The sequence below is a fragment of the Oncorhynchus masou genome, unplaced genomic scaffold (assembly GCF_036934945.1).
Source record: "Oncorhynchus masou masou isolate Uvic2021 unplaced genomic scaffold, UVic_Omas_1.1 unplaced_scaffold_1375, whole genome shotgun sequence".
Classification (NCBI taxonomy): Eukaryota; Metazoa; Chordata; class Actinopteri; order Salmoniformes; family Salmonidae; genus Oncorhynchus; species Oncorhynchus masou.
In genome coordinates, this window is record NW_027003658.1 from 58806 (window position 1) to 112500 (window position 53695).

At 42.1% G+C, this 53695-nt stretch overlaps 1 protein-coding gene across 1 annotated transcript; it reads left to right on the plus strand.

Annotated features, from left to right (window-relative positions):
- Nucleotides 1–4374: 4374 nt before the first annotated feature.
- On the plus strand, nucleotides 4375–50948 carry LOC135530544 (NLR family CARD domain-containing protein 3-like). Its single transcript, XM_064958845.1, is given in 12 exon segments — nucleotides 4375–4991; nucleotides 9210–9353; nucleotides 11923–12039; nucleotides 13506–13622; nucleotides 13878–13962; nucleotides 14092–14320; nucleotides 14700–16202; nucleotides 16205–16466; nucleotides 16753–16926; nucleotides 41279–41452; nucleotides 41722–41768; nucleotides 42182–50948. Coding segments are annotated over 11 exon segments (3366 nt in total). The 5' UTR covers nucleotides 4375–4991; nucleotides 9210–9225; the 3' UTR covers nucleotides 42712–50948.
- Nucleotides 50949–53695: the final 2747 nt, after the last annotated feature.

Below are 53695 nucleotides of genomic sequence, written 5' to 3' on the forward strand. Positions count from 1 at the left end.
ATACAGCATGTGAAAATGAGGCAGGATGAGAGAGGTAATAAATACAGTAGATCTATATACAGCATGTGTAAATGAGGCAGGATAAGAGAGGTAATAAATACAGTAGATATATATACAGCATGTGTAAATGAGGCAGGATGAGAGAGGTAATAAATACAGTAGATCTATATACAGCATGTGTAAATGAGGCAGGATGAGAGAGGTAATAAATACAGTAGATCTATATACAGCATGTGCAAATTAGGCAGGATGAGAGAGGTAATAAATACAGTAGATCTATATATAGCATGTGTAAATGAGGCAGGATGAGAGAGGTAATAAATACAGTAGATCTATATACAGCATGTGTAAATGAGGCAGGATGAGAGAGGTAATAAATACAGTAGATCTATATACAGCATGTGCAAATTAGGCAGGATGAGAGAGGTAATAAATACAGTAGATCTTTATACAGCATGTGTAAATGAGGCAGGATGAGAGAGGTAATAAATACAGTAGATCTATATACAGCATGTGTAAATGAGGCAGGATGAGAGAGGTAATAAATACAGTAGATCTTTATACAGCATGTGTAAATGAGGCAGGATAAGAGAGGTAACAAATACAGTAGATCTATATACAGCATGTGTAAATGAGGCAGGATAAGAGAGGTAATAAATACTGTAGATCTATATACAGCATGTGTAAATGAGGCAGGATGAGAGAGGTAATAAATACAGTAGATCTATATACAGCATGTGTAAATGAGGCAGGATGAGAGAGGTAATAAATACAGTAGATCTATATACAGCATGTGTAAATGAGGCAGGATGAGAGAGGTAATAAATACAGTAGATCTATATACAGCATGTGTAAATGAGGCAGGATGAGAGAGGTAATAAATACAGTAGATCTATATACAGCATGTGTAAATGAGGCAGGATGAGAGAGGTAATAAATACAGTAGATCTATATACAGCATGTGTAAATGAGGCAGGATGAGAGAGGTAATACATACAGTAGATCTATATACAGCATGTGTAAATGAGGCAGGATTAGAGAGATAATAAATACAGTAGATCTATATACAGCATGTGTAAATGAGGTAGGATGAGAGAGGTAATAAATACTGTAGATCTATATACAGCATGTGTAAATGAGGCAGGATAAGAGAGGTAATAAATACAGTAGATCTATATACAGCATGTATAAATGAGGCAGGATAAGAGAGGTAATAAATACAGTAGATCTATATACAGCATGTGTAAATGAGGCAGGATGAGAGAGGTAATAAATACTGTAGATCTATATACAGCATGTGTAAATGAGGCAGGATGAGAGAGGTAATAAATACAGTAGATCTATATACAGCATGTGTAAATGAGGCAGGATGAGAGAGGTAATACATACAGTAGATCTATATACAGCATGTGTAAATGAGGCAGGATGAGAGAGGTAATAAATACAGTAGATCTATATACAGCATGTGTAAATGAGGCAGGATGAGAGAGGTAATAAATACAGTAGATCTATATACAGCATGTGTAAATGAGGCAGGATGAGAGAGGTAATAAATACTGTACATACCTTTATTTTATGTCCTCGGCTACTTGGCTAAAAAGCTTGGTTCGCAACGTTCGCTAGTTAACTATTAAACGTTAGCCATCTACATCTAGCTACATATTGAACTTCCATCCTCTCAGGTCAGGGGCGCAATGTATGAATTAATGATTAGTTCAGAATCAGCTTTATAATCATTAGCCAGTACGGAGAATTAAGTTAAACCAAGTCCAAATTCCCATCTCCATCTCCATGCCTCACAAAGAAGGGCACTTATTGGTAGATGGGAAAAACAAAAGCAGACATTGAATTTGCCTTTGAGCCTCTGGTGAAGTTGTTATTAATTACACTTTGGATGGTGAATCAATACACCCAGTCACTACAAAGACGCAGGCGTCTTCCTAACTTAGTTGCCGGAGAGGAAGGAAACCACTCATTGATTTCAGCATGAAGCCAATGGTGACTTTAAAACAGTTACAGAGTTTAATGGCTGTGATAGGAGAACACTGAGGATGGATCAACAACAGTATAGTTACTCCTCAATACTAACCTCATTGACAGAGTGAAAAGAAGGAAGCCTGAACAGAATAACAATATTCTAAAACATGCATCCTGTTTGTAACAAGCCACTAAAGCAAAACTGCAAAAACATGTGGCAAAGCAGTTCACTTTTTGTCCTGAATACAAAGTGTTATGTTTGGGGGAAATCCAATACAACCCCTAACTGACTGCCATTCTCCATATGTTCAAGCATAGTGGTGGCTGCATCATTTACATTGTAGTCATTCAGCAGACGGTCTGATCCAGTAGTGAGTCATTTAGCAGGCGCTCTGATGCAGAGGTGAGTCATTTAGCAGACGCTCTGATCCAGTAGTGAGTCATTTAGCAGGCGCTCTGATGCAGAGGTGAGTAATTTAGCAGACGCTCTGATCCAGTAGTGAGTCATTTAGTAGACGGTCTGATCCAGTAGTGAGTCATTTAGCAGACGCTCTGATCCAGTAGTGAGTCATTTAGCAGACGCTCTGATCCAGTAGTGAGTCATTTAGCAGGCGCTCTGATCCAGTAGTGAGTCATTTAGCAGACGCTCTGATCCAGTAGTGAGTCATTTAGCAGGCGCTCTGATCCAGTGGTGAGTAATTTAGCAGACGCTCTGATCCATTAGTGAGTCATTTAGCAGACGCTCTGATCCAGTAGTGAGTCATTTAGCAGACACTCTGATCCAGTAGTGAGTCATTTAGCAGACGCTCTGATCCAGTAGTGAGTCATTTAGCAGACGCTCTGATCCAGTAGTGAGTCATTTAGCAGACACTCTGATCCAGTAGTGAGTCATTTAGCAGGCGCTCTGATCCAGTAGTGAGTCATTTACTAGACGCTCTGATCCAGTAGTGAGTCATTTAGCAGACGCTCTGATCCAGTAGTGAGTCATTTAGCAGACACTCTGATCCAGTAGTGAGTCATTTAGCAGGCGCTCTGATCCAGTAGTGAGTCATTTACTAGACGCTCTGATGCAGTAGTGAGTCATTTAGCAGACGCCCTGATCCAGTAGTGAGTCATTTAGCAGACACTCTGATCCAGTAGTGAGTCATTTAGCAGACGCTCTGATCCAGTAGTGAGTCATTTAGCAGACGCTCTGATCCAGTAGTGAGTCATTTAGCAGACACTCTGATCCAGTAGTGAGTCATTTAGCAGGCGCTCTGATCCAGTAGTGAGTCATTTACTAGACGCTCTGATGCAGTAGTGAGTCATTTAGCAGACGCCCTGATCCAGTAGTGAGTCATTTAGCAGACGCTCTGATCCAGTAGTGAGTCATTTAGCAGACACTCTGACCAAGTAGTGAGTCATTTAGCAGACGCTCTGATCCAGTAGTGAGTCATTTAGCAGGCGCTCTGATCCAGTAGTGAGTCATTTAGCAGACGCTCTGATCCAGTAGTGAGTCATTTAGCAGGCGCTCTGATCCAGTGGTGAGTAATTTAGCAGACGCTCTGATCCATTAGTGAGTCATTTAGCAGACGCTCTGATCCAGTAGTGAGTCATTTAGCAGACACTCTGATCCAGTAGTGAGTCATTTAGCAGACGCTCTGATCCAGTAGTGAGTCATTTAGCAGACGCTCTGATCCAGTAGTGAGTCATTTAGCAGACACTCTGATCCAGTAGTGAGTCATTTAGCAGGCGCTCTGATCCAGTAGTGAGTCATTTACTAGACGCTCTGATGCAGTAGTGAGTCATTTAGCAGACGCCCTGATCCAGTAGTGAGTCATTTAGCAGACGCTCTGATCCAGTAGTGAGTCATTTAGCAGACGCTCTGATCCAGTAGTGAGTCATTTAGCAGACGCTCTGATCCAGTAGTGAGTCATTTAGCAGACACTCTGACCAAGTAGTGAGTCATTTAGCAGACGCTCTGATGCAGTAGTGAGTCATTTAGCAGACGCTCTGATGCAGTAGTGAGTCATTTAGCAGACGCCCTGATCCAGTAGTGAGTCATTTAGCAGACGCTCTGATGCAGTAGTGAGTCATTTAGCAGACGCTCTGATGCAGTAGTGAGTCATTTAGCAGACGCTCTGATCCAGTAGTGAGTCATTTAGCAGGCGCTCTGATGCAGTAGTGAGTCATTTAGCAGACGCTCTGATCCAGTAGTGAGTCATTTAGCAGACGCTCTGATGCAGTAGTGAGTCATTTAGCAGACGCTCTGATCCAGTAGTGAGTCATTTAGCAGACGCTCTGATCCAGTAGTGGGGGACCTGATCCTAGATCATAATGAATCAGATTACATGGAGAGGGAGGCCTGATTCTAGATCATAATGAATCAGATTACATGGAGAGGGGGACCTGATCCTAGATCATAATGAATCAGATTACATGGAGAGGGACCTGATCCTAGATCATAATGAATCAGATTACATGGAGAGGGAGACCTGATTCTAGATCATAATGAATCAGATTACATGGAGAGGGGGGACCTGATCCTAGATCATAATTAATCAGATTACATGGAGAGGGGGACTGATCCTAGATCATAATGAATCAGATTACATGGAGAGGACCTGATCCTAGATCATAATGAATCAGATTACATGGAGAGGGAGACCTGATTCTAGATCATAATGAATCAGATTACATGGAGAGGGAGGCCTGATTCTAGATCATAATTAATCAGATAACATGGAGAGGGGGACCTAATCCTAGATCATAATGAATCAGATTACATGGAGAGGACCTGATCCTAGATCAGCACTTCAACTCTGGGACACTGCTTGTATGAAACAGAACACATAGTTGTAAAGTCTAGATACAAGGTGTTTACTGCCATCTAGTGGAAGATACCAATATAACACTTTATTATCAGGGTGGGGAGGCGGCTGAGCTGAAACAGAAAGTAAAGTTGTTCTTTTGTTCAGGATCCATTTTGAGACGACAGAGCAGAAAACACTATATGGAGAGAACTGAAAAATAAAGTAAGTATTTCTGAACAATAATCTATTCTAATGGACAGAATAAGATAATACCTGTAATGAGATATTACTAGTTAGTAGAACTGCTACTTGAGCTGAGTTGCTGACAGACAGCTGTTTTCAAAGGGTAAACTAATCAGTAGGCCGACATGTTATCAGTAAAACGCCTGGTAAAGATGGTGGAGGAGCTTTTCAATGATATCGTTTTATGTTTATCTTAGAGTTTCTCAATCCTTTTGTTGTTGCCCAGCACTTACACACCTGATTCAACTAATCATCACATATTTTAAGACAGTTTAATATTTGAACATTCTCAAATTAAAACCTTTTTGTTTTGTAGGACTGCTTACAATTATTAAAGTCCTACAGTAACATTTTGGAGGAAAACAACACAGCTAAACTTGGTTTCGAGTAAATTATATGTTTATCTATAATAATGTAAGAGAGATGTCTTGAAGAAACGTGTCTGGGATTAGAACTCTGTGTTTCTGTGACAGTGGGAGGTTTGTTTTGCATGGCCCGGTGCTACAGCTGAGTGGACATTTATTTTATGGACCAATGGAATGGTTTAAAATGCTCAAACTCCGCTCCCCCGGGGAGCCGGGCAATGCAGAACGAATTCACCCAGTGACCGTTACTTTATTTCCTGATATGAAATGTAAAGTAACTTTGTAGCCTAAGCAGTTACAAAATGTCTGTTGAAACTGTGGAGCACATGTCTTGAGAACGTTAGAACAGTGGTGGAAAAAGTACTGAATTCTCAAACTGGAGTAAAAGTAAAGATTCCTTCATAGAAAATGACTCAAGTAAAAGTGAAAGTCACACAGTAAAATTCTACTTCAGTAAAAGTCAAGGTATTTGGTTTGAAATATAATTAAGTATCAAAAGTAAAGTATTTAATCATTTTAAATTCCTTATATTAAGCAAACCAGACAGCACAATGTTTTTGTTATTTTAATTTACAAATAGCCAGGGTCACACTCCAACACGCAGACACCATTTAAAAACAAGGCAATTGTGTTTAGTGAGTCCTCCAGATCAGAGGCAGTAGGGATGACCAGGGATGTTCTCTGTTTAGTGAGTCCTCCAGATCAGAGGCAGTAGGGATGACCAGGGATGTTCTCTGTTGAGTGAGTCCTCCAGATTGTGACCAATAACATATGACTTGATTTAGATTAGGCTATATATACAACATGACCAAAAGTATGTAGACACCTGCTGGTCGAACGACTCATTCCAAAATCATAGGCATTAATATGGAGTTGGTCTACCCTCTGCTGCAAGAACAGCCTCCTCTCTTCTGGGAAGACTTTCCACGAGTTGTTGGAACATTGCTGCGGGGACTTGCTTCCATTCAGCCACAAGAGCATTAGGGAGGTCGGGCACTGATGCTGGGCGATTAGGCCTGGCTCGCAGTCGGCGTTCCAATTCATCCCAAAGGTGTTTGATGGGGTTGAGGTCAGGGCACTGTGCAGGCCAGTCAAGTTCTTCCACACCGATCTCGAGAAGCCATTTCTGTATTGACCTCACTTTGTGCACAGGGACATTGTCAAGCTGAAACAGAAAATGCCATTCCCCAAACTGTTGCCACCATTGTTTGTCTATGGAGATTGCATTGCAGTGTGCTTGATTTTATACACCTGTCAGCAACGGGTGCGGCTGAAATAGCCGAATCCACTAATTTGAAGGGTTGTCCACATACTTTTGACTATGTAGTGTAGATGCTCTGTCCAGTTACTGGTAGGACTATAACATTATGTGAACTGATCTGAACAGGTTTAGACTGGTCATCTATGATATGTAGGTTATATACAGTACATTCTCTGTCCTGCTACTGGTAGGACTATAACATTATGTGAACTGATCTGAACAGGTTTAGACTGGCCATCTATGATATGTAGGTTATATACAGTACATTCTCTGTCCTGCTACTGGTAGGACTATAACATTATGTGAACTGATCTGAACAGGTTTAGACTGGTCATCTATGATATGTAGGTTATATACACTACATCCTCTGTCCTGCTACTGGTAGGACTATAACATTATGTGAACTGATCTGAACAGGTTTAGACTGGTCATCTATGATATGTAGGTTATATACAGTACATTCTCTGTCCTGCTACTGGAAGGACTATAACATTATGTGAACTGATCTGAACAGGTTTAGGCTGGTCATCTATGACATGTAGGCTAAAGCCGAGGTATAGACCTTGATCTGCATATCACTAACAACCCACTACTATACATTATAACCTAGTCTACTTTACATAATATAACATCTACATATCACTAACAAACTGCTATTATACATTATAACCTAGTCTACTTTACATAATATAACATCTACATATCACTAACAACCCACTACTATACATTATAACCTAGTCTACTTTACATAATATAACATATCACTAACAACCCACTATTATACATTATAACCTAGTCTACTTTACATAATATAACATATCACTAACAACCCACTACTATACATTATAACCTAGTCTACTTTACATAATATAACATCTACATATCACTAACAACCCACTACTATACATTATAACCTAGTCTACTTTACATAATATAACATCTACATATCACTAACAACCCACTACTATACATTATAACCTAGTCTACTTTACATAATATAACATCTACACATCACTAACAACCCACTACTATACATTATAACCTAGTCAACTTTACATAATATAACATCTACATATCACTAACAGCCCACTACCATACATTATAACATGGTCTACTTTACATAATATAACATATCACGAACAACCCACCTCTATACATTATAACCTAGTCTACTTTACATAATATAACATCTACATATCACTAACAACCCACTACTATACATTATAACCTAGTCTACTTTACATAATATAACATCTACACATCACTAACAACCCACTACTATACATTATAACCTAGTCAACTTTACATAATATAACATCTACATATCACTAACAGCCCACTACCATACATTATAACATGGTCTACTTTACATAATATAACATATCACGAACAACCCACTACTATACATTATAACCTAGTCTACTTTACATAATATAACATCTACACATCACTAACAACCCACTACTATACATTATAACCTAGTCAACTTTACATAATATAACATCTACATATCTCTAACAACCCACTACTATACATTATAACCTAGTCTACTTTACATAATATAACATCTATTACTTGATGCAAATAAACTTTCTGAATGGATCAATGATTTCCTCCTCAGATCAATCATGTCCGTTTTATCCCTTCTGTCTACATTCTCAGATACATTTAGAAAAGAACAGATTGAAAGACAATAAATAGCATACTTTTAATTAATACAAATAAGTGTGGGACATGGCCTTGTGTCTCTGTACTGTCTATAACTACCTTAACAAACAGTGACTTATTATTATTATTATTATTGTTGTTGTTATTATTATTGTTGTTGCTGTACTGTCTATAACTACCTTAACAGTGACTTATTATTATTATTATTGTTGTTGTACTGTCTAGAACTACCTTAACAAACAGTGACTTATTATTATTATTGTTGCTGTACTGTCTATAACTACCTTAACAAACAGTGACTTATTATTATTATTATTATTATTATTGTTTCTGTACTGTCTATAACTACCTTAATAAACAGTGACTTATTATTATTATTGTTGTTGCTGTACTGTCTATAACTACCTTAACAAACAGTGACTTATTATTATTATTGTTTCTGTACTGTCTATAACTACCTTAACAAACAGTGACTTATTATTATTATTATTGTTGTTGCTGTACTGTCTATAACTACCTAAACAAACAGTGACTTATTATTATTATTGCTGTACTGTCTATAACTACCTTAATAAACAGTGACTTATTATTATTATTGTTGTTGCTGTACTGTCTATAACTACCTTAACAAACAGTGACTTATTATTATTATTATTATTATTGCTGTACTGTCTATAACTACCTTAACAAACAGTGACTTATTATTATTACAGACAGTTACCATGGAGATGAAATGTCACAACTACATATTCATTTGATTGCATTAAATCACCTGATTGTTTCTATGTCTGTTAGTAAATGTTTTATTTCTCAAAAGAGATAATGGATAAATGTGAACAATTGACATTCAGTAATTAGTTGTCACCATATTAACCACAACCAACATGTTGGATCTCTGTTTAGGGGTCAGTGCTCTAAAATGAGTCTCTCTGGGGAGAGAGAGGAGGGGGGCCCTGCCTCTAAAATGAGTCTCTCTGGGGAGAGAGAGGAGGGGGGCCCTGCCTCTAAAATGCATCTCTCTGGGGGAGATGACACCAAAGCAAAGAGGTAAGATGACCATTTATAAAGAATTTATCGAGTTCATTAAAAAAATAAAGAGCTATCTTAAGATGAAACACTATATATCCATTGTTAATCAGGAATGGAATGTTGGTATCCTGTATATTTGACTGTGATATGTGGTTGTCTCACCTTGATATCTTAAGATGAATGCACTTACTGTAAATCACTCTGGATAAGAGCATCTGCTTAATCAGGGGTACTCAATCTGGGGTCTGTGGAGGTACTGCAGGGGTTCTCAATCCGGGGCCTGTGGAGGTACTGCAGGGGTTCCACGGCACCCTGACTGTACTCGTTTCAATGTCTTTGGCATAGTAGGTATCAAGTCCCTTGCCAATAATGTTGCCTACAACGTTGCAACAATGTTCATTATCATCAAACTCATATTACACCCTAGATGCCTTCAAATGCCCAATTTATAGCCATGCCCAATTTAGGACTATTATTTAACAATGTGATGTTGTGCTCCAAAGGGAGAACTTGAAATAACATGATGTAAACGTGTTTATTATTATACAATCTCAAATAACATGATGTAGATAATTAAATCATCAAAAGAAAAATGTGTTTAGAAAACAAGGTTCATTATAGAGCCAAAAAGGCTTCTATCACTTCCTTAAAATATGAAATCAATAAAAGTTATATATATTTTGGGGTTCAGTGAAGAAGAACCTCTAGAGTTCTGATCAACAAAAGGTTCATGATTTGAGGATGTGAACCCAGCAGCCCTCCAGTTGTCAAATCAATTCCACCTGTTTTTTCCAGCGCCCGGCCCGGGATTCGAACCAGCCACCTTTCGGTCACAGCTCCAACTCCAACCTGAGTTAATCTTCAAAAATAAGCATGAGTTAATCTGCCAAACTGAAGACAAAATGCTATGCAGTTATACATAATTATTATACATAACTCATTGCCAAAAGCACAAAACTTGCTGTTGCATGTAGGTCTATATTATTTATGGGTTGATCACATAGAAATATAAAACATTATTTTTAACTACTGCAATGCAATTACATGTGGCTCAGGAACCACTGACTCACTGCATTATTCTACAGTATTATCAAGACACCTGCTGTTAACTCTTAACAACTTAGGACAGCTCACGAGGTGTCCTAAATATCTGCCGACTAGGTGGGTAGGTAATTTAGGTAATGGGGAGGTAACTAGGTAATTTATACCCATAAGTGTAAAATGTCTTTATTCTCAGCACTTATACGACCAATTTTCTACTCTGAGACACTTTGTGGATGTGGACCCAGATCTCAACATATTATTATAAAAAAACATAGAATGTTTGTTTTACATAATAATACAAAATGAATATTACTAATGTAACCCACTGTAAAGACTGGGTTTAGTTGATTGTGTTCCACTGCTCATGTCCGCGTTCTGGAACTGTCCGCGTCCCCGTACAGAACTGTCCGCGTCCCCGTACAGAACTGTCCGCGTCCCCGTACAGACGGTCCGCGCCGCCGTTCGGTGTGGCGCCAAGCCGGTTACGCGCAGAGTGGACTGAGGTGATCTTGGGGAATAACGACGGAGTTTGTTACAGTGTTGAGACACCGAAGTTTACTGTTCAATTTGCTTTTTCTTTACGGTCAGGGACAGTGTGAGTGTAGCCAGATCCTTTTCACTCTCTATCCTTGTTTCATTTTGTGGTTCATCATCGAGACGAGGGACAGGATTCATCATCGAGACGCTAGGGACAGACTCTACCAGCAGCATCCTAACTATCCAAGCTAGTCGGTACAGCTCGGTAAGCTAGCTAGCTACTCTACCAGCAGCATCCTAGTTATCCTAGCTAGTCGGTACAGCTCGGTAAACTAGCTAGCTACTCTACCAGCAGCATCCTAGTTATCCTAGCTAGTCGGTACAGCTCGGTAATCTAGCTAGCTACTCTACCAGCAGCATCCTAGTTACCATAGCTACCACTACATCGTCACCGGCTGTCTGCATTTCTTGTGGACCGATGGAGCCCCCCGGTTGTTTCTTCCACCTGTTAAATCCCGGTGAGGCTTCTCCCTCTCTCGTTGACGGATGCTGGCTACCTCTGTCCGGTTCTCCTCTCTTCACTAGATGGACGGTAACTTTAGTGTTTAACCCGTCTGTGTCCAAGGACCGAACTTTTGAATATTATTTTCAGGGCGCCTCAATAGCAGGTATTGAACAGCGGGTAAATAATCACTAGTCAGAACCTCAACCTCAGTATACATTCATTATAAAAAACATCTTAATATCTGATATTGTGAGTAAACAACCTCGAGAATGCGTCTTCCAGCCCTCCAATTAATTACATCATTCAACCCTCCCGGTTAGTAAATTTACCTCAACATCCCCCGGAGAAGGCAGAGTAACGACACCAGCCTTTTAGCGGGGCTGACAGACTGACGACAACGCTCGCGACGCTAAATTAATGTCGTTATTAAAAATGACACACTGCTCGCGCGCCATTAACTAACGTCTGGAAGTCAGTTCTATTTGTGAAACTCTTCTTATGTTTCCCCATCTGAGCTCAGAGTAGATGAGAGATGTAATGTTTGTCTCTGTTGTGTTGAAGACCAATCCAGCAGGAGAGACCAGCCTCCCCTGTTCCCAGCTGTGTGTCCATGAAGAGTGACTGGTCTATGGATCCTCCTATAAACTTTAGAGAGGGAGACTTTTCTACTGAACAAAGGTAAGAAGAACTCATGGGTCCTGGTCAGTGAGTTAAACAACACTGTCTCTAGTCATTTCTCCTCTCCCATTCTCCAATTTATTTTTGTTGTTTTCATAATCCATAGGCTAATCATTTTGTCCATTTTCATAGTCCTAAAACAATATTAAACAGACACAATGTTTCCTCCCTGTGTGTGTGTGTGTGTGTGTGTGTGTGTGTGTGTGTGTGTGTGTGTGTGTGTGTTGTTTGTGTGTGTCTGTGTGTGTCTGAACTCCCTGGATAAGGAGATGTAATCTCTATTCTGATTGCCTAGTCACTTATACCCCTACCTACATGTGGATATGGCCTCAATTACCTCAACTACCTGGTACCCTGCACATTGACTCAGTACTGGTACTCCTTATAGTCTCATTATTACCTCAACTACCTGGTACCCTGCACATTGACTCAGTACTGGTTCTCCTTATACTCTCATTATTACCTCAACTACCTGGTACCCTGCACATTGACTCAGTACTGGTACTCCTTATAGCCTCATTATTACCTCAACTACCTGGTACCCTGCACATTGACTCAGTACTGGTACTCCTTATACTCTCATTATTACCTCAACTACCTGGTACCCTGCACATTGACTCAGTACTGGTACTCCTTATAGTCTCATTATTACCTCAACTACCTGGTACCCTGCACATTGACTCAGTACTGGTACTCCTTATAGTCTCATTATTACCTCAACTACCTGGTACCCTGCACATTGACTCAGTACTGGTTCTCCTTATAGTCTCATTATTACCTCAACTACCTGGTACCCTGCACATTGACTCAGTACTGGTTCTCCTTATAGTCTCATTATTACCTCAACTACCTGGTACCCTGCACATTGACTCAGTACTGGTACTCCTTATAGTCTCATTATTACCTCAACTACCTGGTACCCTGCACATTGACTCAGTACTGGTTCTCCTTATAGTCTCATTATTACCTCAACTACCTGGTACCCTGCACATTGACTCAGTACTGGTACTCCTTATAGTCTCATTATTACCTCAACTACCTGGTACCCTGCACATTGACTCAGTACTGGTTCTCCTTATAGTCTCATTATTACCTCAACTACCTGGTACCCTGCACATTGACTCAGTACTGGTAGTCCTTATAGCCTCATTATTCCGGTCGGTAACATTTGAGTGAGGAAAATATATAGCATTTTGAGGAAAAAAAACATGATTATTTGTCTCTCTGAAATGAAGACATCAAGTGATTTTAAACAAATACATATCTGTACATATCAATCCCATACCATGATTAGATAGTGAAAAAACACACCAATCTCTTTCAGAAATGCTTTAAACAATAAAAGCTAATTTACTAACATTTCTGATAAGTGATATATATCGTTTAGGCTTGAAACTCTTCTTATGTTTCCCCATCTGAGCTCAGAGTAGATGAGAGATGTAATGTTTGTCTCTGTTGTGTTGAAGACCAATCAAGCAGGAGAGACCAGCCTCCTCTCTTCCCAGCTGTGTGTCCATGAAGAGTGACCAGTCTATGAATCTACCTCTAAACTTTAGAAAGGGATACTTTTCTACTGAACAAAGGTAAGAAGAACTCATGGGTCCTGGTCAGTGAGTTAAACAACACTGTCTCTAGTCATTTCTCCTCTCCCATTCTCCCATTTATTGTTGTTGTCTTCATAATCCATAGGCTAATCATATTGTCCATTTCCATAGTCCTAAAACAATATTAAACAAACACAACATTCCCTCCCTGTGTGTGTGTTTGTGTGTGTGTGTGTGTGTGTGTGTGTGCATACTCCCTGGATGAGGAGATGTAATCTCATGTTTTGTCCACAGAAACCAACAGGAGAGATCAGAGTCAGAGATTCTCCGTGGTCAGTCTTCCCAGAGTCATCAAACAGACCTGGCCTCCATATTCAGTGTATGTGGTCCTGTTATGTACATTTGTTTTTGTTTACCTCAAGTAAAGTTGATCTGTCAATCTTTCATTCATGTGTTAATGAGAAAGCATTTAGTCTCTTGCTTAACTTATTTACTTTATTTATTTCAGATGCTTGAAGAGAAAATTATGACATTTGTGAAGAACGAGCTGAAGATATTCAAGAGGATTCTTAGTCCAGAACTCCCAGAAGGCTTTGAGAGTCAGAAGCAGGATAAGGAAGTGGTGGATGCTGAAGATGAGCAGCAGGAGAGCAGTGCCAGAGAGGGGGCTCTGAAGATCACACTGCACATCCTGAGGAAAATGAACCAGAAGGAGCTTGCTGACACACTGGAGAAATGTAAGATCTGTCTGCCTCATGTTGAATGCTGTTTTATAACATTTTAAAGCTGTTGCTAAAGTCCAGCTAAAGTAGCTGTGTAACTCAATGATATTGTAGCAGCCTTAAAACAACACCTAGTGACCTCATCAAGTAGCAGCAGGGATGTGTTGTGCTGATTAATTTAGAGAAAGAGAGAACATTAATAATACCATCAATAATACCAATAATAATATAATCAGTCACACCAGTCTGTAATGCATTATGAAAACATTCACACATTTATACAGTCAGTTAAGAGAATAAATTATTATAATGTACAACTTTATAACAGTCCTACAATACTGTAGGCATTAAAACAGATTAATATTAATATCCTCTGTGTTATTTCTTCATTCAGATGAGCTTGCTGTGATTTGCCAACGTGAACTCAAATCTAATCTAAAGAAGAAGTTTCAATGTGTATTTGAGGGGATCGCTAAACAAGGAAACCCAACACTTCTCAATAAGATCTACACAGAGCTCTACATCACAGAGGGTGGAACAGGAGAGGTCAATAATGAACATGAGCTGAGACAGATTGAGACAACAACCAGGAAACAAGCAAGACCAGAGACTGCAATCAAATGTAACGACATCTTCAAACCCTTAACTGGACAAGACAAACCTATCAGAACTGTGCTGACAAAGGGAGTCGCTGGCATTGGAAAAACAGTCTCTGTGCAGAAGTTCATTCTGGACTGGGCTGAAGGAAAAGCAAATCAGGATGTCCAATTTGTATTTTCATTACCTTTCAGGGAGCTGAATTTGATGAAAGAGGACAAATGCACTTTCATTGAACTTCTCAATCACTTCTCAATGGAAACCAAACAATCAAGAATCTCCAACTACGACAACTACAAAGTTCTGTTCATCTTTGATGGTCTGGATGAGTGCCGACTGCCCCTAGACTTCCAGAAGAACAAGATCTGTTGGGACGTCACAGAGTCAACCTCAGTGGATGTTCTGCTGACAAATCTCATCAAGGGAAATCTGCTTCCCTCTGCTCTCCTCTGGATAACTACCCGACCTGCAGCAGCCAATAAGATCCCTTCAGTGTGTGTTGACCAGGTGACAGAGGTACGAGGGTTCAATGACCCACAGAAGGAGGAGTACTTCATGAAGAGATTCAGTGATGAGGACCTGGCCAGCAGAATCATCTCACACATAAAGACATCAAGGAGCCTCCACATCATGTGCCACATTCCAGTCTTCTGTTGGATTTCTGCAACAGTCCTTGAACACATGTTAAGTACAGAGAAGAGAGAAGAGATGCCCAAGACTCTGACTGAGATGTACACACACCTTGTGGTGTTTCATACCAAACAGAAGAATGAAAAGTATCTTGGGAAAGAAGAGACAGATCCACACTGGAATAAAGAGAGCATTCTGTCACTGGGAAAACTGGCTTTTCAACAGCTTGTGAAGGGCAATCTGATTTTCTATGAAGAAGACCTGAAAGAGGCTGGCATTGATGTCAATGAAGCCTCAGTGTACTCAGGATTGTGCACACAGCTCTTTAAAGAGGAACGTGGGCTGTACCAGTACAAGGTGTACTGCTTTTTTCATCTGAGCATTCAGGAGTTTCTGGCTGCTGTATATGTGTTCCTCTCATTCATCAACAACAATGAGAATCTAATGGACAAACTGCAAACAAAAGACAAGTCTGTAGTTACTTTCTACAAGAGTGCTGTGGATAAAGCCTTACAAAGTGAGACAGGAAACCTGGACCTTTTCCTTCGCTTCCTTCTGGGCCTCTCACTGGAGTCCAATCAGAAGCACTTACGAGGTCTACTGACAAAGACAAGAAGCAGCTCACAGAGCCATGAAGAAACAGTGAAGTACATCAAGGAGAAGATCGGGAGGATCTCTCTCCAGAGAGGAGCATCAATCTGTTCCACTGTCTGAATGAACTGAATGACCATTCTCTAGTGGAGGAGATCCAAAGCTACCTGAGATCAGGAAGTCTCTCAGAAGACGACCTGTCACCTGGACAGTGGTCAGCTCTGGTCTTTGTGTTGCTGACTTCAGAAAAGGAGCTGGATGTGTTTGACCTGAAGAAATACTCCAGATCAGAGGAAGGTCTTCTGAGGCTGCTGCCAGTGGTCAAAGCCTCCAGAGCTGCTCTGTGAGTAAATAAAATGACATTTAAGAACTCATCATCAGGAAGAAATATTCAGTTTAGAGAAAAATATGTATTATAATTTGATTATAATTTTATATTGAAAAACATATTGAATAAATGCATTGATTTTCACATTATTATAACAAAATGACCACACAATTCTAGGAGATGGAAAATGAATCTATATGTTGTTTTGGATAATTAACCAAATGCATCTGCCACTGTCCTTCTACACTACTGGTGTTAAATGAACAGTGTGTTTGTGAAGTCATGATGATCTCTTTGTCAGGCTGTCAGGCTGTGGAGTCACAGAGGAAGGCTGTGCTTCTCTGGTCTCAGCTCTGAGGTCAAACCCCTCACACCTGAGAGAGCTGGATCTGAGTAACAATGACCTGAAGGATTCAGGAGTGGAGCTGCTCTCTGCTGGACTGGGGAATCCCCACTGTAAACTGGAGACTCTGAGGTCAGTATTATCAGATATGAAAGCACTTTATGTATGTAGTTATCCCAAATATACTGTCACTATTTTCACCACCAAAGAATATCAGTGTGGTTTTAATATGATTTGACTCTTTGTCAGGCTGTCAGGCTGTCTAGTCACAGAGGAAGGCTGTGCTTCTCTGGTCTCAGCTCTGAAGTCAAACCCCTCACACCTGAGAGAGCTGGATCTGAGTAACAACGACCTGAAGGATTCAGGAGTGGAGCTGCTCTCTGCTGGACTGGGGAATCCCCACTGTAAACTGGAGACTCTGAGGTCAGTGTTCCTGTAGTTGGTCAACAAGTGATAACTGTTCACCAGATCCACATGTGTTTACCAGACACACATAGTCCACACCATATGTGTTTGGACAGTGAAGCTTACAGTTTTAAATTTGGCGCTTTTCTCCAGCATTTTGGATTTGAGATATAATGTTTCATATTAGGTGACAGTACAGAATGTCACCTTTTATTTGAGGTTAAGTAATGCTCGTTAAGAAAGGAGTTATGTATCCATTTAAAGAAGTCTTAATAATTTAAATTAATTTTGTCAAAAGTTTAGTATTTGGTCACATATTCCATGCCTGCAGTGATTACATCAGGCTTGTGATTCTACTAACTTGATGAATTAATTTGCAGTTTGTCTTGGTTGTGTTTTGGATGTTTTCCTAATAGAAACTGAATGGTGAATAATGTCCTGTCATTTTGGAGTCACTTCACTTGTATTGTCAGTAAGAATAGAAGATTTTTCTGAACACTTCTACATTCATGTGGATGCTACTATGATGATGAATAATCAGGAATGAATCGAGAATAATGATGAATGAGAAAGTTACAGAGGAACAAAGATCAGACCCCCTGTGTTATTGGTAATGGTGAGAGGTTAGCATGTTTTGTTGTAGCCTCTGTTATTGGTAATGGTGAGAGGTTAACATGTTTTGTTGTAGCCTCTGTTATTGGTAATGGTGAGAGGTTAGTATGTTTTGTTGTAGTCTCTGTTATTGGTAATGGTGAGAGGTTAGCATGTTTTGTTGTAGCCTCTGTTATTGGTAATGGTGAGAGGTTAGTATGTTTTGTTGTAGTCTCTGTTATTGGTAATGGTGAGAGGTTAGCATGTTTTGTTGTATCCTCTGTTATTGGTAATGGTGAGAGGTTAGCATGTTTTGTTGTAGTCTCTGTTATTGGTAATGGTGAGAGGTTAGCATGTTTTGTTGTAGCCTCTGTTATTTGTAATGGTGAGAGGTTAGCATGTTTTGTTGTCGTCTCTGTTATTGGTAATGGTGAGAGGTTAGCATGTTTTGTTGTAGTCTCTGTTATTGGTAATGGTGAGAGGTTAGCATGTTTTGTTGTAGCCTCTGTTATTGTAATGGTAATGGTGAGAGGTTAGCATGTTTTGTTGAAGTCTCTGTTATTGGTAATGTTGAGAGGTTAGCATGATTTGTTGTAGCCTCTGTTATTGGTAATGGTGAGAGGTTAGCATGTTATGTTGTAGCCTCTGTTATTGGTAATGGTGAGAGGTAAGTATGTTTTGTTGTAGCCTCTGTTATTGGTAATGGTGAGAGGTTAGCATGTTTTGTTGTAGCCTCTGTTATTGGTCATGGTGAGAGGTTAGTATGTTTTGTTGTAGTCTCTGTTATTGGTCATGGTGAGAGGTTAGCATTATTTGTTGTATCTGTTATTGGTAATGGTGAGAGGTTAGCATGTTTTGTTGTAGACTATGTTATTGGTAATGGTGAGAGGTTAGCATGTGTTGTTGTAGACTATGTTATTGGTAATGGTGAGAGGTTAGCATGTTTTGTTGTAGCCTCTGTTATTGGTAATGGTTAGAGGTTAGCATGTGTTGTTGTAGCCTCTGTTATTGGTAATGGTGAGAGGTTAGCATGTGTTGTTGTAGCCTCTGTTATTGGTAATGGTGAGAGGTTAGCATGTTTTGTTGTAGTCTCTGTTATTGGTAATGGTGAGATGTTAGCATGTTTTTTTGTAGTCTCTGTTATTGGTAATGTGAGAGGTTAACGTGTTTTGTTGGAGCCTCTGTTATTGGTCATGGTGAGAGGTTAGCATGTTTTGTTGTAGCCTCTGTTATTGGTAGTGGTGAGAGGTTAGTATGTTTTGTTGGAGCCTCTGTTATTGGTAATGGTGAGAGGTTAGCATGTTTTGTTGTATCCTCTGTTATTGGTCATGGTGAGAGGTTAGCATGTTTTGTTGTATCCTCTTGTTATTGGTAATGGTGAGATGTTAGCATGTTTTGTTGTAGCCTATGTAACTTTCTCATTCATTATTATTCATGATTCAGTCATGATATTTCTTATTTGTTTTATTCATGGCATCATCAGGATTAATTTATTATTGTTTAGAAACATGTTATCTACTCTCTTAGACAGAACATTTCTCCACTCATCATGCACCATTTTATTATTGCTCAAAACACAACCAAAATCCAAACAAACTGCAAATGCAACCAACGAGTTCATGACCAAATACTAAACGTTGACTTCTTTAATACACTATAAGTAAATTGGTAGATTACTTATGTCTTCTACTAATGTGGAGACTGGAAACATAGTTTTTACATTTTTAATCGTGAAACAGATATGTATTAAAATATCCTCAAATAAAAGGTGACATTATATACTGTCACCTCATATGAAACATTTTATCTCAAATCCAAAATGTTGGAGTATAGAGACACATTTAAAATGTTAGCTTCACTGTCTAAATAGATATGGTGTGGACTGTATACTCAATACAATCTAAATCTGATACCTCACTGTCTAAATAGATATGGTGTGGACTGTATACTCAATACAATCTAAATCTGATACCTCACTGTCTAAATAGATATGGTGTGGACTGTATACTCAATACAATCTAAATCTGATACCTCACTGTCTAAATAGATATGGTGTGGACTGTATACTCAATACAATCTAAATCTGATACCTCACTGTCTAAATAGATATGGTGTGGACTGTATACTCAATACAATCTAAATCTGATACCTCACTGTCTAAATAGATATGGTGTGGACTGTTTACTCAATACAATCTAAATCTGATTCCTCACTGTCTAAATAGATATGGTGTGGACTGTATACTCAATACAATCTAAATCTGATACCTCACTGTCTAAATAGATATGGTGTGGACTGTATACTCAATACAATCTAAATCTGATACCTCACTGTCTAAATAGATATGGTGTGGACTGTTCACTCAATACAATCTAAATCTGATACCTCACTGTCTAAATAGATATGTTGTGGACTGTATACTCAATACAATCTAAATCTGATACCTCACTGTCTAAATAGATATGTTGTGGACTGTATACTCAATACAATCTAAATCTGATACCTCACTGTCTAAATAGATATGGTGTGGACTGTATACTCAATACAATCTAAATCTGATACCTCACTGTCTAAATAGATATGGTGTGGACTGAATACTCAATACAATCTAAATCTGATTCCTCACTGTCTAAATAGATATGGTGTGGACTGTATACTCAATACAATCTAAATCTGATACCTCACTGTCTAAATAGATATGGTGTGGACTGTATACTCAATACAATCTAAATCTGATACCTCACTGTCTAAATAGATATGGTGTGGACTGTATACTCAATACAATCTAAATCTGATACCTCACTGTCTAAATAGATATGGTGTGGACTGTATACTCAATACAATCTAAATCTGATACCTCACTGTCAAAATAGATATGGTGAGGACTGTATACTCAATACAATCTAAATCTGATACCTCACTGTCAAAATAGATATGGTGAGGACTGTATACTCAATACAATCTAAATCTGATTCCTCACTGTCTAAATAGATATGGTGAGGACTGTATACTCAATACAATCTAAATCTGATACCTCACTGTCTAAATAGATATGGTGTGGACTGTATACTCAATACAATCTAAATCTGATACCTCACTGTCTAAATAGATATGGTGTGGACTGTATACTCAATACAATCTAAATCTGATTCCTCACTGTCTGTCTTCTGACTGATACTGATTTTTAAACTGGTCTGGTCAGTCCACTCAAATATTTGTACTATACATTTTTCTATCTGCAGGCTATACTTTCATTTGTTATTTCTAATAATTAAACATTCATTTATAAATAGATATGGCAGGTTTCAGGACACAGATATATCTGAATATTTTTTATATTTGAATATTTAAAAAACATATACTGCCACGATTTTCACCACCTAAGAATGTTTCTATCACAAATGATATGGTAGATATAATGATACATTAATTTATGAATAGATATGGCAGGTTTCAGGACACTGATATATCTGAATATGCTGAAAAAATATACTGCCACGATTTTCACCACCAAAGAATATCAGTGTGATTTTAATACGATTTGACGCTTTGCAGGCTGTCAGGCTGTCTAGTCACAGAGGAAGGCTGTGCTTCTCTGGTCTCAGCTCTGAGGTCAAACCCCTCACACCTGAGAGAGCTGGATCTGAGTAACAATGACCTGAAGGATTCAGGAGTGGAGCTGCTCTCTGCTGGACTGGGGAATCCCCACTGTAAACTGGAGACTCTGAGGTCAGTATTATCAGATATGAAAGCACTTTATGTATGTAGTTATCCCAAATATACTGTCACTATTTTCACCACCAAAGAATATCAGTGTGGTTTTAATATGATTTGACTCTTTGTCAGGCTGTCAGGCTGTCTAGTCACAGAGGAAGGCTGTGCTTCTCTGGTCTCAGCTCTGAAGTCAAACCCCTCACACATGAGAGAGCTGGATCTGAGTAACAATGACCTGAAGGATTCAGGAGTGAAGCTGCTCTCTGCTGGACTGGGGAATCCCCACTGTAAACTGGAGACTCTGAGGTCAGTGTTCCTGTAGTTGGTCAACAAGTGATAACTGTTCACCAGATCCACATGTGTTTACCAGACACACATAGTCCACACCATATGTGTTTGGACAGTGAAGCTTACAGTTTTAAATTTGGCGCTTTTCTCCAGCATTTTGGATTTGAGATATAATGTTTCATATTAGGTGACAGTACAGAATGTCACCTTTTATTTGAGGTTAAGTAATGCTCGTTAAGAAAGGAGTTATGTATCCATTTAAAGAAGTCTTAATAATTTAAATTAATTTTGTCAAAAGTTTAGTATTTGGTCACATATTCCATGCCTGCAGTGATTACATCAGGCTTGTGATTCTACTAACTTGATGAATTAATTTGCAGTTTGTCTTGGTTGTGTTTTGGATGTTTTCCTAATAGAAACTGAATGGTGAATAATGTCCTGTCATTTTGGAGTCACTTCACTTGTATTGTCAGTAAGAATAGAAGATTTTTCTGAACACTTCTACATTCATGTGGATGCTACTATGATGATGAATAATCAGGAATGAATCGAGAATAATGATGAATGAGAAAGTTACAGAGGAACAAAGATCAGACCCCCTGTGTTATTGGTAATGGTGAGAGGTTAGCATGTTTTGTTGTAGCCTCTGTTATTGGTAATGGTGAGAGGTTAACATGTTTTGTTGTAGCCTCTGTTATTGGTAATGGTGAGAGGTTAGTATGTTTTGTTGTAGTCTCTGTTATTGGTAATGGTGAGAGGTTAGCATGTTTTGTTGTAGCCTCTGTTATTGGTAATGGTGAGAGGTTAGTATGTTTTGTTGTAGTCTCTGTTATTGGTAATGGTGAGAGGTTAGCATGTTTTGTTGTATCCTCTGTTATTGGTAATGGTGAGAGGTTAGCATGTTTTGTTGTAGTCTCTGTTATTGGTAATGGTGAGAGGTTAGCATGTTTTGTTGTAGCCTCTGTTATTTGTAATGGTGAGAGGTTAGCATGTTTTGTTGTCGTCTCTGTTATTGGTAATGGTGAGAGGTTAGCATGTTTTGTTGTAGTCTCTGTTATTGGTAATGGTGAGAGGTTAGCATGTTTTGTTGTAGCCTCTGTTATTGTAATGGTAATGGTGAGAGGTTAGCATGTTTTGTTGAAGTCTCTGTTATTGGTAATGTTGAGAGGTTAGCATGATTTGTTGTAGCCTCTGTTATTGGTAATGGTGAGAGGTTAGCATGTTATGTTGTAGCCTCTGTTATTGGTAATGGTGAGAGGTAAGTATGTTTTGTTGTAGCCTCTGTTATTGGTAATGGTGAGAGGTTAGCATGTTTTGTTGTAGACTATGTTATTGGTAATGGTGAGAGGTTAGCATGTGTTGTTGTCGTCTCTGTTATTGGTAATGGTGAGAGGTTAGCATGTTTTGTTGTAGCCTCTGTTATTGGTCATGGTGAGAGGTTAGCATGTTTTGTTGTAGTCTCTGTTATTGGTCATGGTGAGAGGTTAGCATTATTTGTTGTCTCTGTTATTGGTAATGGTGAGAGGTTAGCATGTTTTGTTGTAGACTATGTTATTGGTAATGGTGAGAGGTTAGCATGTGTTGTTGTAGACTATGTTATTGGTAATGGTGAGAGGTTAGCATGTTTTGTTGTAGCCTCTGTTATTGGTAATGGTTAGAGGTTAGCATGTGTTGTTGTAGCCTCTGTTATTGGTAATGGTGAGAGGTTAGCATGTGTTGTTGTAGCCTCTGTTATTGGTAATGGTGAGAGGTTAGCATGTTTTGTTGTAGTCTCTGTTATTGGTAATGGTGAGATGTTAGCATGTTTTTTTGTAGTCTCTGTTATTGGTAATGTGAGAGGTTAACGTGTTTTGTTGGAGCCTCTGTTATTGGTCATGGTGAGAGGTTAGCATGTTTTGTTGTAGCCTCTGTTATTGGTAGTGGTGAGAGGTTAGTATGTTTTGTTGGAGCCTCTGCTATTGGTAATGGTGAGAGGTTAGCATGTTTTGTTGTATCCTCTTGTTATTGGTAATGGTGAGATGTTAGCATGTTTTGTTGTAGCCTATGTAACTTTCTCATTCATTATTATTCATGATTCAGTCATGATATTTCTTATTTGTTTTATTCATGGCATCATCAGGATTAATTTATTATTGTTTAGAAACATGTTATCTACTCTCTTAGACAGAACATTTCTCCACTCATCATGCACCATTTTATTATTGCTCAAAACACAACCAAAATCCAAACAAACTGCAAATGCAACCAACGAGTTCATGACCAAATACTAAACGTTGACTTCTTTAATACACTATAAGTAAATTGGTAGATTACTTATGTCTTCTACTAATGTGGAGACTGGAAACATAGTTTTTACATTTTTAATCGTGAAACAGATATGTATTAAAATATCCTCAAATAAAAGGTGACATTATATACTGTCACCTCATATGAAACATTTTATCTCAAATCCAAAATGTTGGAGTATAGAGACACATTTAAAATGTTAGCTTCACTGTCTAAATAGATATGGTGTGGACTGTATACTCAATACAATCTAAATCTGATACCTCACTGTCTAAATAGATATGGTGTGGACTGTATACTCAATACAATCTAAATCTGATACCTCACTGTCTAAATAGATATGGTGTGGACTGTATACTCAATACAATCTAAATCTGATACCTCACTGTCTAAATAGATATGGTGTGGACTGTTTACTCAATACAATCTAAATCTGATTCCTCACTGTCTAAATAGATATGGTGTGGACTGTATACTCAATACAATCTAAATCTGATACCTCACTGTCTAAATAGATATGGTGTGGACTGTATACTCAATACAATCTAAATCTGATACCTCACTGTCTAAATAGATATGGTGTGGACTGTTCACTCAATACAATCTAAATCTGATACCTCACTGTCTAAATAGATATGTTGTGGACTGTATACTCAATACAATCTAAATCTGATACCTCACTGTCTAAATAGATATGTTGTGGACTGTATACTCAATACAATCTAAATCTGATACCTCACTGTCTAAATAGATATGGTGTGGACTGTATACTCAATACAATCTAAATCTGATACCTCACTGTCTAAATAGATATGGTGTGGACTGAATACTCAATACAATCTAAATCTGATTCCTCACTGTCTAAATAGATATGGTGTGGACTGTATACTCAATACAATCTAAATCTGATACCTCACTGTCTAAATAGATATGGTGTGGACTGTATACTCAATACAATCTAAATCTGATACCTCACTGTCTAAATAGATATGGTGTGGACTGTATACTCAATACAATCTAAATCTGATACCTCACTGTCTAAATAGATATGGTGTGGACTGTATACTCAATACAATCTAAATCTGATACCTCACTGTCTAAATAGATATGGTGTGGACTGTATACTCAATACAATCTAAATCTGATACCTCACTGTCTAAATAGATATGGTGTGGACTGTATACTCAATACAATCTAAATCTGATTCCTCACTGTCTAAATAGATATGGTGTGGACTGTATACTCAATACAATCTAAATCTGATACCTCACTGTCTAAATAGATATGGTGTGGACTGTATACTCAATACAATCTAAATCTGATACCTCACTGTCAAAATAGATATGGTGAGGACTGTATACTCAATACAATCTAAATCTGATACCTCACTGTCAAAATAGATATGGTGAGGACTGTATACTCAATACAATCTAAATCTGATTCCTCACTGTCTAAATAGATATGGTGAGGACTGTATACTCAATACAATCTAAATCTGATACCTCACTGTCTAAATAGATATGGTGTGGACTGTATACTCAATACAATCTAAATCTGATACCTCACTGTCTAAATAGATATGGTGTGGACTGTATACTCAATACAATCTAAATCTGATTCCTCACTGTCTAAATAGATATGGTGTGGACTGTATACTCAATACAATCTAAATCTGATTCCTCACTGTCTAAATAGATATGGTGTGGACTGTTTACTCAATACAATCTAAATCTGATTCCTCACTGTCTAAATAGATATGGTGTGGACTGTATACTCAATACAATCTAAATCTGATTCCTCACTGTCTAAATAGATATGGTGTGGACTGTATACTCAATACAATCTAAATCTGATTCCTCACTGTCTGTCTTCTGACTGATACTGATTTTTAAACTGGTCTGGTCAGTCCACTCAAATATTTGTACTATACATTTTTCTATCTGCAGGCTATACTTTCATTTGTTATTTCTAATAATTAAACATTCATTTATAAATAGATATGGCAGGTTTCAGGACACAGATATATCTGAATATTTTTTATATTTGAATATTTAAAAAACATATACTGCCACGATTTTCACCACCTAAGAATGTTTCTATCACAAATGATATGGTAGATATAATGATACATTAATTTATGAATAGATATGGCAGGTTTCAGGACACTGATATATCTGAATATGCTGAAAAAATATACTGCCACGATTTTCACCACCAAAGAATATCAGTGTGATTTTAATACGATTTGACGCTTTGCAGGCTGTCAGGCTGTCTAGTCACAGAGGAAGGCTGTGCTTCTCTGGTCTCAGCTCTGAGGTCAAACCCCTCACACCTGAGAGAGCTGGACCTGAGTAACAATGATCTGAAGGATTCAGGAGTGGAGCTGCTCTCTGCTGGACTGGGGAATCCCCACTGTAAACTGGAGACTCTGAGGTCAGTATTCCTGTTGAAGATGGCACGGGGAGGCAGATGGTTAGAGTCTTTGATATTTATTAATATACTAAAAGGGGGAGGCAAGAGAATGGTCGTGGACAGGCCAAAGGTCATAATCAGAGTCCAGGAGGCACAGAGTGGCAGACAGACTAGAGGTCAGGACAGGCAGACTGGTCAGGCAGGCTAGAGGTCAGGACAGGCAGAATGGTCAGGACAGGCAGAATGGTCAGGCAGGCTAGAGGTCAGGACAGGCAGAATGGTCAGGACAGGCAGAATGGTCAGGCAGGCTAGAGGTCAGGACAGGCAGAATGGTCAGGACAGGCTAGAGGTCAGGACAGGCAGAAGAGGTCAGGACAGGCAGAATGGTCAGGACAGGCAGAATGGTCAGGCAGGCTAGAGGTCAGGACAGGCAGAATGGTCAGGACAGGCAGAATGGTCAGGCAGGCTAGAGGTCAGGACAGGCAGAATGGTCAGGACAGGCAGAATGGTCAGGCAGGCTAGAGGTCAGGACAGGCAGAATGGTCAGGACAGGCAGAAGAGGTCAGGACAGGCAGAATGGTCAGGACAGGCAGAATGGTCAGGACAGGCAGAATGGTCAGGACAGGCAGAATGGTCAGGCAGGCTAGAGGTCAGGACAGGCAGAATGGTCAGGACAGGCAGAATGGTCAGGCAGACAAGAGGTCAGGACAGGCAGAATGGTCAGGCAGACAAGAGGTCAGGACAGGCAGAATGGTCAGGCAGACTAGAGGTCAGGACAGGCAGAATGGTCAGGCAGGCTAGAGGTCAGGACAGGCAGAATGGTCAGGACAGGCAGAATGGTCAGGCAGGCTAGAGGTCAGGACAGGCAGAATGGTCAGGACAGGCTAGAGGTCAGGACAGGCAGAATGGTCAGGACAGGCAGAATGGTCAGGACAGGCAGAATGGTCAGGACAGGCAGACTGGTCAGGCAGGCTAGAGGTCAGGACAGGCAGAATGGTCAGGCAGACTAGAGGTCAGGACAGGCAGAATGGTCAGGCAGACAAGAGGTCAGGCAGTCGGGTCCAGAAAACAGGGACAAAAACCGGGCGGAACAAATAGAAGCAGGAGTAGAGAAAAACGCTGGTTGACTTGATAAACATACAAGACAAACTGGTACAGAGAAACAGGAAACACAGGGATATATACACCAGGGGAACACAGGGATATATATACACCAGGGATATATACACCAGGGATATATACTCCAGGGGAACACAGGGATATATATACACCAGGGATATATACACCAGGGATATATACACCAGGGATATATACACTAGGGATATATACACCAGGGATATATACACCAGGGATATATACACCAGGGATATATACACCAGGGAAACACAGGGATATTTACACCAGGGATATATACACCAGGGATATATACACTAGGGATATATACACCAGGGATATATACACCAGGGATATATACACCAGGGATATATACACCAGGGATATATACACCAGGGATATATACACCAGGGATATATACACCAGGGAAACACAGGGATATTTACACCAGGGATATATACACCAGGGATATATACACCAGGGAAACACAGGGATATATACACCAGGGATATATACACCAGGGAACACAGGGATATATACACCAGGGATATATACACCAGGGATATATACACCAGGGATATATACACCAGGGATATATACACCAGGGATATATACACCAGGGATATATACACCAGGGAAACACAGGGATATATACACCAGGGATATATACACCAGGGAACACAGGGATATATACACCAGGGATATATACACCAGGGATATATACACCAGGGATACATACACCAGGGATACATACACCAGGGATACATACACCAGGGATACATACACCAGGGATACATACACCAGGGATACATACACCAGGGATACATACACCAGGGATATATACACCAGGGATATATACACCAGGGATATATACACCAGGGATATATACACCAGGGAACACAGGGATATATACACCAGGGATACATACACCAGGGATATATACACCAGGGATATATACACCAGGGATATATACACCAGGGATATATACACCAGGGATATATACACCAGGGAAACACAGTGATATATACACCAGGGATATATACACCAGGGAAACACAGGGATATATACACCAGGGATATATACACCAGGGAAACACAGGGATATATACACCAGGGATATATACACCAGGGATATATACACCAGGGAAACACAGGGATATATACACCAGGGATATATACACCAGGGATATATACACCAGGGATATATACACCAGGGATATATACACCAGGGATATATACACCAGGGATACATACACCAGGGATACATACACCAGGGATACATACACCAGGGATACATACACAGGGATACATACACCAGGGATACATACACCAGGGATACATACACCAGGGATACATACACCAGGGATATATACACAGGGATACATACACCAGGGATACATACACCAGGGATACATACACCAGGGATACATACACCAGGGATATATACACCAGGGATATATACACCAGGGATATATACACCAGGGATATATACACCAGGGATATATACACCAGGGATATATACACCAGGGATACATACACCAGGGATACATACACCAGGGATACATACACCAGGGATACATACACCAGGGATATATACACCAGGGATATATACACCAGGGATATATACACCAGGGATATATACACCAGGGAACACAGGGATATATACACCAGGGATACATACACCAGGGATATATACACCAGGGATATATACACCAGGGATATATACACCAGGGATATATACACCAGGGATATATACACCAGGGATATATACACCAGGGATATATACACCAGGGAAACACAGTGATATATACACCAGGGAAACACAGGGATATATACACCAGGGAAACACAGGGATATATACACCAGGGATATATACACCAGGGATATATACACCAGGGATATATACACCAGGGAAACACAGGGATATATACACCAGGGATATATACACCAGGGATATATACACCAGGGATATATACACCAGGGATATATACACCAGGGATATATACACCAGGGACACACAGGGATATATACACCAGGGATATATACACCAGGGATATGTACACCAGGGATATATACACCAGGGACACACAGGGATATATACACCAGGGATATATACACCAGGGATATGTACACCAGGGATATATACACCAGGGATATATACACCAGGGATATGTACACCAGGGATATATACACCAGGGATATATACACCAGGGATATATACACCAGGGAAACACAGTGATATATACACCAGGGAAACACAGGGATATATACACCAGGGAAACACAGGGATATATACACCAGGGATATATACACCAGGGATATATACACCAGGGATATATACACCAGGGAAACACAGGGATATATACACCAGGGATATATACACCAGGGATATATACACCAGGGACACACAGGGATATATACACCAGGGATATATACACAGGGATATATACACCAGGGATATATACACCAGGGATACATACACCAGGGATACATACACCAGGGATATATACACCAGGGATATATACACAGGGATACATACACCAGGGATATATACACCAGGGATATATACACAGGGATATATACACCAGGGATATATACACCAGGGATATATACACCAGGGACACACAGGGATATATACACCAGGGATATATACACAGGGATATATACACCAGGGATATATACACCAGGGATATATACACCAGGGAAACACAAGGATATATACACCAGGGGAACACAGGTATATATACACCAGGGATATATACATCAGGGAAACACAGGGATATATACACCAGGGATATATACATCAGGGAAACACAGGGATATATACACCAGGGATATATACACCAGGGAAACACAGGGATATATACACCAGGGATATATACAACAGGGATATATACACCAGGGATATATCCAACAGGGAAACACAGTGATATATACACCAGGGATATATACACAGGGATATATACACCAGGGACATATACACCAGGGATATATACACCAGGGATATATACACCAGGGACATATACACCAGGGATATATACACCAGGGAAACACAGAGATATATACACCAGGGATATATACATCAGGGAAACACAGGGATATATACACCAGGGATATATACATCAGGGAAACACAGGGATATATACACCAGGGAAACACAGGGATATATACACCAGGGATATATACACCAGGGATATATACACCAGGGATATATACACCAGGGAAACACAGGGATATATACACCAGGGATGTATACACCAGGAATATATACACCAGGGATATATACACCAGGGATATATACACCAGGGATATATACACCAGGGGAACACAGGGATATATACACCAGGGATATATACACCAGGGAAACACAGGGATATATACACCAGGGATATATACACCAGGGAAACACAGGGATATATACACCAGGGAAACACAGGGATATATACACCAGGGAAACACAGGGATATATACACCAGGGATGTATACACCAGGAATATATACACCAGGGATATATACACCAGGGATATATACACCAGGGGAACACAGGGATATATACACCAGGGATATATACACCAGGGAAACACAGGGATATATACACCAGGGATATATACACCAGGGAAACACAGGGATATATACACCAGGGAAACACAGGGATATATACACCAGGGAAACACAGGGATATATACACCAGGGAAACACAGGGATATATACACCAGGGGAACACAGGGATATATACACCAGGGATATATACATCAGGGAAACACAGGGATATATACACCAGGGATATATACATCAGGGAAACACAGGGATATATACACCAGGGATATATAAACCAGGGATATATACACCAGGGATATATACACCAGGGAAACACAGGGATATATACACCAGGGATAAATACACCAGGGATATGTACACCAGGGATATATACACCAGGGATATATACACCAGGGATATATACACCAGGGATATATACACCAGGGATATATACACCAGGGATAAATACACCAGGGATATATACACCAGGGAAACACAGGGATATATACACCCGGGAAACACAGGGATATATACATCAGGGAAACACAGGGATATATACACCAGGGATATATACACCAGGGAAACACAGGGTTATATACACCCGGGAAACACAGGGATATATACATCAGGGAAACAGGGATATATACACCAGGGATATATACACCAGGGAAACACAGGGATATATACACCAGGGAAACACAGGGATATATACACCAGGGATATATACACCAGGGATATATAAACCAGGGATATATACACCAGGGAAACACAGGGATATATACACCAGGGATATATACATCAGGGAAACACAGGGATATATACAACAGGAAACACAGGGATATATACACCAGGGATATATACATCAGGGAAACACAGGGATATATACACCAGGGATATATACACCAGGGATATATACATCAGGGAAACACAGGGATATATACACCAGGGATATATACACCAGGGATATATACACCAGGGATATATACACCAGGGATATATACACCAGGGATATATACATCAGGGAAACACAGGGATATATACACCAGGGATATATACACCAGGGATATATACATCAGGGAAACACAGGGATGTATACACCAGGGATATATACACCAGGGATAAATACACCAGGGATATATACACCAGGGATATATACACCAGGGAAACACGGGGATATATACACCAGGGAAACATGGGGATATATACACCAGGGAAACACGGGGATATATACACCAGGGACACACAGGGATATATACACCAGGGACATATACACCAGGGATATATACACCAGGGATATATCCACCAGTGAAACACAGGGATATATACACCAGGGATATAAACACCAGGGATATATACACCAAGGGAACACAGGGATATAAACACCAGGGATATATACACCAGGGATAAATACACCAGGGATATATACACCAGGGATATATACACCAGGGATATATAGACCAGGGATATATACACCAGGGAAACACAGGGATATATATACACCAGGGATATATACACCAGGGATATATACACCAGGGATATATACACCAGGGATATATACACCAGGGACACACAGGGATATATATACACCAGGGATATATACACCAGGGATATATACACCAGGGATATATACACCAGGGATATATACACCAGGGATATATACACCAGGGAAACATGGGGATATATACACCAGGGACATATACACCAGGGATATATACACCAGGGATATATACACCAGGGATATATACACCAGGGATATATACACCAGGGAAACACAGGGATATATATACACCAGGGATATATACACCAGGGATATATACACCAGGGATATATACACCAGGGATATATACACCAGGGATATATACACCAGGGACACACAGGGATATATACACCAGGGATATATACACCAGGGATATATACACCAGGGATACATACACCAGGGATATATACACCAGGGATATATACACCAGGGACATATACACCAGGGATATATACACCAGGGATATATACACCAGGGACACACAGGGATATATACACCAGGGATATATACACCAGGGATATATACACCAGGGATATATACACCAGGGATATATACACCAGGGATATATACACCAGGGATATATACACCAGGGATATATACACCAGGGAAACACAGGGATATACACACCAGGGACATATACACCAGGGATATATACACCAGGGATATATACACCAGGGATATATACACCAGGGAAACACAGGGATATACACACCAGGGATATATACACCAGGGATATATACACCAGGGACACACAGGGATATATACACCAGGGATATATACACCAGGGATATATACACCAGGGACATATACACCAGGGATATACACACCAGGGATATATACACCAGGGATATATACACCAGGGATATATACACCAGGGATATATACACCAGGGATATATACACCAGGGAAACATGGGGATATATACACCAGGGACATATACACCAGGGATATATACACCAGGGATATATACACCAGGGATATATACACCAGGGATATATACACCAGGGAAACACAGGGATATATATACACCAGGGATATATACACCAGGGATATATACACCAGGGATATATACACCAGGGATATATACACCAGGGACACACAGGGATATATACACCAGGGATATATACACCAGGGATATATACACCAGGGATACATACACCAGGGATATATACACCAGGGATATATACACCAGGGACATATACACCAGGGATATATACACCAGGGATATATACACCAGGGACACACAGGGATATATACACCAGGGATATATACACCAGGGATATATACACCAGGGATATATACACCAGGGATATATACACCAGGGATATATACACCAGGGATATATACACCAGGGAAACACAGGGATATACACACCAGGGACATATACACCAGGGATATATACACCAGGGATATATACACCAGGGATATATACACCAGGGAAACACAGGGATATACACACCAGGGATATATACACCAGGGATATATACACCAGGGACACACAGGGATATATACACCAGGGATATATACACCAGGGATATATACACCAGGGACATATACACCAGGGATATACACACCAGGGATATATACACCAGGGATATATACACCAGGGATATATACACCAGGGATATATACACCAGGGATATATACACCAGGGATATATACACCAGGGAAACATGGGGATATATACACCAGGGACATATACACCAGGGACATATACACCAGGGATATATACACCAGGGATATATACACCAGGGATATATACACCAGGGATATATACACCAGGGAAACACAGGGATATATATACACCAGGGATATATACACCAGGGATATATACACCAGGGATATATACACCAGGGATATATACACCAGGGATATATACACCAGGGATATATACACCAGGGACACACAGGGATATATACACCAGGGATATATACACCAGGGATATATACACCAGGGATACATACACCAGGGATATATACACCAGGGATATATACACCAGGGACATATACACCAGGGATATATACACCAGGGATATATACACCAGGGACACACAGGGATATATACACCAGGGATATATACACCAGGGATATATACACCAGGGATATATACACCAGGGATATATACACCAGGGATATATACACCAGGGATATATACACCAGGGAAACACAGGGATATACACACCAGGGACATATACACCAGGGATATATACACCAGGGATATATACACCAGGGATATATACACCAGGGAAACACAGGGATATACACACCAGGGATATATACACCAGGGATATATACACCAGGGATATATACACCAGGGATATATACACCAGGGAAACATGGGGATATATACACCAGGGACATATACACCAGGGATATATACACCAGGGATATATACACCAGGGATATATACACCAGGGATATATACACCAGGGAAACACAGGGATATATATACACCAGGGATATATACACCAGGGATATATACACCAGGGATATATACACCAGGGATATATACACCAGGGATATATACACCAGGGATATATACACCAGGGACACACAGGGATATATACACCAGGGATATATACACCAGGGATATATACACCAGGGATACATACACCAGGGATATATACACCAGGGATATATACACCAGGGACATATACACCAGGGATATATACACCAGGGATATATACACCAGGGACACACAGGGATATATACACCAGGGATATATACACCAGGGATATATACACCAGGGATATATACACCAGGGATATATACACCAGGGATATATACACCAGGGATATATACACCAGGGAAACACAGGGATATACACACCAGGGACATATACACCAGGGATATATACACCAGGGATATATACACCAGGGATATATACACCAGGGAAACACAGGGATATACACACCAGGGATATATACACCAGGGATATATACACCAGGGACACACAGGGATATATACACCAGGGATATATACACCAGGGATATATACACCAGGGATATATACACCAGGGACATATACACCAGGGACATATACACCAGGGATATACACACCAGGGATATATACACCAGGGATATATACACCAGGGATATAATAATAATAGGTATGGTGTATATATCCCTGGACAGGTGAAACAGATCAGGGTTTGACATGAAGATGGAGAAAAATATACTGCCACTATTTTCACCACCAAAGAATATCAGTATTTTCATGTAATCGTCATTTGTTTCATTAAAAAACATGAGTAACCAACACGCTGCATTTCAGTCCGACTCTCTTTCGAAGAAGAACGCCGTTACAGCGGGGACTATTCAATGCTATTGTAGTCTGCCACAGGATGTTTTTGTACTGGTCAAGGGCAGTCAGGTCTGGAGTGAACCAAGGGCTATATCTGTTCTTAGTTCTGCATTTTTTGAACGGAGCATGCTTATCTAAAATGGTGAGGAAGTTACTTTTAAAGATTGACCAGGCATCCTCAACTGACGGGATGAGGTCAATATCCTTCCAGGATACCCGGGCCAGGTGGATTAGAAAGGCCTGCTCACAGAAATGTTTTAGGGAGCATTTGACAGTGATGAGGGGTGGTCGTTTGACTGCGGATCCGCAGCGGATACAGGCAACGAGGCAGTGATTGCTGAGATCCTGGTTGAAGACAGCAGAGGTGTATTTGGAGGGCCAGTTGGTCAGGATGACGTCTATGAGGGTGCCCTTGTTTACAGATTTAGGGTTGTACCTGGTGGGTTCCTTGATGATTTGTGTGAGATTGAGGGCATCTAGCTTAGATTGTAGGACTGCCGGGGTGTTAAGCATATCCCTGTTTAGGTCACCTAACAGAACAAACTCTGAAACTATATGGGGGCGATCAATTCACAAATGGTGTCCAGGGCACAGCTGGGAGCTGAGGGGGGGTCGGTAGCAGGCGGCAACAGTGAGAGACTTATTTCTGGAGAGTCATTTTTAAAATTAGTAGTTTGAACTGTTTGGGTATGGAGCTGGAAAGTATGACATTACTTTGCAGGCTATCTCTGCAGTAGACTGCAACTCCTCCCCTTTGGCAGTTCTATCTTGACGGAAAATGTTATAGTTGGGTATGGAAATCTCAGAATTTTTGGTGGCCTTCCTGAGCCAGGATTCAGACACGGCAAGGACATCAGGGTTAGCAGAGTGTGCTAAAGCAGTGAGTAAAACAAACTTAGGGAGGAGGCTTCTGACGTTGACATGCATGAAACCAAGGCTTTTTCGATCACAGAAGTCAACAAATGAGGGTGCCTGGGGACATGCAGGGCCTGGGTTTACCTCCACATCACCCGCGGAACAGAGGAGGAGTAGTATGAGGGTGCCGCTAAAGGCTATCAAAACTGGTCGCCTAGAGCGTTGGGGACAAAGAATAAAAGGAGCAGATTTCGGGCATGGTAGAATATATTCAGGGCATAATGCGCAGACAGGGGTATGGTGGGGTGCGGGTACAGCGGAGGTAAGCCCAGGCACTGCGTGATGATAAGAGAGGTTGTATCTCTGGACGTGCTGGTTGTAATGGGTGAGGTCACCGCATGTGTGGGAGGTGGGACAAAGGAGGTATCAGAGGTATGAAGAGTGGAACTAGGGGCTCCATTGTAAACTAAAACAATGATAACTAACCTGAACAACAGTATACAAGTCACATTGACATTTGAGAGAGACATACAGCGAGGCATACAGTAATTACAGGTGTTGAATGGGAGAGCTAGCTAAAACAGTAGCTAAAACAGTACGTGAGACAACAGCTAATCAGCTAGCACAACAACAGCAGGTAAAATAGCGTTGACTTGGCAGAGAGGGTCGTATTAACTACACACAGAGCCTGAGTGCGGCTGGGGCCGTCAGATAAAACAGAAACAAACAGAATGGAGTACCGTGATTAATGGACAATCCAGCATGCATCAGCTATGTAGCCAAGTGATCACAGTGTCCAGGGGGCAGCGGTGGATGGGACAGGGAAGCGAGACTGGCGAGTATTATCCAGGCAAAAAAAAAAATACTGTCTGGCTGTGCAGAATGACTAAATAACTTATAGCTAGTTATCAAATCAAAAATCTAATCTAATTTTATTTGTCACACACACATGGTTAGCAGATGTTAATGCGAATGTAGCGAAATGCTTGTGCTTCTAGTTCTGACAATGCAGTAATAACCAACAAGTAATCTAACTAACAATTCCAAACTACTGTCTTATACACAGTCTAAGGGGATAAAGAATATGTACATAAAGATATATGAATGAGTGATGGTACAGAGCAGCATAGGCAAGATACTGTAGATGGTATCGAGTACAGTATATACATATGAGATGAGTATGTAAACAAAGTGGCATAGTTAGTGGCTAGTGATACATGTATTACACAAGGATGCAGTAGATGATATAGAGTACAGTGTATACGTATACATATGAGATGAATAATGTAGGGTATGTAAACATTATATTAGGTAGCATTGTTTAAAGTGGCTAGTGATATATTTTACATAATTTCCCATCAATTCCCATTATTAAAGTGGCTGGAGTTGAGTCAGTGTGTTGGCAGCAGCCACTCAATGTTAGTGGTTGCTGTTTAACAGTCTGATGGCCTTGAGATAGAAGCTGTTTTTCAGTTTCTCGGTCCCAGCTTTGATGCACCTGTACTGACCTCGCCTTCTGGATTATAGCGGGGTGAACAGGCAGTGGCTCGGGTGGTTGTTGTCCTTGATGATCTTTATGGCCTTCCTGTAACATCGGGTGGTGTAGGTGTCCTGGAGGGCAGGTAGATTGCCCCGGTGATGCGTTGTGCAGACCTCACTACCCTCTGGAGAGCCTTACGGTTGTGGGCGGAGCAGTTGGCGTACCAGGCGGTGATACAGTCCGCCAGGATGCTCTCGATTGTGCCTCTGTAGAAGTTTGTGAGTGCTTTTGGTGACAAGCCAAATTTCTTCAGCCTCCTGAGGTTGAAGAGGCACTGCTGCGCCTTCTTCACGATGCTGTCTGTGTGAGTGGACCAATTCAGGTTGTCTGTGATGTGTATGCCGAGGAACTTAAAACTTACTACCCTCTCCACTACTGTTCCATCGATGTGGATAGGGGTGTTCCCTCTGCTGTTTCCTGAAGTCCACAACCATCTCTTTAGTTTTGTTGACGTTGAGTGTGAGGTTATTTTCCTGACACCACACTCCGAGGGCCCTCACCTCCTCCCTGTAGGCCGTCTCGTCGTTGTTGGTAATCAAGCCTACCACTGTTGTGTCATCCGCAAACTTGATGATTGAGTTGGATGCGTGCGTGGCCACGCAGTCGTGGGTGAACAGGGAGTACAGGAGAGGGATCAGAACGCACCCTTGTGGGGCCCCAGTGTTGAGGATCAGCGGGGTGGAGATGTTGCCTACCCTCACCACCTGGGGGCGGCCCGTCAGGAAGTCCAGTACCCAGTTGCACAGGGCGGGGTCGAGACCCAGGGTCTCGAGCTTGATGACGAGCTTGGAGGGAACTATGGTGTTAAATGCCGAGCTTTAGTCGATGAACAACATTCTCACATAGGTATTCCTCTTGTCCAGATGGGTTAGGGCAGTGTGCAGTGTGGTTGAGATTGCATCGTCTGTGGACCTATTTGGGCGGTAAGCAAATTGGAGTTTGTCTAGGGTGTCAGGTAGGGTGGAGGTGATATGGTCTTTGACAAGTCTCTCAAAGCACTTCATGATGACGGAAGTGAGTGTTATGGGGCGGTAGTCGGTAGTCGTTTAGCTCAGTTACCTTAGCTTTCTTGGGAACAGGAACAGTGGTGGCCCTCTTGAAGCAGTGAGCTGGTTAGCTTCTGAAAGTTCTTGAATGTGTTCTAAAAATTAAAAAAATAATAGCGATTCCGTATCACATTGGGTGAGGCAGGTTACCGGAAGGTATAATCAAATCAAAAATCGAAATCGATTGAAAGTAAATATGGGTCCAGTGAGTGGTTGGGCTGGCTGGGGACGCGGCGATTCAGACAGTTTGCAAGCTTGTGCTAACAAGCTAACAGTTAGTAGGCCGTGGCTAAACAAGCTAGCAGTTAGCCGACCGGGGCTAAACAAGCTATCAGTTAGCAGGCTGGGGCTAAACAAGCTAGCAGTTAGCAGACCGGGGCTAAACAAGCTAGCAGTTAGCAGGCCCGGGGCTAAACAAGCTAGCAGTTAGCAGGCCGAATTAGCAAGCAAGCAGATAGCAAGGGCTAGAAAGTTAGAAAGTTAGCCTTTGGGGGACGTCGCGATGGGGTTAAGTCTGTTATGCCTCTTCATGCGGTGACATCGATAGACCGGTCATGGGTCCGGATATTGTAGCCTAGGAGTATGCTTCAGTGGTAGCACAGGAGCTCTGGCCGGGCTAGCTTCAAGCTAAGTGGATGGAAACGCTAGCCAGGAGTAGTCACACAAACACAAACACACACTGGACAAACACACACTGGAGGACTAGATACATAAAGGGCTTTAATGTTTCTCAACGTTGAACCAGATATGTATTAATATACCCTCAAATAAAAGGTGACATTATATACTGTCACCTCATATGAAACATTTGATCTGAAATCCAAAATGTTGGAGTACAGAGCCAAATTTAAAATGTTAGCTTCACTGTCAAAATAGATATGGTGTGGACCTTATACTCAATACAATCTATATCTGATTCCTCACTGTCTAAATAGATATGGTGTGGACTGTATACTCAATACAATCTAAATCTGATACCTCACTGTCTAAATAGATATGGTGTGGACTGTATACTCAATACAATCTAAATCTGATACCTCACTGTCTAAATAGATATGGTGTGGACTGTTTACTCAATACAATCTAAATCTGATTCCTCACTGTCTAAATAGATATGGTGTGGACTGTATACTCAATACAATCTAAATCTGATACTTCACTGTCTAAATAGATATGGTGTGGACTGTATACTCAATACAATCTAAATCTGATTCCTCACTGTCTGTCTTTTGACGGATACTGCTTTATAAACTGGTCTGGTCAGTCTACTATAATACTGTATTTGTACTATAGATGTTTCTATCTGCTGTCACAGTCGTTGTAACATTCTATAGATGTTTCTATCTGATGTCACAGTCGTTGTAACATTCTTCTTTATTTACAGGAAGAAAAAAATACTAATAAAATGAACCATGAAGCAATATGTCAGAACAGGCAACTAAACATAGAATAACAACCCACAAATAAACCAAGAATGGTTTATTTGGAACCAAATATGGTTCCCAATCAGAGACAACGATAAACAGCTGCCTCTGATTGAGAACCAATCCAGGCAACCATAGACATACAAACACCTTGACTAGACAAACCCCATAGATGTACAAAAACTAAACAAGCCCTCGTCACACGCTGACCTAACTAAAATAATAAAGAAAACAAAGTTAACTAAGGTCAGGGCGTGACATCTGCAGGCAATACTTTGATCATTTGTCATTTATAATAATGATACATTAATTTATGAATAGATATGGCAGGTTTCAGGACACTGATATATCTGAATATATTGAAAAAATATACTGCCACTATTTTCACCACCAAAGAATAGCAGTGTGGTTTTAATATGATTTGACTCTTTGCAGGCTGTCAGGCTGTCTAGTCACAGAGGAAGGCTGTGCTTCTCTGGTCTCAGCTCTGAGGTCAAACCCCTCACACCTGAGAGAGCTGGACCTGAGCTACAATCACCCAGGAGACTCAGGAGTCAGACTGCTCTCTGCTGGACTGGAGGATCCACACTGCAGACTGGAGAAACTCAAGTATGTAGAGGGTTTATGTAAATGTTCATATCAGACATGTTGGACTTATCAGGCTGGTTAAGACAAACATTCTGACCACCACTTGGACAAAGTTATATGCTGACTGTGTGTGTGTGTGTGTGTGTGTGTGTGTGTGTGTGTGTGTGTGTGTGTGTGTGTGTGTGTGTGTGTGTGTGTGTGTGTGTGTGTGTGTGTGTGTGTGTGTGTGTGTGTGTGTGTGTGTGTGTGTATCCCTCAATGACTGTCTGTTCTTCTGCTTACCGCTACAGTGTGGAACATGGTGGAGAGAACAGAATGAAACCTGGACTTAGAAAATGTGAGTGTTGACAGCTGTGAAGAATATGAACAAGAATAAGTCTTAATTCAAGTTAAGTCAAAGACCAACATCATTACTGACTTGGTCATATTAAATATCAGCTGTAGTTCTACAGAAGCAGAAATCAGGGACACCAACGTTTACAAAGAGTTGATTTGGCAATGTGTGTGTCTGTGTGTGTGTGTGTGTGTGTGTGTGTGTGTGTGTGTCTGTGTGTGTGTAATTAATGGGAATAAGTGTGTTTTATATTACCATACAGTATAACATATGATCATTCAACAAGTCTCAAGTTACCTTAACTTCTCCTTTTGACACCTAGAAACATCCACATTAAATGAATTAGTGAAAAGTGAGTTAACATTCTAATGTGAATGATGATGATTTCTAATATTGTGTCTGGTTTCATCCATCAGATGTCTGTGATCTCACACTGGACCCAAACACAGTAAACAGACTCCTCTCTCTGTCTGAGGAGAACAGAAAGGTGACATGGAGGACAGAGGAGCAGCCGTATCCTGATCACCCAGAGAGATTTGAGGACTGTGGACAGGTGCTGTGTAGAGAGGGTCTGACTGGGCGCTGTTACTGGGAGGTAGAGTGGAGTGGGATAATGGGGGCTGTTATAGGAGTGACATATAAAGGAATCAGCAGGAGAGGATGGGGTGATGACTGTTGTCTTGGATACAATGACAAGTCCTGGAGTCTGTTCTGCTATGACAACAGTTACATTGCCTGGCACAATAATAATCACACTACCATAGACGTCCCCTCCTCCAGCCCCCACAGAGTAGGAGTGTATCTGGACTGGCCAGCCGGCACTCTGTCCTTCTATAGAGCCTCCTCTGACACACTGACACACCTGTACACATTCACCTCCACATTCACTGAGCCCCTCTATCCAGGGATTAGGGTTTGTTATGACTCCTCAGTGTCCCTGAAATAATAACCTGACACACACATACACACACTGGACTCACGAACACACACACACATACTGGACTCACGAACACACACACACATACTGGACAAAAACACACACACACACACACACATACTGGACAAAAACACACACACACACACTCAACTCACGAACACACACACACATACTGGACAAAAACACACACACACACACTGGACTCACGAACACACACACACATACTGGACAAAAACACACACTGGACTCACGAACACACACACACATACTGGACAAAAACACACACACACACACTGGACTCACACACACACACACACACACTGGACTCACACACGCCCACACACACTGGACTCACACACACACACACACACCCACACACACTGGACTCACACTGGACTCACACACACACACACACACACACTCACTCACACACACTGGACTCACACACACCCTGAACACACACTGGACTCACGAACACACACACACATACTGGACTCACGAACACACACACACATACTGGACAAAAACACACACACACACACACACATACTGGACAAAAACACACACACACACACTCAACTCACGAACACACACACACATACTGGACAAAAACACACACACACACACTGGACTCACGAACACACACACACATACTGGACAAAAACACACACTGGACTCCGAACACACACACACATACTGGACAAAAACACACACACACACACTGGACTCACACACACACACACACACACTGGACTCACACACGCCCACACACACTGGACTCACACACACACACACACACCCACACACACTGGACTCACACTGGACTCACACACACACACACACACACACTCACTCACACACACTGGACTCACACACACCCTGAACACACACTGGACTCACACACACACACACACTGGACCGACACACACACCCTGAACACACACACATAAACACACACTGGAAACACACACACACTGGACGCACACTCACATTGCACACACACACTGGACAAACACACACACTGGGCAAAGACACACACACACTGGGCAAAGACACACACACACACACTGGACAAACACATACACACACACACAATTGGACACACACAGGCTGGACAAACACAGGCTGGACAAACACACACACTGAACACACACACTGGACACACACACACTGAACACACACTGGACTCACACACACACACTGGACTCACAAAGACACACACACACACACACACACACACTGGACTCACACACACACTGCACTCACACACACACACTGGACTCACACACACACACACACACACTGGACTCACTCACACACACACACACCCTGAACACACACTGGACTCACTCACACACACACACACACACACACACACACTGGACCGACACACACACCCTGAACACACACACACACTGGAAACACACACACACTGGACGCACAATCACATTTCACACACACACACTGGACAAACACACACACACTGGACAAACACACACACACTGAACACACACTGGACAGACACACACACACACACACACACTGGACAAACACACACACACACACACACACACACACACTGGACAAACACACAAACACACACACTAGACACAAACAAACACACACACGCTAGACACACACACACACACACTGGACAGACACACACACACACACACACTGGACAGACACACACACACACACTGGACAGACACACACACACACACTGGACAGACACACACTGAACACACACACACTGGGCAAAGACACACACACACACACACACACACACACACACACACACACTGGACTCACACTGGACTCACACACACACACACACACACACTCACTCACACACACTGGACTCACACACACCCTGAACACACACTGGACTCACACACACACACACACTGGACCGACACACACACCCTGAACACACATACATAAACACACACTGGAAACACACACACACTGGACGCACACTCACATTGCACACACACACTGGACAAACACACACACTGGGCAAAGACACACACACACTGGGCAAAGACACACACACACACACTGGACAAACACACACACACACACACAATTGGACACACACAGGCTGGACAAACACAGGCTGGACAAACACACACACTGAACACACACTGGACTCACACACACACACTGGACTCACACACACACTGCACTCACACACACACACTGGACTCACACACACACACACACACTGGACTCACTCACACACACACACACACTGGACCGACACACACACCCTGAACACACACACACACTGGAAACACACACACACTGGACGCACAATCACATTTCACACACACACACTGGACAAACACACACACACTGGACACAAACACACACACACTGAACACACACACTGAACACACACTGGACAGACACACACACACACACACACACTGGACAAACACACACACACACACACACACACACACACTGGACAAACACACAAACACACACACTAGACACAAACAAACACACACACGCTAGACACACACACACACACACACTGGACAGACACACACATACACACACACTGGACAGACACACACACACACACTGGACAGACACACACACACACACTGGACAAACACACACTGAACACACACACACTGAACACACACACACTGGGCAAAGACACACACACACACACACACACACACACACACACACACACACACACACACACACACACACAATTGGACACACACACACACTGGACAAACACACACACTGGACAAACACACACTGAACACACACACACTGAACACACACACACACTGGGCAAAGACACACACACACACACACACACAATTGGACACACACACACTGGACAAACACACACTGAACACACACACACACACACACACACACACACACACACACTGGGCAAAAAAACACACACACACACACACACTGGACACAAACACACACACTGAACACACACACACTGGGCAAAGACACACATGCTAGACACACACACACACACACACACACTGGACAAGCACACAAACACAGACACACACACACTGAAAACACACACACGCTAGACACACACACACACACACTGGACACAAACACACACACACACACACACACACTGGACACACACACACACACACACTGGACACAAACACACACACACTGAACACACACACACTGGGCAGAGACACACACACACACAATTGGACACACACACACACACACACACACTGGACACACACACACACACTGAACACACACACACACACACACACACAGACACTGAACACACACACACACACACACTGAACACACACACACACACACACACTGGGCAGAGACACACACACACACAATTGGACACACACACACACACTGGACACACACACACACACACACACACTGAACACACACACACACACTGAACACACACACACACACACTGAACACACACACACACTAGACACACACACACACTGAACACACACACACACACACTAGACACACACACACTGAACACACACACACACACACACACTGAACACACACACACTGAACACACACACACACACTGAACACACACACACACACACTGAACACACACACACACTAGACACACACACACACACTGAACACACACACACACACTAGACACACACACATACACACACACACACACTGAACACACACACACACACACTAGACACACACACACACTGAACACACACACACACACACTGGACACAAACACACACACACTGAACACACACACACTGGGCAGAGACACACACACACACAATTGGACACACACACACACACACACTGGACACACACACACACACACTGAACACACACACACACATACTGAACACACACACACACTGAACACACACACACACACACACACACACTAGACACACACAGACACTGAACACACACACACACACACACACACACTGAACACACACACACACACACACTGAACACACACACACTGAACACACACACACACACACTGAACACACACACACACTTGACACACACACACACACTGAACACACACACACACACACTTGACACACACACACACACTGAACACACACACACACACACACACACACACACACTGGACAAACACACACATGCTGGACAAACACACACACTGGTCTCACAAACACACACACACATACTGGACAAACACACACACTGGACACACACACACACACACACACACTGAACACACACACACACTGAACACACACACACACACACACACACTGAACACACACACACACTGAACACACACACACACACACACTGGACAAACACACACATGCTGGACAAACACACACACTGGACTCACAAACACACACACACACACTGGACAAAAACACACACACACACACACACACTGGACAAACACACACACTGGACACAAACAAACACACACAAGCTAGACACACACACACCAACTGGACAAACACACAAACTAGACACAAACAAACACACACACGCTAGACACACACACACACACACACACACTGGACAGACACACTGGACAGACACACACACACACTGGACAGACACACACACACACACTGGACAGACATGCACACACACACTGGATAGAGACACACACACAGTGGACAGACACACACACACTGGACAAACACATACACACTGAACACACACACACTGAACACACACACACTGGGCAAAGACACACACACACACAATTGGACATACACACACACTGGACAAACACACACACACACACACACACACTGGACAAGCACACAAACACACACACTAGACACAAACAAACACACACACGCTAGACACACACACACACACACACACTGGACAGACACACACACACACACACACACTGGACAGACACACACACACACACTGGACAGACACACACACACACACTGGACAGACACACACTGAACACACACACACTGGGCAAAGACACACACACACACACACACACACACACACACACACACACAATTGGACACACACACACACTGGACAAACACACACACTGGACAAACACACACTGAACACACACACACTGAACACACACACACTGGGCAAAGACACACACACACACACACACACACACACACACACACACACACACTGGACAAACACACACACTGGACAAACACACACTGAACACACACACACTGAACACACACACACACTGGGCAAAGACACACACACACACACACACACAATTGGACACACACACACTGGACAAACACACACTGAACACACACACACACACACACACACACACACTGGGCAAAAAAACACACACACACACACACACACTGGACACAAACACACACACTGAACACACTGGGCAAAGACACACATGCTAGACACACACACACACACACACACTGGACAAGCACACAAACACAGACACACACACACTGAACACACACACACGCTAGACACACACACACACACACTGGACACAAACACACACACACACACACACTGGACACACACACACACACACACACTGGACACACACACACACACACACTGGACACAAACACACACACACTGAACACACACACACTGGGCAGAGACACACACACACACAATTGGACACACACACACACACACACACACACTGGACACACACACACACACTGAACACACACACACACACACACACACTAGACACACACAGACACTGAACACACACACACACACACACTGAACACACACACACACACACACTGGGCAGAGACACACACACACACAATTGGACACACACACACACACTGGACACACACACACACACACACACACTGAACACACACACACACACTGAACACACACACACACTGAACACACACACACACTAGACACACACACACACTGAACACACACACACACACAATAGACACACACACTGAACACAGACACACACACACACACACACACTGAACACACACACACACACTGAACACACACACACACACACTGAACACACACACACACTAGACACACACACACACACTGAACACACACACACACACACTAGACACACACACACACACACTGAACACACACACACACACACTAGACACACACACACACTGAACACACACACACACACACTGGACACAAACACACACACACTGAACACACACACACTGGGCAGAGACACACACACACACAAATGGACACACACACACACACACACTGGACACACACACACACACTGAACACACACACACACATACTGAACACACACACACACTGAACACACACACACACACACACACACTAGACACACACAGACACTGAACACACACACACACACACACACACACTGAACACACACACACACACTGGGCAGAGACACACACACACACACAATTGGACACACACACACACACACACACACACACTGAACACACACACACTGAACACACACACACACACACTGAACACACACACACACTTGACACACACACACACACTGAACACACACACACACACACTTGACACACACACACACACACTGAACACACACACACACACACACTGGACAAACACACACATGCTGGACAAACACACACACTGGTCTCACAAACACACACACACATACTGGACAAACACACACACTGGACACACACACACACACACACACACTGAACACACACACACACTGAACACACACACACACACACACACACTGAACACACACACACACTGAACACACACACACACACACACACTGGACAAACACACACATGCTGGACAAACACACACACTGGACTCACAAACACACACACACACACTGGACAAAAACACACACACACACACACACACTGGACAAACACACACACTGGACAAAAACAAACACACACAAGCTAGACACACACACACCAACTGGACAAACACACAAACTAGACACAAACAAACACACACACGCTAGACACACACACACACACACACACTGGACAGACACACTGGACAGACACACACACACACTGGACAGACACACACACACACACACACTGGACAGACACGCACACACACACTGGATAGAGACACACACACAGTGGACAGACACACACACACTGGACAAACACATACACACTGAACACACACACACTGAACACACACTCACTGGGCAAAGACACACACACACACAATTGGACACACACACACACTGGACAAACACACAAACACAGACCCACACACACTGAACACACACACACGCTAGACACACACACACACACACACACTGGACACAAACACACACACACTGGACACAAACACACACACACACACTGGACACAAACACACACACTGAACATACACACACTGGGCAAAGACACACATGCTAGACACACACACACACACACACACACTGGACAAGCACACAAACACAGACACACACACACTGAACACACACACACGCTAGACACACACACACACACTTTACACAAACACACACACACTGAACACACACACACACACACTGGACACACACACCCACACACACTGAACACACACACACACACTGAACACACACACACACACACACACTAGACACACACACACACTGAACACACACACACACTAGACACACACAGACACTGGACACACACACACACACACACACACACACTAGACACACACACACACACACACTAGACACACACACACACACACACACACACTAGACACACACACACACACACACACACACTAGACACACTGAACACACACACACTAGACACACTGAACACACACACACACACACTAGACACACACACACTAGACACACTGAACACACACACACACACTAGACACACACACACTAGACACACACACACACTAGACACACACACACTAGACACACACACACACACACACACACTGAACACACACACACACACACACACACTGGACAAACACACACATGCTGGACAAACACACACACTGGACTCACAAACACACACACACATACTGGACAAAAACACACACACACACACACTGGACAAACACACACACTCTTCTTCCTAAAATTGTGACCTTGACCCAGGACCTCTTACAATAACATGTATTTTATGTTGAATAACAAATTGTACAATTATATACAATTATATATGGACATACGCTCCATAGTTGTACAAGTATACAAGGATATATTGTACTTTTCATAATAAAACACACTTGAAACAAGAAAAGGCTTGTTACTTGTGAAAACAGTTTGTTTATTGATTTTACGTTTCCTCTGTCAGGTTGACGTTAACCTGCGACTGGTTGAAACATGAAACAAATATGAAATGAAATACAAAACAATTAAATATGTGGAATAGAATTAAACAAATTGTACAATTAGTACAACAGAGTGTTGTGATGCATGGTTACTATAGCAACATAGTGTTGTGATGCAGGGTCACTATAGCAACAGTGTTGTGATGCAGGGTCACTATAGCAACAGTGTTGTGATGCAGGGTCACTATAGCAACAGAGTGTTGTGATGCAGGTTCACTATAGCAACAGGGTGTTGTGATGCAGGGTCACTATATCTCTCTGCTCTTTCTCTCTGTTCTCTCTCTCTGCTCTCTCTGTTCTCTGCTCTTTTCACACACTCTGTCTCTGTCCTCTCACTCTTTTCTCTGCACTCTGCTCTGTCTCTGTCTGCTCTCTCTGTTCTCTCTCTTTGCTTTCTCAGCCTGCTCTCTGCTCCCTCTCTCTCTGCTCTCTCTTCTCTATGTTCTCTGCTCTCTCACTTCCTCTGATCTCTCTGCTCTCTCTCTGCTTTCTCTCTCTCCCTCTGCTCTCTCTCTGCTCTCTCTGCCCTCTGCTCTCCCTGATCTGTCTCTCTGCTCTCAGCTCTCTCTGTTCTCTCTCTCTGCCCTCTCCGCTATCTCCTTCTCTCTGCCCTCTCTGCTCTCTCCCTCTGCTTTCTCTCTCGCTCTCTGCTCTCTCACTTCCTCTGATCTCTCTGCTCTCTCTCTATGCTTTCTCTCTCTCCCTCTGCTCTCCCTGATCTGTCTCTCTGCTCTCAGCTCTCTCTGCCCTCTCTCTCTCTCCCTCTCTGTTCTATCACTCTTTTCTCTCTGTGCTCTGCTCTCTCTTTTCTCTGCTCTCTCTCTTTGCTCTCTCTTCTATGCTCTCTTTCTGCTCACTCTGCACTCTCTGTTCTCTCAGCCTGCTATCTATTCTCTGCTCTCTCTCTCCCTCTGCTCTCTCTGCTATATGCTCTCTCTCTTTCTCTCTCTGCTCTCTCTGTGCTCTCTCTGCCTCTGCTCTCTCTGCTCTCTCTCTCCCTCTGCTATCTCTCTTCTCTCTGTTCTCTGCTCTCTCTGCTCTTCCTCCCTTTGCTCTATCTGCTCTCTGCTATCTCTGTTCTCTGCTCTCTCTCCCTCCCTCTGCTCCCTCTGCTCTCTTGACTCTCTGCTCTCTGCTCTTCCTCTGCCCTCTCTGTTCTCTCTCTCTCTGCTCGCTCGCTCTCTCTGCTGTCTCTGCTCTCTCAGCCTGCTCTCTGCTTGCTCTATCTCTGTTCTCTCCTCTCTCTGCTCACTCTGCTCTCTCTGCTCTCCCTATCTGGTCTCTTCTCTCTCCCTCTGCCCTCTCTATTTGCTCTCTTGCTTTTCCCTGCTCTCTCTCTGCTCTCTCTCTTTCTGCTCTCATTATCTGCAGTCTCTCTCTTCTCTCTGCTCTCTCTTCTCTCTGCTCTCTCTCCCTCTGCTGTCTCTCTCCCTCTGCTCAGTCTGCTCTCTCTGTTCTCTGCTCTCTCTCTCTCCCTCTGCTTTCTCTGCTCTCTCTTCTCTCTGTTCTCTGCTCTCTCTCTTCTCTCTGTTCTCTCTGCTCTCTCTCTTCTCTCTGCTCTCTCTCTCCCTCTGCTTTCTCTGCTCTCTCTTCTCTCTGTTCTCTGCTCTCTCTCTTCTCTCTGTTCTCTCTGCTCTCTCTCTTCTCTCTGCTCTCTCTCTCCCTCTGCTTTCTCTGCTCTCTCTTCTCTCTGTTCTCTCTGCTCTCTCTCTTCTCTCTGCTCTCTCTCTCCCTCTGCTTTCTCTGCTCTCTCTTCTCTCTGTTCTCTGCTCTCTCTCTTCTCTCTGTTCTCTCTGCTCTCTCTCTCTTCTCACTGCTCTCTCAGCCTGCTCTCCGCTCTCTCCCTCTCTCCCTCTCCCCCTCTCTCTCTCTAATGCTCTCTGCCCTCTCTTCTCTCTCTCTCTCATATACTGATATGCAGAAACATTCAGAAAGTATTCAGACCCCTTTTTACACATTGTGTCACATTACAGCCTTATTCTAAAATTGATTAAATGTGTTTTTCCCCTCATCAATCTACACACAATAACCCATGATTACAAAGCAAAAACGGTTCACTTTATGTGTGAACATTTTTATTTAAAAAAAACGTAGATATCACAGAGGGAGAGTAGAGAGTCAGAACAGAGGACAAGAGAGAGGGAGGGTAGAGAGTCAGAACAGAGGACAAGAGAGAGAGAGGGGGGGTAGAGAGTCAGAACAGAGGGAAAGAGAGAGAGAGGGAGGGTAGAGAGTCAGAACAGAGTGAAAGAGAGAGAGAGAGGGAGGGAGGGGAGAGAGTCAGAACAGAGGGAAAGAGAGAGAGAGAGGGAGTGTAGAGAGTCAGAACAGATGGAAAGAGAGAGAGGGAGGGGAGAGAGTCAGAACAGAGAGAGAGAGAGAGAGAGAGGGGAGGGGAGAGAGTCAGAACGGCGGGAAAGATAGAGAGGGAGGGTAGAGAGTCAGAACAGAGAGAGAGGGAGGGGAGAGAGTCAGAACGGAGGGAAAGAGAGAGAGGGAGGGTAGAGAGTCAGAACAGAGAGAGAGAGAGAGGGAGGGGAGAGAGTCAGAACGGAGGGAAAGAGAGAGAGGGAGGGTAGAGAGTCAGAACAGAGGGAAAGAGAGGGAGGGGAGAGAGTCAGAACGGAGGGAAAGAGAGAGGGAGGGTAGAGAGTCA